This window comes from Quercus lobata, chromosome 3 (assembly GCF_001633185.2).
Source record: "Quercus lobata isolate SW786 chromosome 3, ValleyOak3.0 Primary Assembly, whole genome shotgun sequence".
Lineage (NCBI taxonomy): Eukaryota > Viridiplantae > Streptophyta > Magnoliopsida > Fagales > Fagaceae > Quercus > Quercus lobata.
The window spans coordinates 42801900-42873340 of record NC_044906.1 but is presented as its reverse complement, the minus strand read 5'-3'; the positions used below and the strand labels follow the sequence as shown (position 1 = coordinate 42873340).

General features: G+C 36.6%; 5 protein-coding genes and 1 long non-coding RNA gene across 9 annotated transcripts; 3 read left to right on the top strand and 3 right to left on the bottom strand.

The window, feature by feature from the left end:
- Window positions 1-6562: 6562 nt before the first annotated feature.
- LOC115981833 (tRNA nucleotidyltransferase cca2-like) lies at window positions 6563-16606 on the bottom strand. The gene is made up of 15 exons (XM_031104216.1): window positions 16241-16606; window positions 16020-16150; window positions 15723-15840; window positions 14379-14434; window positions 14143-14192; window positions 13946-14044; window positions 13091-13200; window positions 12827-12954; window positions 10535-10601; window positions 10295-10378; window positions 9523-9585; window positions 9230-9374; window positions 7901-8068; window positions 7224-7321; window positions 6563-7102 (listed from the first exon to the last, which is right to left on the bottom strand). Exons 1-15 carry the CDS (start codon window positions 16562-16564, stop codon window positions 6998-7000), a joined length of 1746 nt encoding a protein of 581 aa, XP_030960076.1. The 5' UTR covers window positions 16565-16606; the 3' UTR covers window positions 6563-6997.
- Window positions 16607-27116: 10510 nt separating this feature from the next.
- LOC115980928 lies at window positions 27117-30073 on the bottom strand. The gene is made up of 5 exons (XM_031103122.1): window positions 29921-30073; window positions 28524-29391; window positions 28260-28439; window positions 27780-28174; window positions 27117-27679 (listed from the first exon to the last, which is right to left on the bottom strand). Exons 1-5 carry the CDS (start codon window positions 30071-30073, stop codon window positions 27311-27313), a joined length of 1965 nt encoding a protein of 654 aa, XP_030958982.1. The 3' UTR covers window positions 27117-27310.
- Window positions 30074-44810: 14737 nt separating this feature from the next.
- On the top strand, window positions 44811-48195 carry LOC115982347. Its single transcript, XR_004089603.1, has 3 exons — window positions 44811-45727; window positions 47312-47525; window positions 48002-48195. It is a non-coding gene; the product is annotated as an uncharacterized LOC115982347 (long non-coding RNA).
- Window positions 48196-50298: 2103 nt separating this feature from the next.
- On the top strand, window positions 50299-51521 carry LOC115980927 (zinc finger BED domain-containing protein RICESLEEPER 2-like). The gene is made up of 2 exons (XM_031103120.1): window positions 50299-50681; window positions 50812-51521. Exons 1-2 carry the CDS (start codon window positions 50299-50301, stop codon window positions 51512-51514), a joined length of 1086 nt encoding a protein of 361 aa, XP_030958980.1. The 3' UTR covers window positions 51515-51521.
- Window positions 51522-56196: 4675 nt separating this feature from the next.
- Window positions 56197-62717, bottom strand: LOC115982635 (4-hydroxybenzoate polyprenyltransferase, mitochondrial-like). 4 transcript variants are annotated; one of them, XR_004089691.1, is made up of 10 exons: window positions 62211-62717; window positions 61967-62102; window positions 60644-60765; window positions 59561-59630; window positions 59284-59433; window positions 58007-58142; window positions 57748-57844; window positions 57524-57595; window positions 57224-57283; window positions 56197-56604 (listed from the first exon to the last, which is right to left on the bottom strand). XR_004089691.1 is itself a non-coding variant. In XM_031105282.1 (9 exons), exons 1-8 carry the CDS (start codon window positions 62648-62650, stop codon window positions 57526-57528), a joined length of 1221 nt encoding a protein of 406 aa, XP_030961142.1. In that variant the 5' UTR covers window positions 62651-62717; the 3' UTR covers window positions 56197-56604; window positions 57524-57525. The 4 variants fall into 4 exon arrangements, 2 of the variants coding, with proteins under 2 accessions (XP_030961142.1, XP_030961141.1); XR_004089692.1 differs by having other exon boundaries at window positions 56197-56585; XM_031105282.1 differs by lacking the exon at window positions 57224-57283.
- A 2830-nt stretch (window positions 62718-65547) lies between these two features.
- LOC115980926 lies at window positions 65548-66448 on the top strand. The gene is made up of 2 exons (XM_031103119.1): window positions 65548-65935; window positions 66000-66448. Exons 1-2 carry the CDS (start codon window positions 65548-65550, stop codon window positions 66446-66448), a joined length of 837 nt encoding a protein of 278 aa, XP_030958979.1.
- Window positions 66449-71441: the final 4993 nt, after the last annotated feature.

Genomic DNA, 71441 nt, shown 5'->3' with positions numbered 1-71441 from the left:
AAAATGGGAGGGAAAAAAAAATTGTGGCAATGAAGTTGCCGAAAATTGGAGAGAGTTGTCAGGTTAAAAAGAAAATTTTGCAACATAGATTCTTATTCTAAAAAGTACACATATTCTTATTATTTCCTGTAAAAGTGTACGGAAATAATAAGAATATGTGTAAAAGTAATAACTATAGATTCTTTGCATGATTTGCCCTATGAAACAAATAATTATAGATTCAAGTACATTGAATCTTATTCTCAACCAAAAAAAAAAAAAAAAAAGTACGTATATTCTTATTCTGTGCTAGTGCTAATATGTGAATATGTTGCAAAACCTATCCATGCATGCCCCGAAGAGAGAAATTTATGAAAGAAAAAGATAATTGATGTGCACATTGTAAAAAAAGAAAAAAAAAAAAAAAAAAAAAAACAGAGATTCTTTGCAATGAATATATATGTTTATAGTTAAGTAATTTGTTTGTATCAGAGTGTTCCATCTTGGTCTATGTTGTGTTGTATTTGTTCAATTGGTGTATCTGGTTATACAGTTTAAAATCTAAGAATTTAACTTATATGGAACTTGCATCCTATTTAAACAGCACTAATGCTACTGAAGTTTCCATGATTCTTATTTTCTACTCTTTTTCCCCTAAAAATTCTATCAACCTTCTTCTCCACTCTTATTCCCCTCATAATTCTATCAACCATTTTTCAATTCATGCGTGCCATACATTACAAACAACTATAAGGAACAACACTTGCAAATATTTATCCATTCTTTATCTCTTACAAGGTGAGTTACATCTCTTAAGTAGTTACTTTTCTTTTTATAATATTCATATTGATATGTTTTAGGCACATGGCTAAGCATGAAAATATTGCTTTTGTTAAATTATTTGTTCATGAAAATCTTGTTGTTGTATTATGTGTTTTGCAACATGAATTGATTTGTATGATGTGTTTTAAATTATTTGTCCATGAATTCTTTTAGGGACATGGCTAAGCATGAAAATCTTGCTTTTGTTAAATTATTTGTTCATGAAAATCTTGTTTTTGTATTATGTGTTTTGCAACATGAATTGATTTGTATGATGTGTTTTAAATTATTTGTCCATGAATTCTTGTCATGATTAGAATGGTACACACATAGAACATGTGTTGGTGTGTGAGTAAAAGTTCTCTTGGTCGCCCACCTATGCACAATTAATGATTGCCACTGATTTTAGGGTTTGGAAGTATCAAGGATAAATGCTACAGCATACAATTTTGTATAGAAATAGAAAGTAAATATTATACCTGCAGCCGTATGGGTCGTCACCATTTAAATTCATTGGATTTATTGGAATTGGGGTCAGATATGGAAGATGCTCCTAGGCCCATAATTGTAATATGAAAACAGGGCTACAACCTTTGTGCTAATCTAATAGCAGTGGTACACAACTCTTTATAAAGGAAAGCAATTGTGGCACTACCCTAGCTATATTCCCCAGCTACACCTAAGTCCGCTAATAGCTAGAGAAAGCAGCAATGCAATCTTCTTTAGCTCTTATTTCCAAATAGTAAAGCCAAAACCTGGAATGTGTATGCCCTAGCATACTGTTGAATTGTTACAACATTGGCACCCTTTAGTAGGTTTGAGAATGTATTCCTTACCCAGGTTATTCTAAGACCACCATCGTCCAATATTGTTGCAAGTAGTCTAACCATAAGTAAATTCTGACAAATTGTTCCCTAGTCCAAATTAGTGGGTCAGCACACTGCATTGCCATCTATAGGCAATCCTGTTAATGATTGCTAATCCTATAGAGTGATCGACACTTCACAAGTAGGTAGGTGAAATTATGGGTTTCAGATCGCCACCACTCCAACAGAGAAGTGATAAGACCCTAGGCAAGATCTATATGCGGTAGGCAGTTGACATGGTATAGTTTACATTGAAGCAAATATAGGGTAATACACTCGCCTAATTCCCGCGGGGGAAGGGGGGGGGTGCTGTGCAAACGGTTGGGGTTGCACTCATAAGGTGGAAACCTAAAATTTTTAAAAAAATGTACAATGTTATATTGGTAATGTTTGAAAACTCGAATTTGTGTGAAAACACAAGAGCTGTTTAGACCCCCAAATTAATAATTACGGTTCGGTTACTTTTACTCTAACTTATCTAAGTGTGGAATAAGAGTAAATGAAACGCAATAAACCGATAAAACTACTCTAGTGCATAAACATGAACAACAAGCAATAAAAGTAAAGCACAAGAGTAAGGAAAGAGAGATGTTACCATAAGATAATACCAAGACATGTTATCGAAGAGGAAACCAAAGAATTCAGCGAAAAACCTCTCCGCCGCCCTCCAAGCTGTGAATCGATCCACTAGAGAATAAAGTTGGAGTACATGAATAACAAAAGACCCTCCAAGCTTAGTCTATCCAATGTACTTGACCTTCCAAGCTTCTGCTACCAACTGACTTAACAAAACCTTGTTTTCTTTAGCTCTCTGGATCCCGCAATACGCTCAATTGCATTCACCAAGCCTTACCGGCTTCTTTTGGCAAATTCATAAAACTTCCCAAACTCCAAAACACTCTCTACACTCTAAAAAGGTGTGAGTTGTGTTTGAGTACAAATCTCCTCTGAAGGTATGACAATGGGAGAGGGAAGGAGAAGAAGCTAGAATGATTTCTCACTAAGGATGAGTAGCTCTTTCTCAAAAGATGGGTGTGCGTGTTGTAGAAAACCTATCTAGGGTTTTTCTCTCTGAATGGCCTCCTTACAATTTCTATGGGCAATGAGGGTATATATAGTATGGGTGAAGGGTAAAAAAGTTACACATAAAAATCCTCCAGACAAAATGTTTCGCAAGTACTTTGCGGGAATGCCTTATCCACGAGACACTCTCGAAACTGACAGCCTAGCACGACTCTTCAACTTCCAGTCATGTGCTTCTCACGTGGCTACTTCGCGGGTTAGCTTCTCGCGAAATCCACTTAATCTTTAATTAAGCTTGAGTCTTCACCAACTTAATATTAAACCCAATACAATAAAATCCCACAAAAATACAAGGAAACAAATTTATGCAATTACAACACTTTTTGTCATGGAATAAGCTAATACTAATGTTATGATAAAAATCATAACTTAACAATGTTGAAATTATTTTCATGTAAATTGAATAATTGTAGATATTATTAGGACATTAATAAATTCTAATCTCACAACGTACATTGCCTTCCATTGCATCATTAGAGATGTGATATTGTTGTTGGCTTAGCATAGAAGGATCGAATGGCCCAAGCTCCATTTCGAATATATCCTACATTAAATGCTACAATGAGTTAAACCATGCAACATCCATTACCTCTATATTAGTAGGAAATTGTTTATAAATCAAACTAAATTAACCATTTTTTTTTTTTTTTGCACTGAGATAACCTCTATGATATTAATGAATTGATAATAAAGTACTATTAAGATCTTGGTCAACCCTAAATTAAATAGAATATAAGAAATTAATCATAATCATACTCATACTCATACTCATCATTGGAATGGAATCAACCCTAATTATCGTATTCTTAAATTCATACACACATAATATAAAGTAGTGTAAGTCTATGCATTTTCACAATATATTTAATATATAAACATTGAGATTAAAATATTAAAATATTTGAAGGTATATTTTATACAAACCATCTATATAAAAAACTAAGAAAATAATTTCCAATTAAATTAGGGGGCCGCAAAGCTTACTACAATCACGATACGAAGTGAAGGAATGTAGGAATTATAGAGTGATACTTGCAAGAAAAGAAAGAAAGAACAAAAAACACAATAAAATAATCATTAATTTCTTCTAAAAAATATATAATCTTAAATAAAAACAAAAGAACAATAATAAAAATTATTAAAATTAATATATAGTGACTAGTAAAGTTTTTTATGCTAAATATTAAATATAACTTACAATGCTTGTAGTTCATAATGAAATTGAAAGAGAAGCAAAATTGTTATAGATAATAATAGTTTTAGCAAAAATAATCATACACACAAGAATTTGTATTAACTATAATATAACCATATATAATATTTACAATATATTAGCGTATAATATTTATAAAGCATATAATTAATTTTTATTTCCCAACCTATAACCACCCTAAAAAGTAAAGATTCAAGAAACTTAATGCATTTTTATACCAACTAAACTTTAATGAAATCAAAAGAAACACAAATGTATGATTTATTGTACTAAATAAAAATAAATATAATACACATACATATCTTTATTATAAACCAACAAACATATTATGCAATATATTTTGTCCAAGTAATAGATGTAATAATTGATAATAAAAAATTAAAAATGATTATAAAAAGATCACAATAATACAATTTATTACAATTTTTGTGGTCATATAATAATAATAATAACAATAAATAATATTAAATAATTTCAAAATTAACAAAACACATATATAAATTTAATTAGAGAGTCAAAATGCTTACCACAATTGTGATACCAACTAAAGGAGTGAGAATTATAGAATGATACTTGCACACACACACACACACACAAAACAGATAATAATAAATAAACAAAAAATAACAATACTAAAAAGTTTATGTGAATCAGTTTGACCCTTAAAAGAGTTCAGGATATTGTATTTATAATGATATCATCAACATACTTAAGATTTGCTATACAAGGCAATATTCTGCAATGAATGAAAAGTATTTGAATTTCAAAATAGACCATTCCTAGCCTAAGTTAAAGGCAACAATCTATGCTGAAGTTATGGACATCAATTAAAATATATTTGAAAATAAAGTATTCCTAGCCTAAAGCATAGTCTTTTTTTTTTTTTTTTTTTTTTTGAGAAGCACCTAAGTCATAGGCTGATTATATGTTATCAACAACAAAATAATCAAATTCATATACGGTGACTATTGCAATTTATTATGGTAAATTTCAAATATAACTTAAAATGCTCGTAGTCCTAACCATAAAGAATTCATTAATCTAAAATTTGAATAACAACAACAACAACAATAATCATAATCATAATCGTCATACAAACAATAATAACTCTAATACAACAGTACATAATATTTTACTTATTAGCTTCTAATATTTACAAAACATATATTTATACAATAATAATAAATTTATTAATTTCTAGAGCTGTAAGTTAATAAAGCAAAGCAAAAACTCGCATTAACCCAAAACTTACAATCCTTAGTTGTGCACACTGGAGCAAAGCATAAGAGTAATAAAGCAATGAACAATCAAAAGTAAGTGAAACAATACAAAAAATGTAAACACTTTTTGTGAGGAGATGCAAAAATTGATGCTACCTTTTATAACGAGTAGGAGAAATAAAAAGATAAAAAAGAATCTATACATGACATAAATTCTATGTGTGTGATATCAATAGGTTTTATTGGGAATGAATAAAGAATATATTCTATGTACTTAAAAGTCTTTGGAGAATAAGAATCAGAGAGTGTTGAGTGACTCCTCCAATTTTTGACAACTTCATTGCCACAATTCTTTTTTTTTCCCCCTCCATTTTCAGCATGCCAAAATTCCTAATAATTTTTGTCTCCTCCCCTACATTTTTGGCAACTTGATTGCCATAATATATTTTTTTCTCCAATTTTCAGCAACTTTGTTGCCAAAATTCCTATTAATTGTTTTTTTCTTAATTCTCCTCTTCAATTTCAACAACTTGGTTGCCACAGTTGATTTTTTCCTTTCGAGCACTTCTCTTCTTTGGCCACTTCACTTGGGTAGCAAATTTTGGGTAGAAAGAATTTTGGTAACCTCATTACCGAAATTCTAATTTTTTCTCACTCCAACCATCACATCATTTCTCTCTCCTCTCTCATACTTTTTATTACAATTTCGGTAACGGTGTTGCCAAAATTTGCTTTTTTCCTCATTTTTTCAAATAACTTCCAACAATTCTCATATTACAAATAAACTCATTTTTTTGCAATATTCAACCAAAAGACTCAAATATTCACAAATATTTTTCATTCATAAGAGAATTCATATTTTATGTGCTATATTTTACGTTTTTTATGTTTGGATTTGATGTAATGGATATGACTTTAAATGAATGTGAAATTTCATGTAAGTGAATTATTTTTTTATTCATAAGAGAATTCATAAAACATTGGTCACACATAGAGAAACACGCAATTACCTTAAAATTTTGTGTTATTTTTTGTGTATGACAGCGTATGAAAAAAATATTATCTTGAAAAAAACATTAATAGCCATCCAATAATATTTTTAAATTGTCGGCAAAAGATGCATTCAACATGATTACTTTCCAGTAAAAGTTTCAACATAATATCGACCCAATTTATGCATTCTGCTGGTAGTGTTACCAAATGCAGCTTTAGTGAAGAGTCTAGGTGCGCGTGTTTTTAACTACATTGCAGCACACCAGGACGTATGCTAACTCGCTGCCTAAGAAGAAATTCACATAATATTAGGATTTTTTTTTCATCTACATAAACAATAAGCATGGAGGCTTCTTTTCTTGGGGTGGAAGAGATCCTCAGTTGGATAGGCTTAAATCATAGATTCTTTAGAGCACTTGCATGTTTGTATTAAATATCAGCACATCCGCATGACAGAGTGCATATACTGTGAATGGTGAATACATCATATTTTTCCGAGCCATAACCTCACCACTGATAATAATAACCGATGAAAATAAGTGCATCTTCCTACCAAAAAATAAAATTCCAAAAAGGGGTAAAAGAAGAAAAGGGTACATATTTTGTGCATTTTGCTAACTCAAACATGGCAGTAGTGCTGGTGCACCCCTAACTCAATAACCGGAGTAGCTTTAATTCACAAAAAATCCATCAGGGAAGCACACCGTGTCTCAGCAATTTCTGGCAACTAGCAGCCGAGCTTCTTTCAGTGCAAGCCATTAGTGCTCTCACTGATCAGGCCTGATGAGATTCACATTGAGAACATCTCAAAGAACCAGTACTTACTGTGTCTTTACACGCTTAGAATGGGCTTGCCTCATCCAATCCATGGATTCCTCCATAGTTCCGTCAGGATGGGCAAGCTGCCACGCGAGCAATTTTTGTTGCTGCCATTTAATGAATGAATTTAGTATTTCCAGCAGTATGACAGAAACACAGTATTTGTAAGTTCCGTCATCAACCTCCACCCCACCCGCTCCCAAAAAAGAAAGAAAAAGAACAGCTTACCCATTCCCTAATAAGTGGTCCTCCAGCTTTAAGTTGCAGGATGCTCATGATATCCTTCCCATTGACCAATGGTTTTACAACCCACACTTTCTCAAGACCTGCATTCATTCCAAAATATAAGTAAATAAATAAATAGTGGCAAAAAGGACTTGAAAGGAGTTTTTCCCAAGGCTTGACCAGCTTGAGGATTGGGTGGGGAATCCTTGTTTCCCAAAGGGAAATTTAAATGGTTCAGAGGTATATAATAATTCTTCCCCCTTCTGGATTTTGATGCCATTTAGTACAATTCAATACTGGGCCACTCCTATGCATAAATATGCATGGACTCCACAAAATCCGAGAATTAAACGGCAGTTATCAGCCACTGGAAAATTGAATAATCCACAAGTGACAGAACACTACTAACCATACAGATATTCAGTTATGAAAAATTGAAGGCAGCATTGGAATATTTAAGAGCACAGGAGTTACTTCTATGGCTCTGAAAGCAAAGGTTTTCAGAGTAAGCAAACAATCAGTCATGGCATGTTACTTAGGCAAAGGTATTAGACCACAGCAGTAACTTGCCACCGATGAATATGGAATTCCAGAGCATCTTCAGAAAGAAATCCATTGAAAGGCCCCAATAAGTTTTAAATGAGAACTTGACAGAATGGTGAAAGAGACATTGCCCATACCTAGTTTAGTAATGGCACTTTCAACTGCCTTAAATAGATCTCTTTGCTTGTCCAATTGAAAGTACTGCTTTGGAAAATTTTCAGTGCAATTAACATCAGGGGGATATAACAACGTAGACAACAACAAGGCCACTCGCCAAAAATCTTTGATTTCTCGTAGAAGTAACCCTGTATGGAATGAAACTTTAGCCATAAGAAAGCTATGCAACTTAAAAATTACAATAACAAAGTTAGATTGCATGATTAGGTAACCAAAAAAATATTAGAAAGCATTGAAGGACTGCTTTCAAAATAAATAATATAAAGGTCCACTTCTGGATCTAAAATTGATTCAGCGTCTTAACAGAAGCAAACTTGTTTGAGAGTATTGAGATGTCACAAACCTCATTTGTCAAGATTGTTAGCCAGAGATCATCCATACTACCATAATTGGAGTAGGGCTCTTTGGTGCCCACTTTTTTTATGTTAAAAAATACCCTCACTTATATGACCAAAAAAAAAACACCAAATAATGGGATCTTTTTATTTTTTTTATTTTTTTTTATAAGTAAATAATGGGATCAAATTAGGAAACAATAAATTATAAAAATACCTAAATTTTAGGTCACATTTAAAGCACAATAGAAGTGTAGCTGTTTTAAACTTCTTTACTAAGAGGCAGGCTTTGGTGCGATGGCAAGTGCCTTCCATCAAAAGCAACAGGCAGTGCATACGAGTACAGGAATCAACCTCTTCAAAAAAATTAGGGGTAAGGAAGCCTACTATAATCTCTCCTAAACCCCACAAAAGTGGGATCTTTGTGCGCTAAGTACGACTTTTTTTTTTATTACAATTATTTCCTCCCTTAATTATCTTATGGGCCTCTCTCAAATTGTTCTCCTATCCTATTACCACTATCATCATTTTCAAACTATCCATTTCCAAAATCCAAACTAATCAAAACATAAAAAGAAGAGAAGAGAAGCAAGACTGCAAAGGAAAGACAAGTAAATCAAAGTTCAATTATTCAAGAGGTGATATTTTAAATTATATTCCCTTGGCCACACAAAATGTATTCAGCTGGGTTTCCTTCTCTTTTATTTATTTATTTATTTTTCCCTAGAGTTTGAACACATACATAGTGCATATGAAAAGGCTATAAGATAAAGAAGAATGCAAGTTGTCTTTAGTTACTTAAACTATTTAAAGAGTGATGATGGATACACTGAACAAAAGGGAACTTCAAAAGGATCTAATTAAAAACAGCTGTTGCCCATAATAATTAAAAATTGAATCTTCATTCTGCAGATAATGAAAAAGAATATGCAATGCAGTAAATAAAAACCATACCTGTCAGTACCCGAAGTTTTGAATTAAGAGGGACATCATCCAATCCTTTTCCCCAGTCAACTTCAATGAGTTCGATGTCCCCATCAGACTCAAGGAAAGGAATCAAAGATAAGAATTTTTCCAATGCACTATGTAGATTTACAACCTATAATGAAGAAAATAATTGAGACCAAACTAATATATATCTGCAGATTAGAGAAACATTGAATTTGAAACAATTTACATTAGAACTTGGTATTTTTAACTAACATATTGAATGCTATAAACTTAAAAGAGAGTAGATTTAAGCTCACTGTCTCAGCATCACTGGCTTTTCTCTTAAGAGACTCCCGGAAAATGTAGTTGACAACAGGTATCTGTAGATTACATTCAGAAATAAGCATAGATATCAAGTAAAACAATTAGTAACAACCATTTGAAAGCATAATCAACGACTAATCTTAAATTCAAAAACATTATACTTTGGCCCTTGAAATGAAATGTTTATTAAAAAATAAAAGTTTCAAAGAAACAAATTCTTACTCCTTTCTTTAGTAACATTCTCCCTAAACACGAGAAAACCAATCAAGAGACACAGCAATAGATGGAACCCACCAAATCATTTACACGAAGTTTCAAGCAGAGTGAAAACCGCTGCATTGGCAGCACAATAAATGACCACTCTATGGATTAAAATTTCGGCTCCCTGTAAGGGAGACAATGAGAATCATTTCACCTTGGCTACTTCACCCAATAGAAGGAAAAATCTCTGTTTAGGCAGCAACAATTTTTCTTACACTTCTTTAAAATATATTCAATATTGTTCTCCCTAATAGCGTAGTCCTGGGACAAAGAAAAGGTTTTTTTTTTTTGGAAGGGAAGACCGGGGGGATAAGATAACACCAAAAGAAAGAAGGGTCAGACGAATCTGTGTTGTCAAAACAACATAGTTGCTAATACTAGCTAAACAGTGCACTTTGCTACAAGGGAACTAATGCATGAGGGCCAACGCTAGTACAACGTCCCATTCAACTAGTGAAAAGGAAGCAACAAACACAATGGATAACAAGAGGATAAGGATGGTACCTTTTTGGCCTTGTTATCTTTATATATGGTCTCCCTAAGTGGGAGAAACAAGGCAGCGTACAAAGACAGCCTTCGTTGTTCATCCTAATATTCACATGTTACACATTCCAAGCATAACATAAGAATATACGCATATAAGAGTAGAGGATGAACTTGAACAAATATACATCACCACTAACAAAATGAGAGCAACGTGAGCAAATTGGGTAGATATATAATGCTCAGAAACTAGCCACTTACATTGAAAGTAGAGTCCCCAATCAATTGAATGAGATTCCATGTGGCATCTAAGTAAGTGATGCAAAGCCTGAGAATGACAAAGACAAACACACAAAAGTGAAAAAAAAAAAAAAAAAACACAAAAAGCAAAAGGTTGATTACTTGATTTATGTGCAAGGATTCTGTGTCTGAATATATGTGATTCTTAAAATAAAATTTTGGTGAAACCTTGGTAGACATAATTGATGAATTTTGGATGTCATAAAAATAGACATAACTATTTGAAGTTAAAAGGCACACTATAAGGTACTGGGGACTCCAACAGCCTAGGTGCAGGTCCAAGCTGGAGCAGGGCTGTTGCATGTTTATTACAAGTAATTCTAAAATATGCTTGAGAGAAAATCGTCAAACAATTTCTTCAAATTTGTCAAACAACCAAGATATAGAATACCTTGGGGAGAATAATGGTTGGGACATTGTCCAGAGCAAAAGAAGGATGATACTTGATATATTAATAATATATAGTGTAGCTATTATTGCTGCAAGATCAAGAGAAAGAGACGAGGTTGAACCAAAGAAGAACAAGGACCAAAATATTTTATGCACAAGGTATCAAGATTTCTTGATTAATCTATAATTCACTAATTTCCTTCTCAAGCCAGTCAATTGTTAAGAAGTGAAACGTGAAATAATAATATTATTACCTATCAAAAAAAGAAAAGAAATAATTATATTATTGGAATGGTCTTCCTAACTTTGCACCTTGAGCACTGGAATCAGCATGATCCTCGACATCTAAGGTGCAGCTAAGAATATTTCAGTTTGCTTGTACACTAAAATTTCCCCCAACTGTTCCTCACTGCACCTGGCACTTCTCTAGCAACTAGGTGCGCTTTTATAAAACTGACAGTAATCATTTTATCCAGAAGATTAAATTGCATGGAAAAACTACAGAGTGTGTACCCCATAACATTATAAAACTTGGAGAACTTTTACTTGGAAAATATATCATGATATTTTTTTTAGTAATCATTGAAAGGTTCTTTCTAACCTTGAACATAGGATTTGACAAGGGTTGCTACTTCCAAAGCTTTCCTACAAATCAAACCTCTTGTTCCAAAGCGTTGGAATAAGGAAACATTTCGGAACATATTGGAACTCACCATGCTACAACCTACATCAGGTAGGTAAGGAGGAAGGATGATTCATGATAGCTTCAGAAGACCAATTTGATACAGGATCTTTAACAAATTCAGCACTTTATTGGGTTTCTTGACAAGTTCTTGAAGGATTCTTGGATGGAATTGGATGTTTAAAGGACTTAGGGATGGCTAGGTCGTAAAAAGAAAGGAGCCAATGAGCTATAGCTCAGCTAGTTGAGGTCATGGGTTCAAAATCCACTGGGCACATGTGTAACATAACAATTAAAAAAATAAAACTTTTATTAAAAGAAGAAAGAAGGTGAAACCCTAACACAAAAGGCACCTCCTCTTCTCATAAGAACAAGATAGAGAATAAGGCCGTGGATTCAAGACCAACCAAGTGTGTGTGAAACTTACCAATCAAGAAAGAACGGTGAAGCCCTATTACAAGGGAGTATACAAGTGCACCACCAAAAAAACTACCATCTCAAGTTACAAAGATTTAAATATATACTAAAAGAATTACAAGCAAGATCCCCAATACCCATTAACCATTCAAACAAGGATCTTAAGAATGTAAGTCTCTAATGAGTACTCAATGCCTTCAAACATCCTAGAAATTCAGTCCCTTCCAATGCACATCAACATAATGGACTAGTATTCCACACAAGAACTTTGATGTTTCTTAGTGTTACCTCTCCAACATGCTAAAAGATCCTTCACTGAATTCAGCATTACCCAAGAAAGTTCAAAATAATGCAAAACCTAGCAACCCCCTTTCATTGGTAAGTTACACAAGATCCAATGGGATCTTAAACCCTCTACCTCACCATCCATCCCATTATTATGTAAAGAGTAAATGCCATTTGAGCTCTAGCTCATTGCCAGTGACCAAATGTTGCTAGCTATAGCAACCATCATTTATACATTAGTAACATCACATCCTTGTACCTAAAAAGTTCACAGCTGTTCTTGACGGATTTTCAAAAATATTTTTTCATCATTATTATTGTCCCAAGCATATAGAACTAAGTGAAAATTTATAGCAAAAATTAGCTTTCTATTATAGTAACAAGTCTGATATTTTTTACTTCATCCCAGATGTAATTTTTGCTAAGTAAGATACAAAAAAATACACCTGAAAATATGGTGCTATAAAATTAACAAATACCTATCACAGTTTTCTGTCTTGGCAGGCTCAAAATTGGGAGGAAGACTGAAGACAATTGAAAATAACGTCAAATCACAAATATATGTCATTGCTTTAACTGGTTGATTCCCAGAGATCATGAGATCAATCTGCATGAAGGGGCAACAGTTGAAAGTGATAAATAATATCATTCAAGTCATTCATCATTAAAAAAAAAGCTATAGTTGTATTCACAGAGATCAATTAATGTTCAAAGCAACTTAAGCATCAAGATAACACACATACTTCAACCCCGATGCGCTCTCTGCTAATTTTAGCTGCTAGAGCATCTTTCACTTCATCACAGGAAGCAGCTTTCTTTAGCTCCTCATCTAATAGGAACCCAAATCTTGCACCTAAATGACCAAAAAAGAGATAACAGTGTTGCAGAAAGCAAGTGTGGGATAGAAGTTTAAACAAACCAAAAAACATCGGAAGTCAGGGCAGCAAACCTACTCCTAGGTAATTGACATGGTGCATCATCAAGTTTAGACTGTTCACTAAGACTGGGCAACCAAAGAGCTAGAGTAAATGCAAGTGAGGCATTTTCTTGTTTTTCTTCGCAAGCACTTAAGTCAACTTTCTATTGAGCCATTACCCCCCACATGCATGCCAACTATAAAATTTATTAAAAAGCTTATACTCTTCAAATCATTGTTAGAGCACATATTTATATGCATAGCTGGTACAGAAATGAGAAGGAAACAAAAAAGGCCTACGAGGCTCTCAACCAAAACATGATTGGTTCAAGATGAATGTGCTACAAGGTAGAAGGAAAACAAAAGGACATATAGATCATTCCTGTGAGGAGAGATATATTAAAAAAAATTGGAGGCCAAGCCTAGAAGGAAAGATATATTCCCATAATTAATCAGAAAAACTGTTCCAGTAGAGAGAGTGAATGGCTTAGGAATTGGGTTGTGCAGAAATGTTGATATTAATCTTTGTTAGTTTGAGATAAGAACATGGTTTGTTTTTTTGTATAGCTAAATGAACTTCACAGAAAAATTTTAAAATGAAAAATAAAATAAAAGGCAAATAAGAAAATTTTTCCCCCAATAAATGGAAAAAGACAATAACAGAAGACAAAATGACACATACCAAAACGGATAGCTCGAAGTACTCGCAATGGATCATCCAAAAAAGTAGCCTTCGCAGGTAAAGGGGTCACTATCTTTCCAGATTTTAGATCTGCAATGCCTGCAATGACAAACAAAGCCCAGAAATCCAAAGTTACAGTTAACAAATTGGGCAGAGTTCAAGAAAAGAAAGGTAAAGCAAATGAAAACTATACTAACCTCTTTGAGTAAAATCTTCAACTGAATCAGTGTTAATATTGTAGAACAAGCTGTGGAATGAAGCAATATTGCTCTTTAAGAGGAAAAAAAAATCAAAACCAATGATACTAAATCATCTATTCATCTTACAAATTGTGCGCAGAGAGAGACAGAAAAACAGGTCATCCCAAAGCAACATAATTAGCCCATCATGACAACATGCCTTTTAATGCAAAACAGACAGCCAGGAAAAATACCTGTTAATGGTTAAATCCCTTCTGTATGCATCCTCTTCTGCTGTGCCAAATTTTTGCTGTAAGCCATAACTAACTTTCATTAAAGAAAGAAAAGATTGGATGCCCCAGAGCAACAGAAAGTGTTTGCTTTGAGTTTACTTACATGTCGATGGGAAATACAAATCATAAGAGAGATCTCCTTATGTTCTTTTATATATAATCAACAATTCTTTCAATCAGTTCAGCAGAAAAGGCTCCATAAATAGGCATGTGCACATGAACATGCACGTGCAAACACGAAAACAGAAGAAAGATATTACTCATGAAAAACTAGCAGAGCATATGTATTTTACACAAGAACCCATTCCACACATCATGTCATAAAGAAATCAGCAGAGCTCATTAGCCCATTTCCCCCGAATAATAAACTCCAACAAGCAAGAATTAGAACTGCTCTTTCAATTGAGTTTTTTCATTACCAGTGTATTTATTTCCTAGTGGTAAGATGTATATATACCATTGCCAAGTGAGAAAAAAAAGGAAAAAAAAAAAAAAAAGAGCACTAGAAGGCTAAAAGTTCCCAACAGGGATAAAGAAGAGAGGGGGACGGGGGGCACTAAAAGACTTTATGAACATTAGAGGTCTTTTTCTCTCTCAGAAAGACATCACTTGCTGGAGTGTCATTTGACATATTAAAAGATGCCTACAAGAATGCTGCCCCAATAAAGCACACTGAAAAATATCTTTAAGCAAAACACATAGTGCAATGTTGCATTGAAAATACTTTGGTTTGAAGCAACACCTTACACAAGCAGTATTTTACGTACAAATCATTAAGCCCTCTCCCTTTCCATAATGAAAAATCAGCCACAAGTCATCCCTCAAGCAAAGCGTAAAATAATTTATCTATATGGTGTAGCTTCTGTTGTGAAATTTGACTGAATCTAAAATATGTACGGACACAGATTGAGATCAAAGTAGCCCAAGAAATAAGAACTAAAACTAGAAAGTATCAAAAAAGCGAATAATAACATTCGGTTAGACTTTGAGCTTTCGTGAATGTATTGCCATGTCAAACTTTAGAAGCTAACATTCTGTTTTTATTCTTGTACCCAATCAACCTTCTCATTAATCCATTAAAACCTTTTATTCTTTATCAAAAAACTTCTTTAGCACTATCTAGGAAGTACCCAACACATAGAAAAGCATTATGATAAGTCATGGAAACATTTTCAGATTAAGTTCATTAGTAATTATTCAATGTCCAATAATCCACAAACTTAAAAACCTTTAGGCACAAAATGTGAATGCACATGATACCAAACCATAGCATACTAATTGGTGAGATAATAATATAATATATACCTTTGTAGGAATGCGGCTATTATCACTGTACTCTTCAGACCGCAGGTTTACAAAATCAATCCACATATCAAAGAGTCGCATCCTTGCTGTTTCTAAATGCTTGGACTGTTCAGGATTGCTGGAAAATCAAAGTTATTGGCATAAAGGCCACAATCATTTGATAGCACAAGATTAAAAAAAAAAAAAAAATACAAAAGGACATGATATAAAATTGTGTGCAATAGCGAAGTACATATCAGAACCATGTATCAGGTAGTGGGGATCTACATTAGCAAAGAAAAAAAAAAAAAAACGTACCATGGAATAACAGCAACACCTTGGACTTGTTCTCCGGTAGACAACAAGTAGTCCCTCACTTTGTCAACAAATTCACTTCCCAACATATTGTCCAGTGCTATATCAATGTCGTAGCAATCTTTACCCAATAGCTGCTCAATTTTCAAAAAAAATAAAATAAAATAAAAATTATTCACTTCTTTTTAAAAATTCAAAACAAAGAAGAATTTAGTAGTTAGTACCTTGTCGCGGACCCAGCCGCCGGCGACCCGGAGCTGATTGGTGAGGCCGAAGTGGCGATTAGTGGCGAGAAGTCTGTCGAAGATTTTTCGCTCGATCTCGGTCAGTTCAATTCTCTCCTTCACTTGATGAACCACTGGTGCAGTAGTAGTAGTAGTAGTAGTGCTCGCCATAGCTATGCAACGCAAAAGCCCTTGCGTTTTTTTTGATGATACAATGGGTAGGGTTTTAGCGGAACACTTTGAAGAGTTGAAGAAGAACAAGGATTTGGTGATGCTACGGAAAGGGTGAAGAAACGGGTGCTCGCCTCGTAAAACAATTCTCATCTTTTTTTTTTCTTTTCTTTTTTTTCAATTTCATTTTAAAAAAACACACACCGCTATGGTCCTAAAGTATATAATTTATTTAGAAATTTTTTTAAAAGATAAATATATCTAGACCCATTGTCTTATTTTGTCTTAATAAAGTTTATCAGCATTCAAATTCTACAAATCCTCTTGTTTATAACTTGATTCTCTCTCTTTTGTCTTTTACATAAAGGTTAGTTACAAAATTAATTATAATCTTAGATTATAACCTTATTTAATATCTTTTTACAAAATTAATTATAATTTTAGACTATAACCTTACACAATATTTTTTATTAGAGATAAATTTTAACAAATCTATCATTGTATTACATTTTCTTCTTATATCTTCTATATTTATAAAATTTTTTTTAAAAAAAACTAAAGATTAATAGCCATATCATCAATAAATTATTTAAATTGCAAGTTTTTGTAGTTTAAAATTATGCATAAAATATAAACTTATAGATCATATAATAAATAATTTATAATTAACACAAAATTTAACATGTGTATTATTAACTATTAAGAGTATAAAGAACATGCAATTTAATAGTTATATTTTCAAAATATATAATAATGTTTATTTTATTGAGTAAGATTAGGTTGCAACTAATTTTACAACTAAATTTTGTCCTTATCTTTTGGTAGGTCTCTTGTTTTTTTTTTTTCTCAAAATATATAAATATATATATATATATATATATCTGTCTCTTGTTTTGAATTTGATATGCTTTTGACTTTATCTAATACATGAATAGTTTATTATATACAATGATTAAACCAAGTGGTTGATGTAATTTTGCTTTAAAATTTTTAATATTTGTGATTAGTTTTGAAATTTGAATGTACAAATGCATAAATGTCAAAATGGGATAAATTACCTCTTATTATTCTCTCATTTTCTCCAATTTGGATATTTTCTTACTAACAACTTTCTTTTCACTCCAATTAACGTTATTTTGTCTTAAAATGAATTAATTCCTTTTAGTCTTCTATAGTATTAACAGGCACAAGCCTCATCACAATGCTAGAGGCTTTTCAATATATTTTTTTAAATGCTAACATTTCACATTTATCCCAATTCAGAGGTTTATACATTCTTTTTTTTTTTTTTTTTTTTTTTTTGGAGAGAAAACGATAGTAGACTTTATTCAATAAAATCACTTTGTACAATGGGGAAGAAAAAAGAGGGGCATTCTTCTAACCAAATAATGGCCTTCTCATTCTCTTTTGCAGCACTAGCTAATGCTAATGCAGCATGATTACATTGCAAAGGTATACTATGAAAAGAAATAAAAGAAAAACTATCTCTAATTAAACCAATGTCTTCAATAATCCAGGCAACTTCTAAACAACTGAGGCTTAAAATCTTCATGGTGGGGGCAATGGTGAAGGATTACCTTCACCTGAAGTATGCAATATACTAAGTCTTTCCTTTCTTAACAATTGTTTCTTGTGAGTGTGTGAATCCAGAGAATCATTCTGTGAAGATATACGCTTTGATAAACTTGGAAGTTTAGGAGTAACTATACTTGCAGTTTTGTTATTTGAACTCCTAAGAATGCATTTCCAATGCCTCAGAGAAGATTTTTTAGGATCCACCAAATTATCCTCATACACAATTGGAACATTAATCCAACTAGCATCATTTTTTTTGGAGTTGTGCTCTATCTCAATAGCATCAGTGTGAACCACAATTTTAGGACTTGTGTCATTAATCTCCGAAGTACATGGATGCTGAGAATTATAGCCATCCAATCCCAGAATAATTGCAAGATCATTATCCACAACTTCTGTAATCATGATAGCAATTGAAGAATTACCATTAGATGTCCCAGGTTCAATAACCGATGCAACAGTTACAGAATTGCCCTATAAAATTCCAGATTTTGAAATTGATTGTGGTGGATCTTTATCCCTGTGAATATGCTCGTCCATATTCCTCCTGGGTGGGCTAGGTGTTCTTCGTCCCCTTGCTTCCTTCTACCGACGAAAACCTGCTCTTAGCCAATCACCATATGGTCTTTCATTGCCCTCACCAAATTGTGGCATAGAACAAACCTTTGCTTCATGCCCCAAAAAACCACAATTGAAACAGAGACCAAGAAGACATTCATATTGAAAAGCTACCCATACTTTATCCCCTTTGGACTAATAACAGGAGCCCCTTGTCAAATAGGTTTGTCTAATGGCATCTCAACTCATATTCGAAGAAAACGGGCTTGTTTAGATGAATAGCTTTACAATCTATGTCAACAACATGGCCAATACCATTACCAATATCCCTACCCGCCTCTACATTAATTAAATCAAAAGGTAATCCCCATACCTGAACCCATATAGGGATTTGCAGAAATTGGATTGAAAATGCCGTCATCCCTTTCTCCCAACCAGGGGCGGAGCCATGTTAAAGGGTGGGGGGGCCATGGCCCCCCCAAAATTTTGAAATTTAGTCTACAAAAATAAGAGTTGGCCCCCCTAAGTATTTGAATTAGTCCAATGATGCTTTAAAAAAAAAAAAAAAATTGGTCTTTATAGAGACATAACTTTAATTTTCGCAATTCTATGTAAAATGTGTTTTTATATCTGTTAAATATTTGAAAAAGTTTGGCACCAAACATGTTTGAATTTATCTTTTTTCAATCCGTTATGTGGCGATTAACAAGTCATTGACTCATTAAAAAATTCTTGTCACTAAAACTACACATGAAATGTCTCTTTAGTTACCATATAATGGGTCAAAGCAAAATAGCTTCAAATATGTTTGGAGCCTAATTTGTTCCTCCAAGTTTTGGATCATTCTTGTTTTTTAAAATTACATTAGTTCAATTGAATAATTTTACTTACATTAGTATAAAATTTGATAATTTTTAGAGAAATGAAACTTTTTAAGAATTTCACTATGAAAATTGTGAAAATTTTTTTTATTAATTTTATGAAAGATAGTCATCAAACTTAATTTTGATTTAAAATATTAAGTTCTTTTTTTGTTGGGTGTGTGTATATAAATAACTTATCAAATAAAAAAGTGTGTGTATATAATAAAAAAAGCATGTGTATTTATGTGTGTGTATGGGGTTGTCTTGATGAATATATTAGTGTTGCAACTTGGCCCCCTAAACAAAAATTCCTGGCTACGCCCCTACTCCCAGCGTCTAAGAAGCAGTATGTGATTGTCAAAACTCCACGGCCCATTGTTGACAACCCATAATAATTGGCTCTCCATGGCAAACTTGAACTGAATAAGCCCATCTCCAACACCAGTAATCTTCAGATCCTGACCAAACTTCCAAACAGACCTTAAAAGATTCTTTGTCGGACGATGATTGATGGGTTTTGCTGTAAGGAATCGGCCAATAAGACTGAGGTTGCATTCCTCAAGAATCTTCTCACGGTGATCTGAACGAACTGAACTGTAATAACCTCACCCTCCTCAGAGGTTAAATTGATGCACTGTAATCTCTCAATGAAGTCCGAGTCCATGATGGATAAGAAAAGAAAAAGAAAACTAAGGAAAAAAATACAGTAAAAACACTAAGGACAAAGAAACTCTGATAACAAATAGGAAGGGAAGAGAAAAACAGTAAAGAGTAAAGACAAAAGAAACTCTGAGAACAAATAGAAAGGGAAAAGAAAATAACAAAGTTAAAGATAAAGTTATGGCCAGACACTATACTAAAGTTGTACTAAGTAAATCTACGGACACAAAAGTAGAGGAAAGTCTCACCCTAGATGAGAAAAAGCACTCCTAGCAAGAGGAGAAGAAAAAGAAAAAGTTTAGTGCCATAACTTGTGGCATAACTTGTACCACAACTCGCCCATGTGGTGAGTTGTGGGTGGTGGAGAGGTCCACCAACACCTCTCCACCAACCACAACTCACCACATAGGCGAGTTGTGCCATAAGTTGTGGTACTGATGGGAATGATGAGATCACTTTACCCTGACGAGATCAACACTAGTGACGAGGTAAACCTTGACGACAAACGAGTCATCACCGACGAGGAAAAGAAAATCATTCAATGGCGCCAGCAGATAACCTGGGCAGTTACGAAACCAGCAAAGCAGACCATTGGAGTCTGATAAAAGCCCCATAATTGGGCTGAAGGCGTTACAAGAGAAAGGCATTAACACCCCAACGGCTAATAGTCAGGCTCACATATATAAAGTCCTCACATTGGCAGCATAAGGTACACATATACTAAGACTCTCTAAAAATACCTATTACTTTCTAGTTCTGTGAATTGCTGTATTGTTATAACTTTGGCATCGGAGGCGTTGTGGTAGGCACCACATCGGTGACCCCTTTCTTGAAGATAATCAGGTGCTGACGGAGAGTTCCATCTGCCTACTGTGACTGACGAGTTTGCACCTCATCAGTTTGGCGCCGTCTGTGAGGACGATATTTTCAGATTCATAATTGAGAACGTAGTTCTTGTCAACCCTCTGCATTTAGATGGAATCCAACCCAGACTCAGCAGCCTTGGCCCAGCAAGTCCAGGCCCTTGCAGCCACCATTGAAGAACTCACCAAACAGAACCAGGAAATGAAGCTACGGCTCTAGCAGGTCCAATAGGCTCAACAGGAAGAGAACCGGTCCAAAGATAACTTGGAGGAAGAAGGAGATAGTCAACGGAGAGGAACCCCTCATAGACCAACTACTCCGGACGAGCAAAACTCAGACCTCCTTCGAGAAATGAGGAAGGAAATGGACAAGCTGAGGAGCGCCATTAAAGAAAAGACGGACCGAAGCGTGGACAAAATGGTAAGGGCTACGGATTCACCCTTCACCACTGCGGTACTAGAATGCCCTGTGCCGTCAAAATTTCGCTTGCCTCATCTTGAGCCGTTCGACGGACTAAAAGACCCCCAGGATCACCTTAATACTTTCAAGACGACTCTGGGACTTCAACAACCACCCGACGAGATACTGTGCCGTTCCTTCCCAACGACTCTCAAAGGAGCTGCAAGAGAATGGTTTACTAAGTTGCCAAACTCGTCCATAGACAACTTCGATCAGCTGAGTAGTGCCTTCTTGCACCACTTCATAGGAGGGCAATGCCCAAGGAGGCCAGTAGACTACTTACTCACCATAAAATAGGGGGAGAAGGAAACCCTGAGATCATATGTCAAACGATTCACCCGGGAAACTCTGGAGGTGGACGAAGCTGATGACAAGGTGCAGCTGACGACCTTCAAAGCAGGGCTGAGGTCCAGAGACCTCGTGGCCTCTCTCGCGAAAAACCCCCCAAAGACGATGGCGAAGATGCTCCTAAAGGCACAAAAATACATGAATGCGGAAGATGCTCTAGCTGCCATGAAAGATACCGAGAAGCCAGGAGACAAGGCCAAGAGGGAAAACGACCGTAGGGAGCAAAAGAGAGATCGACCAGACCGTCAAAATAATGACGGGAACAGGAGGAAGGATGATAAAAGTCCTCGGACGGTAAGATTTACTCCCCTGGTTATGCCTGTTGACAAAATTTTCACGCAGATCAAGGACGAGCATTATCTCAAATGGCCCAGGCCATTACACTCATCCCCCAATGTCCGGGACAAAAACAAGTATTGCCGATTCCACAGAGACTACGGCCACCATACAGAGGATTGCAGAGATCTAAAGGAGCAAATAGAGGAGTTAATATAGAAAGGGAAGTTACAGAAGTATGTAAAGAAAGGAGAATATGGTAAGTTCAGGGACGACAATAAAATCTAGCATGAAGCCTTCTCCTGGGATGACGACCATACGTCCTAGCCTCCACATAAGGTGATCGGGGAGATAAACACAATCACAGGAGGACCATTCTTAGGAGGATCGTTCAGATCACTCAAAAAGGCATACCAGAGACAGGTGAACAGCATCCATGCCGTACCTCTGTCAAAGCACCGACGAACATACCAGGACATGTCTTTCGGCGAAGGAGACGCCATGGGAGTGAAGCAGCCCCACAATGATCCCCTGGTCATAATGCTGAATATAGAAGGGTTTAACACCAAAAGAATCCTCGTTGATAACGGAAGCTCCGCGGACATCATTTACTTCCCAGCCTTCCAACAGCTGAGATTAGATCCAAAAAGACTTCGTCCTTTTGACTCTCCACTCGTCAGTTTCAGTGGAGACATGGTCTACCCCAGAGGCATAGTAACGTTGACGGTGACCGCAGGGACCTATCCAGTGCAATTGACAAAACAAGTAGACTTCCTGGTGGTAGATTGCCCCTCATCCTACAATGTCATCATTGGGAGGCCCACCCTCAACAAGTGGAGGGCGGCGACGTCAACCTACTGTTTGAAGGTGAAATTCTCGACCAATAATGGCATTGGCGAAATGAAGGGTGATCAAGTCCTAGCAAGAGAATGCTATCAAGCTGTCCTAGCTGGAAAAGAAAACCACACGTGGATGATTGAAGAAAAAGAGGAAGACGAGACAGAGGCCCTGGAAACAGTGGAATTGGTAGAAGGAAATGTGAACAAGACGACCAAGATAGGGACGACACTGAGCTCCGAGATGAGGACAAGACTCATAAGGTTCCTAAAAGAGAATCTAGATGTCTTTGCATGGAGTCACGAAGACATGCCAGGCATATCTCCAGAAGTCATCCAGCACAGGCTGAATGTGGACCCAGAACGGAAGCCCGTCCAACAACGACGGAGAACCTTCGCTCCAGAACGAGATCAAGCAGTTGTAGAGGAAGTTAACAAACTCTTGACAGTTGGATCCATCCGGGAAGTGTATTATCCTGAATGGCTCGCCAATGTCATCCTAGTCAAGAAAGCGAACGGGAAATGGAGGATGTGCGTAAACTTCACCGACCTGAACAAGGCATGCCCAAAAGACAACTTCCCTCTACCAAGAATAGACCAGCTCGTGGACTCCACTGCCGGGCATAAGTTACTGACATTCATGGACGCCTTCTCAGGGTATAACCAGATAAAAATGGCTGAAGAAGACCAGGAGAAGTCCGCCTTCATCACAAGTCAAGGACTCTACTGTTACAAGGTAATGCCTTTTGGATTGAAAAATGCTGGAGCTACGTATCAGAGGCTCGTGAACAAAATGTTTAGCCAGCAGATTGGCAAAAACATGGAAGTGTACGTGGACGATATGCTCGTCAAGAGCAAGGAAGAGCTTGCACATCTAGACGACTTGAAGGAAATTTTTGCAACCCTCAAAAAACACCAGATGAGGTTGAATCCAAGTGCGTTTTTGGGGTAGCCTCGGGGAAGTTCCTGGGATTCATGGTGTCCCAGAGAGGAATAGAAGTAAACCCAGAGAAAGTGCAAGCTATCATCGACATGGCCTCACCCAAAACCGTCAAGGATGTTCAAAAACTCACAGGAAGGATAGCGGCTTTAAACAGGTTCGTCTCTAAGGCTACAGAAAAATGTCTCCCCTTTTTCAAAACCTTGAAGCAGGCTTTTGCCTGGACCGACGAGTGTGAAGTAGTGTTCTAAGAGCTAAAGCACTACCTGAGCAGCCCATCTCTCCTAAGCCCGTCCAAAGAAGGAAAAAACTTATACTTATACCTGGTAGTGTCAGCCTCGGCAGTAAGTGCAGCTTTGATTAGAGAAGAAGGCAAGAAGCAACTCCCAGTTTACTACGTCAGCCAAGCTTTCCAAGGAGCTGAGTCCAGATACCTAAGGATCGAAAAGATTGCGTTTGCACTCATAGTGGCCTTGCGCAAGCTCAGGCAATATTTCCAGTCAAATCCTATTCTCGTAATGACGGACCAACCAATCAAGAAGTCAATGAACAAGCCAGAAGCAGTAGGGAGAATGGTTCAGTGGGCAATTGAACTTAGTCAATTTGACATCGAGTACCATCCAAGAACAGCGATCAAGGCACAGGCTCTGGCGGACTTCATCGCAGAATTCACACTCCCTAACGAAGATAGGATTACTGACGAAGTAGATAAATTAATAATACAGACTGATGGTTCGTCAGCCCAAAAGAAGGGGGGAGTAGAGGTCATCATAACCACCCCTGACGGAGAAGTGCTGAAATATGGGGTCCAACTAAAGTTCCCAGCCACCAACAACGAAGCTGAATACGAAGGAATACTGACGAGACTGAGGCTTGGGAAAGCTCTTGGTGCCAAAAATTTGTTGATCCAGAGTGATTCAAAGCTAGTGATCGGACAGATCAAGGGAGAATACGAGGCAAAGGAAGAAAGGATGCAGAAGTACCTCAAGCTGACAAGACAACTAACTCAGGAATTCGAAACGGTGGAGTTCATACAAATCCCAAGAAGTCAGAATATGAGGGCTGACGAAGTGTCAAAGCTAGCGTCATCAGAAGAAGGGGGGACTAGCACGAACCTGGCGATGGAGGTCCAGAAACACCCTAGTATCGTGGAAGTTGCAACATTCATCATCCAGAGCACTGATACCTAGATGATGCCCATAATGTCCTTCCTCTAAGATGGGCACCTACCTCAAAACACAGAAGAAGCCAGAAAGATCAAGAAGAGAGCAGCCAGGTTCACGATCCTGAATGACGTCTTGTACAAGAGAGGCTTCTCTATGCCTTACTTGAAGTGCGTCAATGAGGAAGAGGCCAAATACATCCTGGAGGAAGTACACGGAGGAATTTGTGGCGACCATGCCGGCTCTAGATCCTTGGTAAACAAGGTGGTAAGAGCAGAGTATTTTTGGCCAACCATGCAGGTGGACGCTGCTGAGATTGTCAGGAGGTGCAACAAATGCCAGCGATACGGGAATGTGCAACGGCTTCCAGCAGAGAAAATGACGACTATAGCTTCCCCATGGCCATTCGCACATGGGGAATCGATATCGTCGGTCCTCTGCCCCAAGGTAAAGGTCAGGTAAAATTCCTTCTTGTTGCTATTGACTATTTCACAAAATGGGTTGAAGTAGAGGCCCTAGCAACGATCACTGAGGCTCGGATCCGGAGCTTTGTGTGGAAGAATATAATCTGCAAGTTCGGGATTCCCTCGACGATCATATCAGACAATGGAAGGCAGTTCGACAGTCAAAGCTTTAGGGAATTCTGCTCAAACCTTGGGATCAAGAATCAGTTCTCATCCCCAGGGCATCCTCAGGCAAACGGGCAGACGGAAGTGACGAACCGGACGCTGCTCAAGATTATCAAGACCAGACTGGACGATGCGAAAAGTGCCTGGCCGAAAGAACTACCAAATGTCCTGTGGGCTTACAGAACTACTGCCAGAACCCCAACAGGAGAAACCCCCTTCAGGCTTACCTATGGCACAGAAGCAGTAATCCCAGTCGAAGTAGGGGTCACGAGCATCAGGCGTGGAACTTTCAATGAAGAGATCAATGACGACGAACTGCGACTCAACCTGGATTGTCTGGACAAAGTAAGAGACAACGCATCTAGCAAGATGATGAAGTATCAGAAAAAGATGGCCGAATACTACGACAAAAGGGTCAAACTAAGATGACTGGACATAGGTGACCTCGTCCTACGCAAGACCACCATGGCAACTAAAGACCCTACCCAGGGAAAGCTGGGTCCTACGTGAGAAGGTCTCTACCGAGTCATTCACTACTCAAGACAAGGAAGTTATCACCTGGAGACCATGGACGGACAAAGGCTCCCTCGACCATGGAACATTGAGCATTTAAAAAAGTACCACCAGTAGATGTAATAGACACATACAGTTACTCTTGAATTCAATAAAAATTTTATCCTTTGATGCCTTTATGCAGATGGGTCCAGTCAATCGTAAGTCAAACTAACGTAACAAGAGTCCGCCTTGACGAACGCAAGTTACCGACGATAACGCCAATGAGTATGATATAAACTAAAGTAACAAGATTCCGCCTTGACGGATGTAAGTTACTGCCGACCCTCATAACGGGTACAAAGTAAAAATGGCTAAGTGATAAGATTCCACCGAGACGGATGTAAATCACTGACGAAGCCCTTAGTGACGAGATTCCTTAATCGGATGTAAGTCACCAAAATAAAAATGGCTAAGTGATAAGATTCCGCTGAGACGGATGTAAATCACTGACGAAGCCCTAAGTGACGAGATTCCTTAATCGGATGTAAGTCACCAAAATAAAAATAGCTAAGTGATAAGATTCTACTGAGACGGATGTAAATCACTGACAGAGGCACACAAAACGTGCTGAAAATGTAGACGTAATCCTAAAGTCTAGCAGGGTTCCACTCAACGAACTAAGGATACTGACGAACCCTCAAGGAAAAGAACAAGGAGAAAAAGAAGAAGGATAAAGAATGATGAGCAAATCTCAGGTAGAAAAATTTGCTCCAATTACCAGCTAAGTATAAGGTACGCTAAGAATTTTTGTGCTAAATCACAAATATGTGCATAGTCATAGACAGTAGCATAACCACAAAAGCAAGTAAGCATTAAATCATAGAAAAGCCTAAAAACATAGGGCAATTATCCTTATTTTTCCTACAGACCCATAAAACAAAGGGCCAAAAGATATTGTTCTGAAAATAGAAAAAAAAAATATGTACATCTCCAAAAAAAAAAAAAAAAAAGGCCCAAAACACAACGGGCAGATATAAATGATAAAATCTTCCAAGTATTAGGTTCGGGGGTCTGGAGCGTCAGTAACAGGATCGTCAGCAGCAGGAACGTTCTCAGCAATAGGAGTGTCGTCAGTAGCAGGGGCATCACTGTCAGGAACAGAAGACTGGGCAGCCTCGTCAGCAACCATCACTTGATCTACCACTTCTAAATCCAGATTTGGCAGATCAACCCCTATAGGGTACTTGACGAGGTACCGGCGGAGGAGTTCAAATCCCTTGAAATACCAACTGAAGAGTACTGTAGAATACTCCTCAGTCTGCTGAAAGGCCTCGACGGACCGGCAGCGATTGTCTTCAACTTCTCTTTGGCCGCCTGAAGCTGGTCGTCCTTCTCCAGATTCAACTGACGCTCAACCTTTAAGTCAGAATTTAGGGCCTTGACTTTCTCCTTCAAGGTGGCAGACTCGTCCATCGACTGTATGAGGTCCTTTTTTAGAGTTGAGTTCTCCTTTTCCAGAGCCTCCATCCTAGAAGTCAAAGAAGCCACCTTAGCCTTTTGAGTAAGACACTCAAAAGCCAGGTGAAGGCTCTCCCCCAACACCTGACGAGGCAAGATAAGAGCGTCAGTATAAAAAAAATAAAAATAAAAAATAAAAAAAAATGGAAGAAAAAACCAAGGAAAAATGTATGAACAACCTTACCTGCACAATCTTGTGGACGTGCTGACTCGCGACCACGTTGACAGGCACCCCAGAAAAGCCCTTAAGGTCCTCATCTTTCACAACATTATGTGCCCGCTCCACAGCCACACCTTCGTCATCAAAGACAGACGAGCCGGCTCTTTCCTTCTCTTTGTCTTTGGCTGACAACCTTAGCCTCTTGGATGACGGGGTAGGGATCTCCTCGACGGAGGTAGCAAGCGAAGCCACCCGGGTACCCTCTACTCCCGAGACGATTGGGGTAGCATCCACGAAAGGGACGACTGAAGGACCCTTCCCCGTCACACCAACCACTTTCTTGCCGATACTAGCCAAGGGTTCGTCTTTCTTAGCCCTCATCTTGGCGTACATATCCTTATTGAACTTGGTCATCATCTCTAAAAAAAAAAAAAAAAAAAAAGGAGAGACTAAGAAATCCAAAGTACGCAAATGAAGGGCAGTATTGACAAAGTAGACACTTACTCTTCTTCTCCTCAATGCTAATGCTGCGCAAAACGTAGGGAGATGGATCCGGACCCAAGCAGTAGAAAGCAAGTGTCCGTGGGTCAAGGAGATCGTCCCAATTCTCAATCAACTTAGAGTATTCAATTGCCTTTTGAAGACGTTCCTGGTATTTACTCTTCAACTTGGGACGCTTTTTAACTGCAAAAGGAAGTAAACAAATGGTTAATGACGACCAAACATGCAAGACAAAAAATAAACAGACGAGAAGAAACATAGACGCACCTAAATTTGGGGTTCCCCACTGACGAAGTAACCTTGGGATATCACCCCAAGCCTCGCTGGAAGGGGTCTCAAAGTCATCCCCGGACACGAAAATGAAACAGGACCTCCAGTACCTGAATGACGAGGCTAGACCCTTAATGATTCTAGTCCTCCTCGTCCAAGGGACTAGTTCGTAGTACCCATACTCTTTTGATTCTTTCAAACGGTAGATATGGACGAGCTTACTCACTTTGATCATATCCTCGTTGGCAGCCAGCCAAATCTCCATACAATTAATGACTATCCTCCAGGAGTTAGGCATGAGTTGCCTGGGGGCAATGCCAAAATGATCCAATAGCTCCATCACCACAGGATGGACAGGTAGCCTAAGTCCAGAGGTGAAAGCAGCCTCGTAGAAGCACACTTCACCTAGGAAGAAATGGCAGGCCCGATCCTCAGGACCAGGCCGACGAACATGGACCCGCGCAGGGAACTGGAACTTGTCCTTAAACCTAGCCACTGTATCAGCGTCCAGCCCACACTCTTCGTTGAGAGCGTAAAAAGCCCTAACCTGACGAGGGGTAGAAACGGCTGTATCACCCTCGACCGGGCCGTCGCTAGACAACAACCCAGTGTCTAACTCACTGGATCTCACCTCAGACATCCTCTTCGTCTCTCTCTCAAACCAAGCCAATGACCGACACAAAATCGGAGATAGCTCTCCTAAAACCACACTCAACTCACTACCTTCAAAGAGATAATCCCCAATCAAAGGAAAAAAGTCCCCGAAGACACCCAAAGCCGCCCCTAAGCGAGCAAAAAAGAAAGAAACTGAGAGGCAAGCTACCCAAACCTCAGAGGAATTAACCATGAAAAGGGATACCCAATCCTAAATGCCCAACATACCAAACACAAAAATAAAAGACAAAAGGAGAAAAAATCAGAGATTTATAAAGGGACCTTGAAGAAGAAATCTGAGAAATCGAAGAAGTAGCGTACCTTGGAGAATAGAACACTCGAGGCCGGAGAAATTCGTCGCCGGAGTAAGGTCAAAGTCGCCGGAGCAGAATTGGGATGGTGGCAGAAACAAGCAAAGAAAAAAGGACAAACACTCGGAGCAGAAAAAGAAAGAAAAACCAGAGTGAAGAAAAATGAAAGGTCTTTGAAACCAAAAACCCAAGGAAACTGAAAAGTAGCGGGAAACCCAATGGGTCATGCCATCAATACTCCCAATCAACCTATGCCACGTGGCCACATTCCATACTGCGCTGCCATCACACATTAAATTCGGAACGAAACCCCAAGCGTCACAAACAATTCAAGAAAAAAAACTCTTCACCTTCTATGGCCTTCATGACACGTCACTGACGACCACAGAACCTGGGGGGCAACTGATGGGAATGACGAGATCACCTTACCCTGACGAGATCAACACTAGTGACGAGGTAAACCTTGACGACAAACGAGTCATCACCGACGAGGAAAAGAAAATCATTCAATGGCGCCAGCAGATAACCTGGGCAGTTACGAAACCAGCAAAGCAGACCGTTGGAGCCTGATAAAAGCCCCATAATTGGGCTGAAGGCGTTACAAGAGAAAGGCATTAACAACCCAACGGCTAATAGTCAGGCTCACATATATAAAGTCCTCACATTGGCAGCATAAGGTACACATATACTAAGACTCTCTAAAAATACCTATTACTTTCTAGTTCTGTGAATTGCTGTATTGTTCTAACTTTGGTATTGAAGGCGCTGTGGCAGACACCACATCGGTGACCCCTTTCTTGAAGATAATCAGGTGCTGACGGGGAGTTCCATCTGCCTACTGTGACTGACGAGTTTGCACCTCATCAAGAATTGCTCCCAAAAAAATGAATACAGTCACACTCACCCATAAGATAACTATTCAAATACTATATCAGTGTTCACTTTTTGGTGAAAAGTCTCATCACATTGCTATCTGTTTTAGTGATTGTAAAACGCATAAACCTCATTAGAGAAATGTTTATAATGTGAATTGGGATAAATTGAAAATGTTAGCATTAAAAAAAAAAAAAAAAATAGAAAGCCTCTGAGCATGCAAGAAGTAATTGTATATAAAAAGTGACATATATCAAAAGTTGTTTAGTACTGGGTTATTCTATCAAAAAATCTGTTGATTCTAGTTAGTCTAAAATTAACATAATTTAGCAATACTTGTAACTCTAAAAACCAAATTAAGAAATATATATTGGAATGCTGACATGTAAAAAAGTGGGCTTTCAAAAACTTATATGGCAACATTAATAAAAGTCAATCAAAATTCTAAAGACACGTTTGATAAACTGTAATAAATACTATAATGTAATAGCTATACAATTATTTGGTTAAATTTTTATTATAGAGAATAATCATTCCTTAAAATAAGGAATAGTAATTTCTTATTAAAAGCTTTGAATCTCAATTCCTTCTTTTATTACTAAAACGTAATATGCACTATTAAAAAACTCCCAAGAAAGTGCAATCTAAATGGAGGCTAAAAGATATTTTACATAATAGATTATCCACTTTAAAATTGAGAGTTCTTGATAGGGTTAGGGTTAGGGTTTGCCTCTCTGTCTTACTGTAGCATATTGTTTCCCTCCGTAGGGAGGACGCTGAGTCCCTATAGTAACTGGGTTACTAGTAGGGTTAGGGTGTGGTCTTTGAACGTTGGTGTGGGTTGTTTTGGGTAGGGCTGTCCAGGCAAACCGAGAACCCGCCGGAACCGACCAACCCGACCGGAACCGACCCGTCACGACCAAACTGACACCTCCGACGGGTCGGTGACGGGTCCCAAACTTCAGAACCCGACTTCGGCGGGTCGAGTGGCGGCTTTCGTCCTCAAAAACCCGAGCTACCCGACCCGCCCGACAGAACCTCAAAGAAGGCCGAAATCCGGCGATGATCTGCGCTTCTCAGCTCCGATCCGGCCACATTTGGCCTTCCTTTACTCAGATCTACTCAAATCCTCACTTAGATATGCTTAAATCCGGAGAAGCTAGCCCAGATCTACTCAAACTCGGCCAAACTCCGGTAAGCCCGACTGTAACTTGGCCAAATCTCAGCCATATTTCCATAGATCCGGCGAGTTATCGGCCAAATCTCGTTAGATTCGGCCAGATCTGACGAGATCCGGCCAGATTTCGGCCAAAATCCGGCGATATCGGAAAACCCGAAACCGACCGATTCTCACCCGAAAACCGATACGACCCGACCCGGTTGATCTGAAACGTTATTCGGGTCGGTTGCGGGTAGAAATATTCCCCACCCGATAAGGTCGGGTCGAGTCCGGGTTGGGCACAAACCCGACCCGGCCCGACCCGTGGACAGCCCTAGTTTTGGGGATGGAGGACCTTGCTAATAATTGGAAAAAATTGTCTCTATCGGAGAAGGAAGGCAATGAGATTGATTTATTGGGAAACAGGAAAACTACAAGTTTTGTTTTAGCGGTGAAGTTCTTTACTTGTCGCTCCTTGAACCTTGAAGCTGTGGCCAAGATGTTCAAGCCGTTGTGGCATACAAGAGATAATTTTGAAGTCAGTGATGTAGGGAATAATAAGCTTCTGTTTGCCTTTCAGTCTGAGGAAGATGTGGAGAAGGTGTTGATGGGGGAACCGTGGTCTTTTGATAGACATCTAGTGGTTTTTCAAAGATACACAACCTCTACGCCCATTGAGGAACTCAGTTTCGACAAAGTTTCTTTTTGGATCCAGATACACAACCTGCCTTACCCTTTACTATCCGCTGAGGTTGCTCGTAGTATTGGAGAGACGTTAGGTAAGGCTTCTATGCCAAAGGATATCTCGGAATTAAAAGGGAGGTAATTTTCTGCGTATAAGGGTAGCCATTGATGTTAACGAACCGCTTTGTCGAGGTAGATGTGTCAGATTTGATAAGGATAATAAAGGTTGGGTATCTTTCGCTTATGAGCATCTGCCCAATCTTTGTTATTGGTGTGGCCACTTGACTTATGATGATAAGGATTGTGCGATATGGCTTCGGAGCAGAGGTTCACTATCAAGTTGAGATCAACAGTATGGGGCTTGGTTGAGAGTAGGACAGTTTAATCCGTCAAAGAAAATGGTTGTTGAAGTGCAAGGTTATAGTCAGTCCAAGTCACAGTTAAAACAAAGGGAGTTGGTACTGGTGGTGGAGGACAGTGTGAAACCGACGAGAGTGGCGAAAGCCGAGATTTCTGCACATGCTGATTTTGTGGCGGTTATTTAGGGGTTGGATGAGGAGAACTGTGAGGTTAAGGGTAATTAAAATCTGAGTGAAACGGTTTTAAGGAAGGATATTGCTATGGATGGTGGTGAACAACTGGTGAAAGTTGAGAAAAACTTGGCTGTTACAAAGGTGGCACATGGAGTGAATAGAGATGAACCTATGGAGAGTCAACAGTACCATGTAATGGTGGGTCCAGTGGATGTGGTATTCAATTTGGGTTGGGTAGATAAAACAGGGGGTAAAAAGTCCATTAAGGGAGATGTGAAAGGAGTTAAAAGTGGAGCACAGTGTGCTAAATCCAAGACAACCAACAACTTGGATGTAGCTGGGTCTCAAAGCCATGGGTCTTGGGTCAGAATGAATAGGCCCAATATTGTTTCAAACAGTGGAGATGCTATTGTAAAAGAAGGGCCCAAAAGGAAAGCTCGGGTGGTAGTACAGGGTGGTAGTGAGGGAGAATTTGAGAATAAGGTTAAAATTGATGAGGAAGCTAGAAAATTGAGCTTGTTGATGGCTTCAGAATTTAGAGCGGCGGAGGTTGTTGAGCAACCCCGCCGGATCCAATGAGTCTTTTAAGTTGGAACTGTCGGGGGCTTGGGAACTGCCGAATAGTTAACGCCTTAAAAGAGGTGGTTAAAAGAGAAGATCCCAAAATTGTTTTCCTTATGGAGACAAAGTCTAATGAAGATTGGATGGTTATGGTTAGAGATAAATGTGGATTTAAACATGGAATTTTTGTTTCTAGTAATGGTTCTAGTGGTGGTTTGACTATGTTCAGGAAAGAAGAGGTGCAATTGCATGTTCAATCTTTTTCGTTATCACATATTGATGCTTTGGTGGATGATGGGAATAAGGTTCGGGAGTGGCACTTAACGGGTTTTTATGGGAATCCTAAGACTTCTATGAGGCCAGAATCATAGGCAAAACTGAGGTAGTTGAGGCACACTTCTACTTTGCCATGGTTGGTAATAGGTGATTTTAATGAGATTATGGGGATGTCAGAGAAGGAAGGAGGGAGTATAAGACCAAGGCAGCAAATGGAAACCTTTGTTGAAACTATAAATTGGTGTGGTTTAAGGGATATTGGTTTTATTGGGTCTAAGTTTACTTGGTTGTATGAGAGTAGGGATGGTCTTCAAATTTGGGAAAGGTTAGATAGAGCTCTAGCTACTATTGAGTGGGTTAATTTGTTCCTCATGGCTTGTCTTTATCATCTTACCTCAGCATCTTCAGATCATTCACCGTTGGCTTTACATTTTGTTCAAAGAATTAGGGAAAGAAGAAGAAAGTGTTTGTTCAAATTTGAGTTGATGTGGTTGAAGGATCCAAAGTGTGAAAAGGTGGTTTTTGAAGCTTGGGAGGAAGGATTGGCGGTGTCAATTGGTTTTCCTTTGACTTTGTGCTTAGAAAGGTGCAAATTGCGCCTAGAAGCATGGAATAAAGGTGAGTTTGGCCATGTAGGGAGGAAGATAGCAGAGTTACAGAAGCACTGAGAATGGTTGGAGTTACAACCGGCTTCTCCGAGCATTATAGGGGAGATGAGGAAGACAAGGATTGAATTAAATTGTTGGCATGAAAAAGAAGACGCTATGTGGTACCAACGGTCCAGAATTAATTGGTATCAATTTGGTGATGGGAATACTAGCTATTTTCATGCAAAAGCATCTGCTAGGCAAAAGAAGAATTATATGGAGGGTTTAATGGATGATAATGGGCAGTGGCATACTAAGGAAGATAAGATGGGAGAGTTAGTTATTAATTATTATACTAATTTGTTTTCATCTGATAACCCATTGGAATTTGCTGAATTATTACAGGTCGTGCAGCCAAGGGTGACCACAGAGATGAATCACAGGTTGACAATGGATTTTACTGGTGAGGAAGTTTGGATGGCTTTGAAACAGATGTATCCTCTCAAGGCTCCAGGCCCTGATGGGATGCCCGATGCCTACTTTATCCTATTAGCACTTTTGGTAGAAAATAGGTACTGTTGTTACTCACACTATTCTTGATTTTCTTAATAATGGTGTGTCTCCTCCTAATTTTAATGATACCCACATTGTTCTTATTCCTAAGGTTAAAGAGCCTAAGAGGGTGACAGATTATAAACATATTAGTTTATGCAATGTGGTGTACAAAATTGCATCAAAAGCTATAGCAAATAGGCTTAAAAGATTTTTACCTTCTATTATTAGTGACACTAAACGTGCTTTTGTTCATGGAAGATTGATCACTGATAATATTTTGGTAGCTTTTGAGGCGATGCACTATATTAAACAGAAAAAAGGGGGTAAATTGGGAGATTTGGCTCTCAAATTGGATATGGGCAAGGCCTATGATAGGGTGGAGTGGGCATGTTTGGAGAAAATCATGGAGAAATTGGGTTTTACAGAGAAGTGGAGGAACCTGGTTATAAGGTCTGTTTCTTCAATGACATATTCCATAAGGATAAATGGGAAACCGAGAGGGCATATTGTTCCTACTAGAGGAATTAGACCAGGGGATCCTTTATCACCATACTTATTTCTGTTATGTGCTGAAGGTCTTTCTTCTTTGATTAGGAGGGTAGTGGAGAATGGTGATATGGAGGGTTTGGCTATTTCTCGTGGTGGCCTTAGGCTCTCACATTTATTCTTTGCCGATGATAGTCTTATTTTCTGCAAAGCTTCTATGGATGAGTGCAATTCATTACAAAGAATTCTTCAAGTTTATGAACAAGCTTCTGAACAACAGTTGAATCATGCCAAAACCTCTCTCTTTTTCAGCAGCAACACACTAGGTGATGTTCAACAAGAGATTAAAAATATGTTTAGGGCATAGGTGATACGATAGCACGAAAAGTATCTAGGGTTACCTTCATTGGTGGGGAGGAGTGAAAGGAATTCCTTTAATGATATAAAGGAGAAGTTGAGCAAAAAATTAGCCGGGTGGAAAGAAAAGCTACTTTCAAAGGCGGGCAAAGAAGTGCTCATTAAGGCTGTTGCTCAGGCTATCCCTACTTACACCATGAGTTGCTTTAAAATCCTTGACTCTTTATGTGATGAGATGACTAGTATGATTCGGAATTTTTGGTGGGGTCAAAAGCGAGATGAGAGGAAAATGGCTTGGCTTAGTTGGGAAAAACTTTGTGAGCCTAAAGAAATGGGTGGTATGGGTTTTCGAGGGTTGAACAATTCAATCTTGCTTTGCTTGCTAAACAGGGATGGTTGTTGCAAACAAAGAGGGATTCCTTAGTGTATCGAGGTTCATGCCTCTGTTGGTCATAATCCTTCGTATGCTTGGGGGATTATTATGGCGGCTCAAGCCATTGTGCAAGAAGGTCTAAGGTGGTCTGTGGGGAATGGTGAATCTATACAAGTTTGGGGGGATAGGTGGCTTCCTTCCACGTCAACACACAAAGTGGTCTCACCAAAGCTTTTCCTACATGAAGATATAAAGGTCAGTGAGTTTATTGATCCAGATGTGGCTGGTTGGAAGGGTGGAGCCTTGGATGCAATGTTCCTACCTCATGAAGCGGAGCTAATTAAAAGCATTCCCATAAGCTTACAGCTACCGGAGGACAAGCTGATTTGGGCTCTAACTTCTAATGGTTTTTTTAGTATGTGTAGTGCTTACAAGTTAGCAATGGATCAAGCAAGGGCTGAACAGAGTGGATCAAATTCAGATAATGGTAGAATCCGTAAGTTTTGGAGGCAACTGTGGCACTTGGAAATACCTTACAAAGTCCGTCATTTTGCATGGAGAGCAGTCAAAGGAATTTTGCAAATAAAAGTGAACCTGGAGAAGTGTGGAGTGATACATGATAATTGGTGTGATGAGTGCAATAAAGAAGCTGAATCGGAGGGACACTTGTTGTGGTCGTGTCGTCGAGCTCAGGAAGTGTGGCAGAATTCGAAGCTCCATTTTAACTTTGAGCAGCATAGGATTCGGTCTTTTCAGGATATGATGTGGCTGTTACTAATGTCTGAGAACCTAGATGAGGATTCGGCCAAAGCGGTGGTGATGATTGCTTCGGCGATTTGGCACAATTGGAATGAAATTAGACACGGAGGTAGGAGGAAAAATGGGAAGGAGATAGTCCACTCAGCGATGCAGTACCTTCAGGAATTTAATGAAGCAAACGTGGGTCTTCCATGCCTTGATCGTAATCATGTAGTGGCCTGGGTTCCTCCGTCTGCTACACAATATAAGGTCAACGTGGATGGTGTGGTTTTTGCGGCACAGAAATCAGCTGGAGTTGGGGTTTTAATCCGTGACTTGTATGGTCAGGTGGTAGCTGCAATAAGCAAGAAGATCAATGCCTCGTTGGGTCCACTAGAAGCTGAGGTGAAGGCATGGGAGGAAGGTGTGAAGTTCGCTAGGGAGGTTGGTGTCTATGACTTTACGTTGGAAGGTGATTCACTAGTGCTGTTTATTGCTTTAAGTGGACTATCTAATCCACCTACTGCTGTGGAAGCTATAGTCAGAGGGGTTTTAATGGCTTGTGGGTCTTACTACAAGGTTGATTTCTCTCACATTAAAAGATAGGGTAATAGTCCAGCCCATTTATTAGCAAAACATGCTTTAGGCATTGTTGATTATGAAACTTGGATAGAAGCTAGTCCTTGCTTTCTTGAGCAAGCTTTAATCCATGATGTATCTTTTATGGTTTGAAGTTTAATAAAAGTACAGTATTCACATCAAAAAAAAAAATCCCAAGAAATTCCCTGTTACCTGCTTCTCCAAAATTTTCATCTCCCATCAAAAATTTTCTATCTCCCTCTTGCTTATTCGAAATTATTTATGTCCCTCTCTTCTAAAAAATTTTAATCTCTTGCAGCTAGAGATTTCTTATTTCTACAACTACTGGTACTGCCTTTCTCTTCTCAAGAATTTTTTTTTTTTTTACTCCCACTAGTAGAGCTCTGCGATTCCACAGGTTTTCTCTCTCTCCAAAAGCTTGATGGCTAATACTTTGGATTGACCCGTTTGCACTAGTAAATACTAGCTATTACAATTATATTTTCAATGGGTATCATCACATGGCAATGAATCAATTGGGCTAAAATCACATTAAATGAAATTTTTCCTCAGCTCGTTAAATATAAATAAGGGCAATCTTATAGACAAAACATTCAATTTTTCCATTTGTGTTTTTGATGATTATGACAGTCAAGTCGAATGATAAGAAGAAAATATAGTGTATCACAAGATTGCTACACAAAAACTTTCAGATTTGAAAGCTTGTTTTATGCGCTGCTTTTCTTTTCTTTTTTTTTTTTTTTTTTTTTTTTTTTTTTTTTCTTCCTTCTTTTTCTTAGTGTGTTTCTTTATGTGCTACTTTACATAGGGTAATATGGGATATTCTGTTGGAGTATGTTACATTATTGGGATGGTTTTACTTAGGGGTGTTCACCAAACCGCATAAACCGCAAAAACTGTACCAAAACCGCTCGCAAGACGGCATAATCACACCACACCGCAAATAACAATGCACCTTACCGCATGGTGCTATGCAGTTTGCAGTTTTATAATAAGAAAACTGCACCGCACCACACCCTTTTTTTTTTTTGTACAAGATAGAATTTCTATTCTAACATAATCTAAGTGTATATGTGTGTGAAGTTCTCTCCTGGAGACTTGAACCCTGGCCCTTACTCTCTGAACCCCGGCCCTTACTCCCTAAACCCCACAAGCATTTCTACTTGTGAAGTGACCATCGTACTAAGGGTGCGTGATGGTTACCGCGCCCTCTCTATTTATTAATATATTTATTTTTTAATATTAAATATATTATTAATAGTTTAATAACCTTAGTTTCCAAAAAATATATATAGTTTAATAGCCCTAGCAAGTGTTGATTAGGAAAGCCAGCCCAAAATTTTTTTAAAAAAAAAAAAAAAAACTAACTCAATAACTTAAAACTTGGCCCAAAACAAAGGGAAAAATAGTTTTGGGCTGGGTAAGAAAAGCCCAAAATTCAAAAAATATATCAACTTAAATCCATTCAAACCGCATTTTAAATACCGCACCGTTCATATGACCGTAAAAATGAGATGTGATGCAGCTATGGTTTTAGCTAAACTCTATACTGCACCGCACCACATCGCATCACACATGTGACCACAAAAATGAGGTGAGGCACTGTTATAGTTTTAGCTAAACCGCACCGCACGGCACCACAAACTTTTACTGTTTGCTCCACTTATGTTATTGTGTGTTATATTTAGTGTTTGAGATTGGGAAAAAGTACAATCATCTCAATTCTGGTTATTCATATTTAATCTTTCTTTAAATTATCATTTTGTTCAATTATAAAAATTGTGTGTCTAAGTATTTGCATATTGTTTACGTTTTATTTATCAACTTCCCATTTTATTTGTTAATATTTTAGCTGCATTATGATTTGTCTTTTTAGATATGGATTCAAATACACTTGATTCTCAAGGTCCTTCTAAATGAAAGTGGATTCTTGTTGAAGATTTGACACTAGTGGAGGCTTTTGTAGAATATCTCCATGAAAGGGAAGGTAACCTTGAGAATAAGTTTAAGCCTGAATATTTGAAGGTCTTGGAATGAAAGATTTCTACCAAATTACCTAATACTAGGATGAAAGCAAAAGCAAATATTGAATCAAGATTGAGGACTTTGAAAAGATTGAGTATTTTACCATTGTTTAAGTAAGATTGTCATTTGTAGGTCAAATTTTACAAATGTGACACTTGATTGAAGACCCACAAGATTTTTTGAACGAAAAATTGATTACTGATGTAGCTACTTCTAATTTGAATGCAATGAAATGAAAATTAAAAAGAAAAAAGAAAAAAAAAAAAGAGAGGGAGAGAGAGATTAGGTTTGTTGGAGGTCCTCCGTTCAAGATTCGGTTTGTTAAACCAATCCTTATCAAAAGTGTATTTGTAATTTTATAATAAGGGTATTTTAGGCAATTTGATTTAAAATGTTTTTATTCCATTGTCTTCAGGGTTCTATTTTTGTGTTATCATCACACAAATGAATAGTAATAAGTATTACATTACAACATCTTGTATTTCTTATAATATCTATTCCTATTTTTATATAATTACCATTACAGTTAACCAAACTTGCCCTAAGGCTTTTATTATACATATATATCCTAATTATTAACTTGCGCAATGCACATGAAATTTTAACAATTTTATTTCCTCTTTTGTGGTTGTTTTTAATAGGAATTTATAATGAATTTATGATGGAATTATATATTCTACCTTCCATATATTCTACCATTTAAAGAAAATATGGTGTGTCAAAATTCTAATGGAGGATTTAAATAAATAAAAAATTTGGGAATATATTCAATTAGAAATGTATATTCTTCTAAAAAAAATTAGAAATATATATTAAAATAATAACATGTAAAATTGTGAGATCTCAAAAGCTTTTATAACACAATATTATGAGGTCAAATTGCTTTAATTTTATATACTATACTAGGTCTACAACAACTCACTCTAAGAAGAATGTGGGTTCCATTCTTTCAAGAAAAGAAAAAAGAATGTTGGTCTCATGGGAAAATCACTTTTATGTAAAACTGAGGTGTAATATAGGGATTCAGATCCTTTAAAGTTCCTAGGGTACTTTACCAAGTAGACTTCTTTAAATTCTCACCACCAACTTACTCTTTTAAAACTACAAATAATAAAACTACAAATAAACATGGACAATCCATCAATCTGCTAACGTACATTCTTTAGTTTTGTTTGTCATGCATCCATTTTGCACCTAGAAAATCAGGGTCAATGGGAAATTTCTTTTAGTCTTCTAAGGAGGCCCTTTTGCCCTTGGCTAATCTCACCATGAACAATTATCAAACACCTTGCAGGCAAACAGTACCCATTTGGCTAATCTCATCGTATGTTTTGACAACCGTATACATTATCCTCATCTAAACGAAAAAAGAAAAAAGAAAAAGCTTTTCTTGAACAATTATCAAACAGCAATGCTATAGTGAAATTGCAAAATAACAAAAATCTAATACCAAGCATATGTTGGGAATACCAGAAAAAAGAAGGAAAGAAAGAAAGAAAGAAACTAATCATATATAATAGGCAAATTTAGAGAGAACAAAGAATATAGAGAGTAGGATAGCAAATATACCTAGCCTTCATTGGGCTTTCAATGGTCATCCATGGACGATTGGAAGGATTGAGCCAGATGGATCTATCATTTGTTGTTGAAAGGCTTGAAAGTTTCAAGGATTGCACCTTAAAGCGTGTGAAAAGTTCTTCGAACAATTTTAAGACATATATAATATTATGTTAAAACCAATTCACGCCTTTTTGTAGCATTTAAAATAATTAAACATGTTAACAACATGAATGTGTCACTCCCATGAGTTTATTTTTTAAAAAAATTTCCACTAGGTGTGTCGAAGATTTTCCACTTGATATTTGTCAATTTGATCCTCTCGACAATGCAAAAACCCTTGAGCTTTGGGTTAGGTAGGGTTTTGGTGGGAGTGCAAGAAAAGTTTGGGGAGTTGGAAATAGATTTGATGATTCATAAAGTGAAGAAAGTTTGGAAAGGAACTAGAAGAAATTGTTGCTCAGCTTGTAAAACAATTCTATTCCTTTTCAAGTTCAATTAAAAAACATTGCAATGGTCATGTATGGATTTTTTTTTGGGATAAATAAGAATATATATTAAAAAGAGAGAAACGCGGGGGGAGGGAGGGCCTAAATCCATCTCTTGGGCTTAGGGAGAAAATCCAAGCAGGGAGAAAAGATATGTTTAGAGGCCCGTTCTACTTACAATGAGATGCCCAACAAGAAAGGTTGAGGGCAAGGTAGTTAATGTCTTAGGGAACAAAACAAAAATCCCAGCACACAATAGAGCATAAAGGAGTAGAGGAACTCTAGGGTATTGGAGTAGGACTGGTTAGGAGCTTTAATGATGAGGTTGTAGTCGCCTTCAAAAATGAAAAAGGAGAGCTCTCATTATGGATTGCCAGTTTGAGAGCCAAAAGCATAGCATGGACTTTTCCAGTCAATGGATCCATAGGTGGCAATAAGGATGACTCACTGGGCAAAGAGAACATTTCCAAAATCATTCCAACATATAGTATTAGCTATAGAAAAATTTGTGCCTAATAGCAATGTCAAAGTTTATTTTCATCCATCCAATTTGGGGGGGTTGCCATGAGGTCGTCAGAGGGGATGTCTGAGCTATCCAAGCTTCAAGGTGCTCAAGGTAGGTTTTGTTGATGGACTTAGCTACTTTCCTAGGCTTTGAATGGGTACTTGCTGTTGGGGATTTCATCAAATGAACGAGTAATAATGAAAGAACAAAATGAACACATGAAGTAAATAGAAATTAGTGATTAACTTGGAGGCACAATTGAATGTTATCCTTAGATAATATTTATCCCCATATGCAAGTTGCTAAAGGGTTTCTACAAACTTGTCCATAGGATACAACCAAGTTTATTGGATTTTACAGATAGCAATTTTGGGGAATATCCACAAGATTTCTTATGTTTCTTAGAAACTAACTTTTGGGAGAGAAAAATTAGTTATCAAAATATAAGTCACTATTTATACCCAAGTAATTATAACCCTTTAATAGGTACCTTTTCATTCAATATACACCTTTTGGTCAAAAGACACTTTTGATATATATCCAATATGAAAGGTTGTGTCCTTTCAATATATACCTTTTCATTAAAATCTACTTTTGATATATTTCCAATATGAAAGGTTATATCCTTTCAATAGACACCTTTTCATATATATATATATGGAACTTGAATTTTCACAAAAAAAATTTCAGTACTCGAATTTTCCACTTTATTCATTTTACAAATGAATACTCTCCAACCTTATATCATTATTACAACCTATCCTTGTATATATCTATATATATATAACAATCCCCCACTAGGTTGTAATAATATATGTCTCACTTGATTGATATTCTATCATGCATAATGGAAGGTGTCTTTCAACTTAAACCTCCCTTTAGTGTAATTGTTCAAGAAATCAACAGAGTTAATAGTGGCTTGGTGCTTAAACCAAAACTCTTATGTGTTGAAATCAGAAACAACACACACATGAGAATATCCACAACACATTTAAAAACCCATGTTGTTAGCACTATTATGGCCTTGTGCTCTTCCCGGTTTAGTGAACATGTAAAAGAGAAAACCCTTTTACTCTTGCTAGAAGCGGCACCACTCCTATGTTCACAAAGGTGAAGTTTCTTCTTATATCCCTTTTACACAGACATTTATGATTTATGAACTTCATTAAGAGTTTAAAACTCATCCTCTATTTTCATCATAACAGTCTGCACTAATCCATCCTGAATGAGACACAAATTTAGTGCTCTTACTAACCATGTATCAATAGCTCGTTGTTATTCTTTAAACCTCTTGGATTAAATCAATCCAAGGTTGGGTTCCCACTATTGATGATTCTCTTAAAAGAAGGGTTTTAATCTCATTCCAATAGATGTTCTCATTACCAAGTCTTAAGACACACTTCGGTAAATGACCTATTTTGAATTTACGTAGGCAATGGATTAGCCCAACCACACTTGACTTGCCTTACGTATTCTTGTCTTAGACTTTTAAGTCTAAATTCACTTTGTATACAATTTATGTATACCATACACATTGTGGTTTCACAACTATAGTACAATGAATGGCTTACTATGATCATGGTCACAACACTTTATCAAAACCTTAGCCATTTTCCTTCCTTGCCCGTTACCATTATAATCATTGCTTTTAATTTAATTCTATAATAGAGTAAGAAATACATCTTATTTCTTTAATGCTTACCCATAGCACTCCCACATGTAGTGATTATCTAACTAGACATAAATATTATCACTTACATCAATAATAGAATTAACTTTGAATATTTTATATAATAGATATTCATCACTATTAATTACTTTCTAGTGATCAACCTTAAGTTTTAGAAAATTTGAAAGTTTACATACTGTGAAGGCAATGTCTAGTTTTGCTCCATACATGATACGCAACATGTACTTAATTCACTGGCAAACTCGAGCTATGAATTCGCCCTTCCAATAATCTCTTTATTTATTATTGGAATCAGAGTGTTTTTGCTTCTTTAACGATATTAAAATCTAATAAGCAAGTTCTCAACACTAGTCTCAACACAATGGGATAACACAATTCCCAATAGAATGAGACAACACTAAACTCAAAATGAGATTAATATAGTGTACATCTTCACTATATTTCTTTACTTGATTCTCATTCATAAAAGACTTTCATTTAATTATTTAAGGAAGTACAAACCCATAGGTCTTTCAAGCAAACTTCCTTACCAAGATCACTATTTAAGAAAGTCATTTCACATCTATATGATGAATACTCAAATTATATGTGGAGACACAATCCAATATTTCATTATTGATCATTGAATATTCAATTAATGAACTCACTTGTACTCACTTTATTTCACAAAGAGATACTTTCAAAATAGGATCACCACATATGCTTGATTAAACTTAAGACATCTACCACACATGGCAAAATTTAATCACAACGAATTTAACATCCCTAGATGTTAATTTGCAATACCTTTAACAAGCACATTTTTTATGCACATTAGCATCCTATGAGTCCATGACTCTTTTGAGGGTTATAACCACACACTTCTTAGATATCATAATTCCACAATTTGAGTTTCTAAACCCCTACATTTGGGTTTTCAACCATTCCAAAATTCACATATATATACACATTGTAATTACATACATCAAAATGTAATAATCAAACATAGTGAATTTCTTTAAAATTATATGAATGATTTAAAAAAAATACCAAACTAATAATACAAATATTTATTAGTGCATAGATATCAAAATCTATCTTTTTCCTTAAGCCTTTTACAATTAACCTTAGGCCAAAAGATTTTATATCTTGTTCTAATAACCCCACTCTCAATCAATTGGTTTTGAAACTAGAGGTAGATCCAATAAGACTCAATTGTTATTAAATATTATTGAGTTTATCTTAAGATTAATAACTTTTATATCAGAAAGCTACATTATTTAGAAGTACAAAGCCTTCTCAAAAGTTTAAGATCACTTCCCTCAAAGAATATTATAGGCATTTGTTCAGGACTACACTTTAATTACCTTCAACAAAATAAACAAGAGCTCCTTATGAAATAAAATTTGGATTGTGTGGTTCGCAGCCCCTGCCCCACGTGGGGTTCGCAACCCCTGCCCCACGTGGTTCAACCTCCTTAGCTTCAACACTTCAACTTCAACGCTCAACCAGTTATTGCCCAAACTAAACTGTTGGCTAACTTGTGTCCCCTCTCTCTATTGGCCCCCACCTTCCCTCCAATCCCAGAGGAGATCCTTTCGAATCTTCTCTTCATCCAAATTCTCTGTACTGTTCCTTATTCTCTTTATTATATTATATTTCCCAACAGTGCAATCCAAACTAACCAGAAAAAGAAAAAAGAAAAAAAAAAAACAATTACACAAATTTTTTTTAAAGGAATGAGAGCTTTGAATTCACATTTGGTGCTGATTGATCTGCACACATCATGGCACTCAGAGGACCAAATCCCAACTTCGACTCTCACGTAACTCAAGAACTCCTCAAACTTCATCTCCGCTCTCTCTTCGTCATTTCGTCGAACACGTCGCGCGCGTCCCGGAACCGCTTCGTCGTCGAGATCGGCGGCCCCGGATATCCGTAGACTGTCCGATCGTTTCTTTCCCGGAAATGGGTCACCGTCGATTTCGCCAAATTCGGCCTCGACGTCGCGATCGTCGGAGCTCGAGCTGTTTCTCGACTTGCAGCCTCTGAGGATGAGGAGGGAGCTGTTTCAGCACGAGGAGATTGGGGAGCTTATTGAGGTTGTTATGGATTTGGGAAGGCAGCCTCTTGCGAGGTTTCCTTCGGGTGATTGGGTCATCTCGGAGCAACCTGTCAAGCATGAAGATTTAAAGCACGCGATATCTAAGGTGATCAATGTCATATGGTCATTTCCATTGTTGAATTGTTAATTTCACTGCTATTGGAGATTTGAGTTCACTGGAATTCTTGCATGGCAATGAAACTGCTTCATTTGTAACGTGTTTCATTAAGTGCTTCTGCATTTTAGACTTTTAGAGAGATGTGACTTGGCTACTAATATTACAGTAAGTAAAAAGTTTACTTACAAAATTAGTTTTAACTTTAGACTACAATTTTATTTAATATCTTTTTAGTGGAGGTAAATTTTGATAAATCTACAATTAGATTACATTTTTTTCTTATATTCTCCTTGTAAAATTTCAAGAATATTAAAAATCAATAGCTATATCATCAATAATTTTTTTAAATTGTAAATTTTTATAATTTAAAATTATGTATAAAATATAAGCTTATAAATCATATTGTAAATAATATTCGATTGACACAAAATTTGACATATATATTAAGAGTGTAAATAACATGCAATTTAACGGTTATATTTTTAAAATATGTAGTAATATTTATTTTATTGAGTGAGTTTGTAGCATTAAATTACAGTTAATTTTGTAGCCAAACTTTGTCCATAATGCTGCAGACACAAACTATTTTATAATATTTTTACAAACTGTTGCTGATGTGACTTTAGTAATTTTCAAATAATTATTGGTAAATATAAATGTGATGTTAGTAATGATCCATATTTGAACTAATAAGAATTTGTCATATCAATAGTTTGTAAAAATATTATAAAATAGTTTGTGATTGTAGTATTACTCCTAATATTTTACTTGGAGCACTTTTTATGTTATATTTATTATTTTTTTGGGGAGAAACTTATGTTATATATGGATTTAGATCTTTTAGATTTTCTAAGGTATTTTACCAAATAGATTTCCTTAAATCTTAATAATATTTTAATGATTTAATGGTCTAGATTTTGCTATGTCAGTATTTTACTAACAACAATCTTAATTGTTTTGCTTGCAACATTATTTTATTATTTTAAGAATATTATTAGTAGAATGCTGACATGACAGAATCTAGACCCTTAAATCATAAAAAAGTAGTTAGGATTTAAGGAAATCTATTGGTAGAGCGCTTTAGGAAATCTAGAAGATCTGAATCCTTACAACTTTTATTACATTACATTAATGTGATGTGTTAACTTTTAAAAACAAATCTAGAAAAGTGGTAATTAAAAGATTTTTTATTTATTTTATGGGTCCTATTAACCGGTGTTATAAAGACATTTTTTAATGGACCAAGAAAGTTTTTATACCACTTTCATGAAAAATATAAAAAAAAAATTTCTTAAACCAATACCCTTAGGGCATCTGTCAACTTTTTTCTTATTTTATTGATGTGGCATTAATTATGTCCTTTGACATGTTGGATTATAGGTTTTTTATATAATAAATTGATAGTAACTTTGGCATTTTCCTTGTGTGATTGGCTGTGCTGATTATTGATGAATAACATCTTATAATAAAATATTATTTGGATTACATGAGTATGGTGTATTAGTTAGTTAGGATATTTGTAGAGAGGTGGATGTCTAGAGAGTTAAATGTAAAGTTACTTGATTCTATTAGGTTGGTGATTTTTCGGATGACAACCGTTCGGGTATTAATAATTCTTTACATCGTATAAGTGCCATTCGGAATCGGAAAATGCAAATCATTGGCCTCACTCGCCGGGTTGGTCGAGCTGTATCTGGAAGTGCCGGATAATACGTGACTCGGTTGAGGGCGGAGGTTCCATCTTAGTCATAGGGCCTCCTGGGGTCGGCAAGACAACCTTGATCAGGTACTTACATTTCTGATGTGTAAAATGAAGCTATTGAGTTGATGATCATTTTGGTAACCATTTAAAGAATTGATTTTTAATGTCAAACTTTTTGTGTGCAATTTCGGTTGATCCATTTTTCATCCTCACCAACAATGCACTGTATATCCTGTCCATGTTTATACTTGTTGTCAACTACAGTGCTTTTTTTTGTTTTTTTTTTTGTTTACATTTTGTTCTTTTTAATACTTTTGAAGAATAATTTCCCGCCATTGGCTTGCCATCATTGTGTTTCTTCATATCCTACTATAATTAGTTGGTGCATACTTTTTCATGATAATGATCTCTACTATATAGAGTTCAAGTTCTTCCATTGTAAGAAGAACACAAAAAGGATGAATTCAAACTTTAATGAGCATTTGAAATTGACGCTCTATTCTATCACCTTTCTTTTATTGTGGCTACAAGCATCAAGAATACACACTTTGCTTGTGCAGAGAAACTGCTAGAATGTTGGCAGATGAACACAGGAAGCGTTTTGTTAGTGTGGACACATCTAATGAGATTGGAGGTGAAGGAGATGTTCCTCATGCAGGAATAGGTCGTGCAAGAAGGATGCAAGTTCCTAATGTTCAAATGCAGCATAATGTAGGGGTGGCAAAATAAGCCCAAACCCATTTGCCCCCCCAAAGCCGCCCACTCTAATTAAACCCAAACCCACCTAATTATTAGTTGGGTTAAATGGGCATCAACCCAATTAGACTCAATAATTATTGGGTTTTAACTAAAAGCCCATTGAACCCCATTTAACCCAAAAACAATATACCCAAAATCAACCTAGCCCTTCCCACCCAAAAAAAAAAAAAAAAAAACCAGCCTTAGATGTTTCAGGGTTTCAAACTTTCAATCACGTTGGTCAGTTTCCAGAACTTTCCCTGTTCATCTCCAGAACTTTCCCTCATTTCCTCGGCCTCCAATCATGTTTTAGTTGGAAACCCAACAGCTTTAGCATTGAAAGTTTCTCAAAACCCAAACCCCTAAAATTGAAATTTACTACTTCAACATGGAAAGTTCAGTCCCGCTAATTCAAACCTCAATTTCTTCGCCCCCTAGCTTTTCGTAAACCCTAACTCTCTCTCTCTCAAATTCTCGTCCTCGATGATTGATTCGCCACTCTGAACTGCAATTTCCGGTACCAACCTTGTTTTCTAATTATTAGGTTTTTCAAGTTTTGAAATTTTCCCTTGTTTTCTTCGCTCCCAAACAGAGTCACAACACTTTTATTGTCTCTTTAGCATGTTACTTTGGCTAAGCACGTTGTTTATATTGCAAGCAAATTTGTATTAAATCTCTGAAAGACTTTGCATTGTTTTATTATCAGATGCCAGCTTTGCTCTCTCTCTCTCTCTGCAATCAACTCAGCAATCGATCTTGATTTTCTCAAGGTCTGGTGAGTTTTTTTTTTGGAAAGTTTCAATTTTGATGTCATTTTTGGATTACCCAGAAGAATTTTATGCTCAGAATTATGTTGTTCTTTGTAATTGTGGAAATGGGTCACCTTAGAATTTTATGGGTTTGGCTTCTTTGATCAAATTTGATTACTTCTGCTCAATTTTTATATCATTTCTGGATTAGCCAGAAGAACTATGCCCAAAATTGTGTTGTTCTTTGTAATTGTAGAACTGGGTCACCTCAGAACTTAATGGGTTTTGCTTCTTTGATCAATTAATTACTTTTGCTCATTTGATTGCTAGTTCTTATATGGTTGGATCATGGAATTCTAAAACTTTTTTTTTTTTTTTTTTTATTGTTATTGTTATTATTAAAACTTTTACAATTCTTATATGCCTCTGAAATTGCATTTTACCTTTTTTTGATTTTACCTTGGATGATTTGTCTAGGTGCTGGATAATTTGGCTTTGTTCAATGTTGATGACTTGGGGGAGTTGCTATATTTGTACTTAAATTTTTTGTGGTATTAGATTTCTCCTCCTTTTATGTTACAATGCTCAAAAAACAACTGAGGTTACCTTGTCTCATGGTGCTCTTACTTTATCAAGTTGTCATACATTTTTTAATAATTGGCATAAATTTCGGACACTTTGTTATAAATCTTATATTTAGTAATTCTATGAATGAAGATGCACAAACAGGATCTCTACGACATCCTAGAAGAGTGTTTATTTGAGTGGTCAGGTTTTAGAATGGTTCAAAATGCTGAGGAGTTTTTTATTTTTTTATTTTTTTTTTATGGTTTTGTTTTCCTTTACATTTTAGATATGGATTCAATGAATGAAGAAAATGATGAGTATGGTGATACTGTTTCAAGTGCTCCAAAAAGAATGAGATGTAGGACTTCTTTTGTATGGTTGGATTTTGAAATATTACCTAAAGGTTCTGATGGGAGAGAGCAAAGTGTAAAAAATGTCAAAATTCTTATGTTGCCGGTTCTAGTGGCACTACTTCTTTGTTGCATCATAGAGAAAAATGACATGAGGTTGACAATCAAAATGTGTCTCGTCAGCCTTTAGATCAAGCTATGTATAGGGAAATGGTTGCATTGGCAATCATTAGGCACAACTATCCATTCTCATTTGCAGAACATGAGAAAAATAGGTTGCTTCATTGTTATTTGAATCCTGATGTTAAGACTATATGTAGGAATACTGCAAAATCGGATGTGATAAAAATATATAGAAGAGGAAAGGAAAATCTGAAGCATGATTTAAAGTCAATTAGTGGGAGGTTTTTCTTAACATCAGATTTATGGTCTTCACCTAACACTGATAAGTAGATGGTTCTTATAGCACATTATGTTGATGAACACTGGGTGTTGCAGAAGAAAGTTTTGAGTTTTTGTCATGTGCCACCTCCACGTGGTGGTGTTATATTGGCAGAGAGGTTGTTAGGTTTGCTAAAAGAGTGGGGCATTAAGAAAAGGGTATTCACCATTACTTTAGATAAGGTTTCATATAATGATACTTTGGTGAGTCATTTAAAGAGACACCCTTCTTTTAGACCTTATTTACCTTATGGTGGTGAGTTCTTTCACGTGCGTTGTGGTGTACACATATTAAACCTTATCGTACAAGATGGATTAAAAGCTATAAATGAGGTTATGTATAATTTACGTGAAAGTGTTAAATATGTGAGAGGTTCGGATCATAGGAAGTTGAGGTTTGCTCAATGTTTTTTAGAGCTTCCTTTTTTGACAAGTAAGAAAGTACGCCAAGATGTCCCAACAAAATGGAACTCAACATACTTGATGATCTCTTGAGTATCGAGATGCATTTTCTCACTTGAGTAGGATTGATATATACTTTCTTAATTGCCCTTCAGAGGAGGAATGGGAAAGGGTGGAGAAGATAGCAAGGGTTTTGGAACCATTTTATGATATCACCAAGCTTTTCTCTGGGACAAACTACCCCACAGCCAACTTGTATTTCCATTGTGTTTGGAAGATTCAGTTGCGTATTATGGAACAGTTGGAAGATGATGATGCGATAATTAGAGCAATGGCAAAAGAAATGAAAGAAAAGTTTGATAAATACTGGGAGTATTACAGTTCTGTGTTATCATTTGCTGTCATTTTGGATCCTAGATACAAGTTGCAATGTGTAGAATTTTGTTATAGCAAGTTGTATAAGCAGGAAGCAATATCTATGGCAGCGAATCTTCGTGATACATTGTATGGCATCTTTGAGGAATATAAGAATTCTACTAGTGATATCTGCAATATGGTTGAAGTAGCATCCAGTAGTGGTGGAGTGCATGGTCATTATGTTAGGAATGATAATTTCTCTGGTTTTGAGACATATAAGAGTCAACTTATTGGTTCAGATTCAAGCAAGTCACAATTGGATTTATACTTGGAAGAGGCTCGATTTGACCATAAGTTGCACGAGGATTTGAATGTTATGGGGTATTGGAAGTCTCATAGTAATCGTTTCCTAGAACTTTCCTTGATGGCATGTGATATTTTGAGCATTCCCATTACTACTGTTGTCTAGGAGTCTGCATTAAAAGTCTTAAAATATCACGTGTCATCAAGGAAAGTTCTGGGAAACGATTACTATGAGACTTCCAATACCCCATAACATTCAAATTCTCGTGCAACTTATGGTCAAATCAAGCCTCTTCCAAGTATAAATTCAATTGTGACTTGCTTGAATCTGAACCAATAAGTTGACTCTTATATGTCTCAAAACCAGAGAAATCATCATGCCTAACATAATGACCATGCACTCCACTACTACTGGATGCTACTTCAACCATATTGCAGATATCACTAGTAGAATTCTTATATTCCTCAAAGATGCCATACAATGTATCACGAAGATTCGCTGCCATAGATATTGCTTCCTGCTTATACAATTTGCTAAAACAAAATTCTACACATTGCAACTTGTATCTAGGATCCAAAATGATAGCAAATGATAGCATAGGACTGTAATACTCCTAGTATTTATCAAACTTTTCTTTCATTTCTTTTGCCATTGCTCTAATTATCGCATCATCATCTTCCAACTGTTCCATAATACGCAACTGAATCTTCCAAACACAATGGAAATACAAGTTGGCTGTGCGGTAGTTTGTCCCAGAGAAAAGCTTGGTGATATCATAAAATGGTTCCAAAACCCTTGCTATCTTCTCCACCCTTTCCCATTCCTCCTCTGAAGGGCAATTGAGAAAGTATTTATCAATCCTACTCAAGTGAGAAAATGCATCTCGATACTTAAGAGATCATCAAGTATGTTGAGTTCCATCTTGTTGGGATATCTTGGCATACTTTCTTACTTGTCAAAAAAGGAAGCTCTGAAAGACATTGAGCAAACCTCAACTTCCTATGATCCGAACCTCTCACATATTTAACACTTTCACGTAAATTATACACAACCTCATTTATGACTTTTAATCCATCTTGTACGATAAGATTTAATATGTGTGCACCACAACGCACATGAAAGAACTCACCACCATAAGGTAAATAAGGTCTAAAAGAATGGTGTCTCTTTAAATGACTCACCAAAGTATCATTATATGAAACATTATCTAAAATAATGGTGAATACCCTCTTCTCAATGCCCCCACTCTTTCAACAAACCTAACAACCTCTTTGCCAATATAACACCACCACGTGGAGGTGGTACATGACAAAAACTCAAAACTTTCTTCTGCAACACCCAATGATCATCAATATAATGTGCTGTAAGAACCATCTACTCATCAGTGTTAGGTGAAGACCATAAATTTGATGTTAAGCAAAACCTCCTAGTAATTGACTTTAAATCATGCTTCAGATTTTCCTTTTCTCTCCTATATATTTTTATCACATTAGATTTTGCAGCGTTCCTACATATAGTCTTAACATCAGGAATCAAATAACAATGAAGCGACCTATTGTTCTCATGTTTTGCAAATGAGAATGGATAGTTGTGCCTAATGATTGCCAATGCAACCATTTCCCTATATGTAGCTTGATCTAAAGGCTGACGAGACACACTTTGATTGTCAACCTCATGGCATTTTTCTCTATGACGCAACAAAGAAGTAGTGCCACTAGAACCGGCAACAAAAGAATTTTGACATTTTTTACACTTTTCTCTCTCTTTCCCATCAGAACCTTTGGGTAATATTTCAAAATCCAACCATACAGTAGATGTCCTACATCTCATTCTTTTTGGAGCACTTGAAAAGTATCACCATACTCATCATTTTCTTCATTCATTGAATCCATATCTAAAATGTAAAGGAAAACAAAACCAAAAAAAAAAAAAAACTCAACATTTTGAACCATTCTAAAACCTGACCACTCAAATAAACACTCTTCTAGGATGTCATAGAGATCTTGTTTGTGCATCTTCATTCATAGAATTACTAAATATAGGATTTATAACAGTGTCCGAAATTTATGCCAATTATTAAAAATGTATGACAACTTGATAAAGTAAGAGCACCATGAGACAAGGTAACCTCAGTTGTTTTTGAGCATTGTAACATAAAAGGAGGAGAAATCTAATACCACAAAAAATTTAAGTACAAATATAGAAACTCCCCCAAGTCATCAACATTGAACAAAGCCAAATTATCCAGCACCCAGACAAATCATCCAAGGTAAAATGGAATTTCAGAGGCATATCAGAATTGTAAAAGTTTTAATAATAACAATAACAATAAACAAAAAGAAAAAAAAAATTGTTTTAGAATTCCATGATCCAACCATGTAAGAACTAGCAATCAAATGAGCAAAAGTAATTAATTGATCAAAGAAGCAAAATCCATTAAGTTCTGAGGTGACCCAGTTCTACAATTACAAAGAACAACACAATTTTGAGCATAGTTCTTCTGGCTAATCCAGAAATGATATAAAAATTGAGCAGAAGTAATCAAATTTGATCAAAGTAGCCAAACCCATAAAATTCTGAGGTGACCCATTTCCACAATTACAAAGAACAACATAATTCTGAGCATAAAATTCTTCTGGGTAATCCAGAAATGACATCAAAATTAAAACTTTCAAAAAAAAAAATACTCACCAGACCTTGAGAAAATCAAGATCAATTGCCGAGTTGATTGCAAAGAGAGAGAGAGCAAAGCTGGCGTTTGATAATAAAACAATGCAAAGTCTTTCAGAGATTTAATACAAATTTGCTTGCAATATAAACAACGTGCTTAGCCAAAGTAACATGCTAAAGAGACAGTAAAAGTGTTGTGACTCTGTTTGGGAGCGAAGAAAACAGGGGAAAATTTCAAAACTTGAAAAACCTAATAATTAGAAAACAAGGTTGGTACCGGAAATTACAGTTTAGAGTGGCGAATCGATCATCGAGGACGAGAATTTGAGAGAGAGAGAGTTAGGGTCTACAAAAAGCTAGGGGGTGAAGAAATTGAGGTTTAGGCTGTGTTTGGTTCGCGTAAAAGCATTTCCGGAAAATATTCCATTTTTCGGAAATGCTATTTTCCGGAAAGGAAAACGTTTTCATGTGTTTGGCTGTTACAAAATTCGTTTTACGGAAAATTAATTCCGGTGTTTGTTTCATTCAAAATTTTTTACAGAAAATGCATCAAATCCGGCAAAAGAAACAAAACCCAGCAAAAGAAACAAAACCCAGCAAAAGAAAATTCATCAATTCCACACTCATCCACAAAAGAAACAAAACCCAGCAAAAAAATTCATCAAATCCAGTCAAATTGAGATCGCGCGGCGGAGGAGAAGATGAGATCGCGCGGTGAAGGCGACATGGAGCGGAGGCGAGATCGGTGCGATGATCGTCGATCGCGATCGTTGATCGCGCCGCTCGTCGGACGATCGCACCGCGTGATCTCATCGATCGCGATTGAGCGGCGTGATCACACCGCGCGATCTCATCAATCGTGATCGTCGATCGCGCCGCTCGTCGGCGCGGTGCGATCGTCCGACGAGCAGCGTAATTGACGATCGGTGCTCTCCAATCTGGGCTTTCTCTTCTCTCTTTCTCTCTCTCCGATCTGGGCTCTCTAGCTCTCGCTCTCTCTGTGTTGTGTTTTGCCTTTTCTCTCTTGCTCTCTGTGTGTTTTGCGTGACCCCAGAAATGATTTGAAGTGAAAATAGGAGTGTAAAATCATTTCTGGGTCAAAGGGGAAAATTTCAGTCAGCAAGAAGCTATTTTCCAGAAAATAACATTTACCGTCGCTGCCAAACACGTGGGCTTGGGGGAAAATGATTTCCTGAAATCATTTTCCCCCAAAACAAACGCACCCTTAAATTAGCGGGACTGAACTTTCCATGTTGAAGTAGTAAATTTCAATTTTGGGGGTTTGAGTTTTGAGAAAATTTCAACGCTGAAGCTGTTGGGTTTTCGACTAAAACGTGATTGGAGGCCGAGAAAATGAGGGAAAGTTCTGGAGATGAACAGGGAAAGTTCTGGAAACTGACCAATGTGATTGAAAGTTTGAAACCCTGAAACGTCTAAGGCTGGGTTTTTTTTTTTTTTGGTGGGAAGGTCTGGGTTGATTTTGGATATATTGTTTTTGGGTTAAATGGGATTCAATGGACTTTTAGTTAAAACCCAATAATTGTTGGGTCTAATTGGGTTGATACCCATTCAACCCAACTAATAATTGAGTGGGTTTGAGTTTAATTAGAATAGACAGGTTTGGATAGGCAAATGGGTTTGAACTTATTTTGCCACTCCTAGCAGAGACTAGAATCTAGAATATGCAAAGCTAGAAAAATGTTATTTGATTATATAATCTCCAAAAGGAACCTTTAGATGTCATCAATCTAATCACCATCAATCTAATCACCATCCAATGAACCGTATTTATACCCATAACCAATAAATAGATGGACACATTTATTGTGGAAATCTAAACTCGAATACTGGTTAATTGCATTTCCACATTAATTTCTTGCACCAGAGAAATAGAGTCGGCTCTAGTATTGCAAGTCCACAATCTTCAATCTGGTGATCAAATTTCCGCAATTTATTGGAATGTGACCTTTGAAAAGAGATGACTACCAAATGTGCCTCACATAATTGTGTGCCCTTGACAACTTCTATTGCATTCGTGATAGTCTTTTTATTTCTTTTATAATCATAGTGATACATTCTAAACGTACGCACTTTTTTAAATTCCGGCTTGTTGTATTGGGATAACCCTCTTAAAGGCAAGTCACATTACTTTTAACCATATATTAGAAAAAATAATGTTAAAGTATACCATTTTCATCCCATCTACATTTCTTCATAAAAATGAATCTTACATTAGTATCCATACAGCTCTCTAAAAAAAAAAAAAATCAAAAAACAAATACAGTATCCATAAAAATGAATCTTACAGCAGTACACATACAGCTCTCTAAAAAATATGAATCTTACAACAGTATCCATAGATTCCATGCAACTCTCTAAAATATAATTTTACAATGACCACAAAATTTCCAAAGCTGGACTTTTTAGTCCACTTTAGAATCTCCCCCAATTTCTAATTAAAAGCAATTGGGCTTTACATACATACCACTCCTCTTCTCTTTCTCAATTTTCTGCCAAACTTTCCCAAAGATCCATCCCCCAACCATTTATCATCAACACCAAATGTCTGAAAAAGCAGCCCACAGCTGATTCAAATAAAAATAATAATCAATAATAAATCTGAAATATAATGGACTCAGAGCCAATCACTTGGACTAACAGAAGGCTTGTTGCAGCTCTGTCTTCCATCTTTGATATAGCTAAATGGTCCAAAGATTCGACAATGTTTAAAATTTTCAAATTTCTTGTAAACTGACTACTTTGAAATCTCATCCCAAAAACAAAACAAACAAAAAAACCATGGTTTTAAATACAAGAATGGTCAAAGAACCTGAAAAGGGATCGGTTCCTGGTTTTTACTAGACCGGTTTAGGGCTTAGTTCCCAGTTGAACCATCTGGTCTGGTTTAAACCTCAAGTAATTTTGTACTAAAAAGTCCACCTAAACCATGCATTTCAATGGAAGATAATTCTGAACACCATCCAAACAAGAATCAAGATTGGTTTTTTCTAACATGCAACCCAACCCAGTGATCCCATTGGGTGGGTGGTTTCACCATACCCATCGGTCAGTAGCGGGTCAATATGTGACCAACCTGAACTGACCCACGAACACCTATTCAAGTCTATCAATTCAGTGTATATTCATGTATGTGTGTGTGCACACGTGTGTCTTGGAGAGAGAGAGAGAGAGAGAGCAGCTTACTATTGTTTTAAATGAACTTAAACTGCTCAACCATTTATTCAATTTGGAAGCCTTCATTCCCTGCAAATCCAATATACAGTGTCCCTGTGAATCATTTGAAATTTAACATATTCAAACATCCGTGCTTTTTTATGCAGGATGAGGCTAAAAAAAAAAAAAAACCAGAGATGCATACACAAGTAATGCCCAAATGGGATATTTATCAATGGGATCATCATGTAATCAAGGTGACATGAGCAGGGAATACTTAGATTTGAAGTTTATATCAGGTATCATCTTTTATAGAAAAGGAAACCATACCACTATGATGAAATTCTTCCAAATAAGATCCCACTGAAAATAATAGCACCAAACCACTTGTTGGAAACAAATCTGAAAACAAGCAAAGACAATTCAATACAAAAGATGAGCTGGTAGTGGTCAAAGATCAACAAAGAAGAAAGAGAACTTCTTAAAACAAACTAAATTGAGACTCATTATTAATTATTTTTATAAGTAAATTGTCTTAAAATAAAATTACGCACTTCCTATTGCAATCAGCACGTGATGATAGGTCAACCGTCCATATCTGCCAAGCTAATTGTCCAGATGCAGCTGTCAGAAATGCATAATATGGCCACCCTGCTCCACAATTTTTTCCCCAAAATAAAAAAGACTTTAAGCCCAGTACATTTAAGAGGAAATTGCAAATACAGAAAAATAGAAATACCAATCCCAAAATTAAATCTATTATAAGCCCAATTGTTAACACAGAGTTGCAGGTACAGAAAATAGAGCACATACCAATACCAGCATTATATCCACAGAGGGCAAGACTACTGATGGATGCTATTCCAAACCCATTAATCCACTCCTTAGTCGAATCCCCAAATCTCAAAGCTGTAGATTTAACACCCACTTTCAAATCATCTTCTTTATCCTGAATGCATGTTAACAGCATTATTTATTAGCAAGTAAGGAGAAGTGCTATTACTCAACCCAGCAGATCTTGGAAACCACAAACCCTTAAATTATAATTATTTCTGATCAAGAAAGACACAACAGATTAAGTTTCTTCTTACCAATAAATTACACCATAAGATAAAAAACAATGAATAAAAAATTTAGATTTAATAATTAATTTGGTCCTCCAACTATTGGGTAAAGAGAAATTTGGTCCCTCAACTATTAATTCTTTGAATTTAGTCCCTCAACTTTCAAAACCAAGTCAATTTCATCCTTGGATCTCCTGTCTGTTTAAATTTTAATGAAATAATAGTTGAAATTGATTGGAGTTCAAAATTTTTACACTTTCTATAATAACCTTTTAACTTGTGCTCTATTTTTCACATTAACTATATTCATTAAAATTTTAAAGGATAGTAAAATCAAGGATGAAATTGACTTAGTTTTGAAAGTTTGAGGATTAAATTGGCAAAATTAATAGCTGAGAGACTAATTTGAAACAATCAATGGTTGAGGGATCAAATTGAACCTTACCCTATAGTTGGGAGGACCAAATTCGTTATTTAACCAAAAATTTAAAATTCAAACAAGTTTTTTCAAAACTAAAAAAAGGAATCTAGTTTTTTCAATGCCTTTCTCTTTTTAATGTTTAAAGGTTATAAAACTAAAAGTATTAATAGCTGAGTATGTATAGTAGATACAACCAGAGCAACAAAAAAGGTGCATATGCATTAACCAAAAACTAACAATGGAACCCCCTTAAAACAATACATAAAAACTTTCTACTTCATAATAATGAAAGATATGGAAGTGCTGAATGCTAGATGAAATCAAAATAATAATGGCTCTTATGCAAATATGCAAACTAAAATAGTCCACTTTCTTCAGCCTAGATGAGATTAAGGGAACACCAAGATACCAATTTATCTGTCAAAGAAAAGAGCAAAACATAAGGTAAAATAAACTACAACTGACAAAAACCATGAGAAAAGACTTTGTCCTAAGAAATCTTGTTCTAAATGGCTCCTACAAGTCAATACAGTTACATGGAGCAATTGGAGAGAATGTGGCAAAAGGAAATGAGATTACAACCTCGAAAAGATATATAATAGTACCTGATGTGCATATATCGTATCATACACAAGAGTCCAAAATACTCCAGAAATGTACAATGGGAGCACTATAGCTGGATCCAGACTTCCTTTAACCGCAGCCCAGCCTAACAGAGCACCCCAGTTAAAGGTCAAACCTAGATAGGCTTGAGGCTGCAGTGACAAAGTTGTACTTAATCAGAATATTAATTAAACTTCATGAAATTGATCATCAAATGAAAGAAAGAAACAAAGTTATACTTGCATGTGTTAGCAGAAACAGACATGTAAACATCATTACCCAAAATGTAAACCTCTTCATAAGAGGATAGGAGAATACTAGCAACAAGGATGAAGCCCCCAAAATGCAGCTGGTAGAAATTGATGAGCCACATTAATTTGATTAGATTTACAAAGAAAATTTGCAAAAGAAAAATGAGAACAAGAAGAAAATTCACAAATTACACAACAAAACTGTTGTCCCTTTGCAGCATTGTTTAACTAGGTTACACAAAGAGAGTAAAATAGTAGAATCAAGACCTTGAAAACAAACTTGAAATCATTCAGTTTATAAAGCTGATAAACTCATTGCTAGCTTCCACCCAGATCAATGGTCAGAGTAAATTATCATTGCAATGATTTTGATTTATTTCACAAAGTGCTTAAGCTTTGAAATTGCATCAATGCTCTCTTCCTTCACAAAATGCAACAAGAACACCCTTTTTCTGGAATTTGATAGTTCACCATTGAATACACTGTGGAGTGTGCATTCAACTATGTTCTGTTTTAGAATTCTTAGATTTATTGATTCTGAGATTGTAAATTTTTGGGAGTGGTTTGGTACACACAATATATTTGAACAATCTCCTCTTTTGAATAAATTTATAACTTACCAAAACAAAGTATAATTCTAGTAGTGCAAACCTATCTCCCATATGGTGCTGAACGCTAATGGCTCACATGGTCAGAAAACTACATAAGATTGTTGAAATAGAAATTTAATGTCATAGATCAAATTGTATTTACGTGAATTATCAAAACAAAAAAGAAAGTATTTACATGCAAGCCAGCTAAAAGTTCTCATGGCGGGTTGTACATGCTTAGTAAACCAAGTTAAATCTTGTTCTAACTTTTGAATTTGACTTGCCTAACCATGCTATCAATTGTCGCTCCACAAAAATAAGTCTAAAAGGTTAAAATATAAATTCATTTTTAGGAACATTTGTTGAAATGAAGCAGCAGATCCCACTGATTGTTTTTGTGGGATCCTGCTCAAATGATGACTTGATAGCTCTCAATTCAGAAAACAAAATAGTCACAAATGTTGCAAAAGTTGGTGATTCATCAGAGTAACTCAAGTAAGGCTAGTTAAAACAACACTAACCTATAATCATTCAATTGAAGGAGAATCCCAAGACCCAAAAGCAACTGAAACCCAAGAAAACAAAGCCCTTGAAATGGTGACAAAAGACCACTTGCAACAGGTCGCAACTTTGTACGTTCCACCTGCATTACAGAGAGTTCTTTTATAAAAATGCTCTAGTTGAAGGAAGAATGATCTATCAAGATTCAGATCAAAATATCCTTAGGTTTCATTTTGTTATCAATCATATAAAGATAAAGAACAGCTGTATGGATGGGAGAGTCTATGCTGCAATTTAACTTTAAAACTAAATGAAATTAACAAGGACTAGAGAACTACAAAATAAAGGGAAAATTTAACAAATGCTCTAGGTGCATTGATTTAGGAAATAAATTTAGAAACTTTTAATGGGAAAAGAAAAAAGTAATTATTTTTTTTTAATTTTTAATAACTTTTTATGTTTCCCATAAAAGTTTCATAGTTTTCCTAAAATGGTCTATTAACAAATTTCCTTAAGACACCTGTTAACTAGACCCTAAAATAAAATGTCAAAACCTAATATTTTTCTAAAATCCAATCATGTGGTTTGAATTTTCAAGGCACTGAATCACGTGCACAAAAAAATAAATAAGTAATGAAAGAGCACAAGTTCTATAAGTACTCCAATGTTAAATAGATCTCGAGTACTTCGACTAAGTAAGTATTAAAAAATTTTAAGGTAGGTCATTGATGTTAAAACCATTGATAACATTGTCAAAGGCATCCTAAAGATCTAGTCATCCTAGAGAAAATATTTGTTGATTCACGAAATTGAGTGCTATGGTATAACGTATACATCAAGTAGCATCAATGGTACATGAAAATAGGCCAACTACTGACTATAGAATGCATACAAATTAAAATTATAAATCAATATTAGGAAAACGAAGATCGAGTTCAAAAGATCATTTAACCCTCTGTTAAACTCACTCTCATGCCAAGAACCCATTGATACCATCTGGAAGCCATCCAATGGTGAAAGAATTCACTCTATCTCATGCCAAGAAACACTCTTCCAGTTGTGTTGTTTTGGATGACTGGAATTTTTATTCCCCAAAAGGCTAAATTTAATTCTAATTAGTGCTTTCACATAATAAAAGTGTGCATATGTATTTCAGTCATTTCGCTAGCTATCTAGCCCTGATGATTTTTTTGATCTCTATTGCTCTCTCTTTGGTCTATATGTTATGTGGGTTTTCTCTACATTACTTGTACACGTGCTTACAAAATGACAATACTTAAAGCTCAAGCTCAGAACCAACCACCACAAACATAAAATGAAAAAATTGCATCATATGATACTACCTTTGTATCAATGTCGCGATCGATGAGGTCATTTACGGTACATCCAGCACCCCTGAGAAGCAAAGATCCACAACCAAACAGCAACATCATCTTAAAATCAGGCAAATGTCCCGGAATTGCCGCCAAGCTAATCGACCTGAACCGAACCAATTACACATGAAACGAATGCATATCTATCCAATTCATTGAATTGAAAGCAATCAAGCATTTTCTTTTTCTTTTTTTTTTTTTTTTTGTTACTTACCACATACAAGGCCAAGCAAGGAGCCAAGTCCCAATGGGCTTATCGAGGCGAGCGAGACGAGCATAAGGTTGAACATGTTTCGGCAAATACAAGTCAATCCAAGAAGTAGACACCACCGCCCCTGCCGCCGCCGCCTTGGATCGATCACCATCATCATCATCATCATTGTTCTTTTCCTCAACGCTGCTTGTTGAAATGTGGGCAAAGGATCGAAAATAGCAACCGAATTTGAAAATTTCAGAGGTGGGAGTGAAGGTGTTGGAATAATTAGGGTTAGGGATTGGGATTTGGTAAAAGGTAGTAGTAGTAGTAGGAGGAGGAGGAGGAGGAGAAGATAGGGGATTGAAGATGGAGCGAGCGAGATAGAAGGAAGAAGAAGAAAGAGAGGATTTCTGAAGCCTACACACACGCAATGCTCCGCCCGCCAAATACCGCGCCATTTTTGTTCCTCTGCATCACTCCCAGACTTATATCAGTGGATTTCAACAGGTGGAGCTTGTTTGGCAAACATAGAGGGTGTTTGATAAGTTATTTTAAACCTTTGTAACGGTAATTATACACGAATACGAATACGAGCTCAGTAAAAAAACACTAGACTCTAAACATGCACTCACGTGTGCTTAGAAGTTTAGAATATTTATTATAACTAGTCGTTAAATCGTGCGATGCACAGAAAAACTATTAATAACTTCCCTAATATGAAAAAATAAAAATCAATATCATGGTATAAATTATATACCAAACCAATAAAATCCATCACTTCCAAGGTAATAAAATCTATATACAATTAGATATCATGAGGGGGTCCACATTTTTCTTTGTTGAGTCCAAAGCTTTTGAATTTTCTATTGAAGAAGGTGGTACTTTTTATTCATTACGTATTATTGAAAAAGGTCGAGATTCTTCACGCTTTGTCACTTTGGGGAAGGAGAGTGCCAAGAGGCTATTGTTTAACGTGGAAGAGTTGGCGTCTAAGCAATCACCTGTGCAGTTCTCTAGAACATTTAGGGAAGGAAATAAGATTGTTATTATTCAGTTGGGGTCCAATGCTGGTGGAAATTTTTTGCTTGTTTCTAAACTCATTCATGGATGACAAAGAGGGTCCATAGTGATACTCGGAAGGAAAATTAGGGAGAGGGTGGGGTGGTTTTGGTCTTCACCTAAGGAAGACATTAGAAGATTCTCTTCTCTGGCAGGGACATTCCGGGATTAGAAACAGTGAACCCAAGCATCCTACTGTGGTGGTTTAGGAGGGGCAGCAGAAAAACTTTGGAACCATTGGAATCAGAAACGGTGAACACAAGCTTCTTGCTGTGGTGGTGCCAGAGGGGCGGTAGAGGAACTATGGGTTTGTGAATAAAGGGAAGGAGAAATTTACGAAATTTCAAAATTTGAAAATCCCAAATTCCAGTGGTAATCTTTGTGATCTCAGCAATGATCTTCTTGGAAAAGAAATTGCTGGGTTTGGGGCAGAATTCACGTCTGTTATAAATGGCATCGTTACCAATGGTATTAAAGTTAAGCTGACTTTGGATATTTGCCTCCGTGTGGAACGTGGGTCTGAGGGGAAGTGGGGTGTTATTTTTTCAGAGGTCAAGGAAGTGGGCTTAAAGCCCAGTGGCCAGCAAGCTCCTACTAAAGTGGCAGCCCCTACTAGAGAGAACAGGCCCATATTTAAACCTGCTTGGAAGCCCCGTGGCAGCTTCTTGGGCCATATTGGGTCTATTCAAAAGCCCAAAGCCCAGCAGCCAGCCTTTTATTTACAAGAAAATCACGTGAGTAGTCCTTCAAATGTGCTTCCATCTGTGCCGTGTGACTCATCTCACTCCCAAGTTGACCCCAAGTCTCTTATCCCTGCTGAAGTGGCGTCGATGAACATGGTGGTGACTTCTTCAGATGCCAATGTTGTCGCATGCTCCAATATTGGCAAATCTGAGTCTGTAATCCAAAACCCAAAGGTTAGTTTTGTTTTTCTGAAACCACAAGTGCTTAATCTTGCTCCCACCCCTCTTTCGGAACCAGTTCTGATCAACGAGGTGTGTAATTTTGAGAAATCTGAGAACCCACATGCTGATTTAGTCTCCACTCCACAAATATCCTCTTGCTCTGTTATGGTGGTTTTGGAGTCTAATTCCACTGTCGATAGTGGGCTGGTACAACAACAGTTCAAGCATCTTTTACTTGATAATGCTGTGGACTCAAATTTTTCAAGGGGCTTCTCAGACAAGTGGGGATTAGAACTTGGCGATGGGAAGAAGGTGGTCGTGCCGATGGGGATCGAGAGATAGCCTTCAGGCTTTTTTAAGAGCTCTGTTTTGGACTAGCTTGTGGCCATGGATTATTCAGGAAATTCTTCGAGGCCTTTAGCTGTAGAATCCGAAAGGGATGGGGTGATGGTGGAGGATGTAGACTCGAAGAGTTGGTCAGATGGTGGTGAGATGGCTGAATTTGATCGACAAGGTTCGGATATTTCAAAACCTTTATATGTGACTTTGTTAGCTATGTCGAAGTCTAATGAGACCTAAGAAGTCGATAACATATCTGGCTGTTTGGAAGATGGTCAGTCTAGTATTCATTCTAGTTTGTCACCATGGTTTCAGAGCAAGTTTCAGGAGTTTGGCTCTTTTTAGGAGACTCCAGTAGAAGGTTTGGAAGAACTTGCATCTAATTTTCTCTTAGTTGTTGAGGAGAAAATTAGACAAAGGGCTGTAGCGAATGCATTGAGTAAAAAAACAAAGGGTGGAGGTAAGGGTTTAAAGGAGTTGAGGAGCTTGGTGAGTTTTATTAATTATGATTCTGCATCTGGTAAAGCTAGAGGTTCTAATAAGGAAATGGCTCTGATTGTGTCCCAATGAATTTGAAGATAATCTCTTGGAATGTGAGGGGGCTGAATGATAAGGATAAAAGACTCCAAATTAGGAACCTTATTAGAATTTGGAGGGCAGATGTCATTTGCTTGCAAGAGACTAAGATGAAGCTTATCAGTAGGGGTTTTATTAAAAGTATATGGGGTTGTCATCATGTTGATTGGGTTTACTTAAGCTCAGTAGGTGCATCAGGTGGGATTTTGGTCATGTTCGATAGGAGGGTGGTGGAGAAGTTGGAAGAAGCTGTGGGTGACTTTTCGGTGTCTTGTAGATTTAGGAATGTGGGAGATAATTTTGAATGGGCTTTCTCTAGTGTGTATGGTCCTAATGCTGATAGGGAGAAGAGGCTGATGTGGGAGGAGTTAGTAGGTCTTTTTAGTTGGTGGAATTTGCCTTGGTGTGTGGGTGGCAACTTTAATGCAATTCGTTTTCCTTTTGAACGTTTGGGGGCAGAGAACTTCACTTAAGATATGTATAATTTTTCTGATTTCATCTCTTGTAATGGGTTATTGGATATCCCTTTGGAGGGTGGTAATTTCTCTTGGTCAAACTCTCTGTCTGGTTCTAGGATAGACCGCTTCCTCTTTTCTTTAGAATGGGAGGAGCATTATCTAAATATCCATCAAAAAAGGTTGGGTAGAGTTCTATCAGACCACTTTCCCATTTCTTTGGAGGGTGGGGATATTCGTAAGGGTCATAGGCCTTTTCGTTTTGAAAACAAGTGGCTTCAAGGGGATGACTTTGTGGAGAATGTAAAAAATTGGTGGGACTCGTATCATTTTCTTGGAACTCCTAGTTACAAGTTTGCCATGAAATTGAAAGCTTTAAAGGGGGACTTAAAAAGTGGAATGAAACTGAGTTTGGCAATGTCTCCGTTAAGAGAATTAATCCATGGAATGATCTGATGCCTTGGATGCTAAAGAGGAGAGGGTATCTCTTTCTGATGATGAGAAGCGCGATAAAGAGAGAATTCGCTTGGAGATTAAGAGGATGGCATTGTTGGAGGAGATTAGTTGGAGACAAAAATCGAGGGTGCTATGGTTAAAGGAGGGGGAAAGCAATATGAAATTCTTTCACCAGATAGCTAATTCTAATAGGGGTAACAGTATTGGCAGTTTAATCTTTTGTGGAGTGTTGACATCAGATCAGGAAGTTATTGAAGAGGGTATTGTTCGGTTCTATAAAAGTTTTTACTCGGAAAATAAGCACATTCGTCCTCATTCGGATGTGTTGAATTTTTCGAAGATTTCTGAGGATAAGGCTAGCTGGTTGGAAAGACCTTTTGAGGAAGCTGAGATTTTTAGAGTGGTCATGGATTTTGATGGTGATAAAGCTCTTGGACCTGATGGATTCCCTACGGCGTTTTTTTAGGCTTGTTGGGCCATTATCAAAACTGATCTTTTGGAGGTTTTTCAGTATATATATATATTTTTTTTTATAATGCTTAGTTTGAGAAAGGCTTGAATGCTACTTTCATCTCTTTAATTCCTAAAAAAGTTGATGCAGTGGAGGTAAGGGATTTTCAGCCTATTAGTTTAATTGGAGGGGTGTACAAAATTATTGCTAAAGTTTTAGCTAACGGGTTGAAAATGGTGCTTGGGGATATTGTTCATGAATCTCAAAATGCTTTTGTCAAAGGAAGACAAATTTTAGATTCTGTTCTTATTGCCAATGAATGCTTCGATAGTAGGCTAAAGTCAGGAGTTCCTTAGGTGTTGTGTAAGCTGGATGTAGAGAAGGCTTATGATCATGTAAATTGGGACTTTCTCATTTATATGTTGGATCGTTGTGGCTTTCATGATAAATGGAGAAGATGGATTTTCTTCTCCATCTCTACTGTTAAATTCTCCATTCTCATTAATGGATCTCCATGTGGTTTTTTTGATAGCTCTAGAGGTATAAGACAAGGTGATCCATTGTCCCCGTTATTGTTTGTCATTGTTACGAATGCTTTTAGTAAAATGTTGGATAAGGCAGTGAGGGATGGGCTTATGTCTGGTTTTAGGGTGGGTCCTGCAGGGAACTCTTGTAGGTGTCCCATCTTCTATTCGCCTATGATACCCTGGTCTTTTGTGATGCTGATCTTGGTCAGATTCTATTTCTCCGGCTAGTCCTATTTTGGTTTGAAGTAATTTCTGGGCTGAATATTAATATGGGCAAATCTGAATTGGTCCCCGTGGGTGTGGTTCCTAATATAGTAGATATGGTGGATGTGCTAGGGTGCAAGCAAGGCTCCTTTCCAATGCAGTACTTAGGTCTTCCTTTGGGTGCTAATGTCAAAGATAGATCTGTTTGGAATCCAATTTTGGAGAAGGTGGAGAGGAGGTTAGCAAGTTGGAAACGTCTATATCTCTCCAAAGGAGGTAAAGTTACTCTTATTAAGAGTACGTTATCCAATCTTCCAACTTATTTTCTCTCTTTGTTTCTTATCCCAGTGGAGGTTGCAAACTGTATTGAGCAACTTCAACGGAATTCTCTCTGGAATGGCATGAGGGATGTTAAGAAAACTCACCTAGTGAAATGGGCCACGGTTTGCACTCCTCTTCATTCTGGAGGTTTAGCTATTAGAAGTCTGAGAACTTTTAATAAAGCCTTGTTTGGAAAGTGGTTATGGAGATTTGGGAATGAGCGACAGGCCTTGTGGAGGAGAGTGATAGGCGCAAAATATGATTGTGAAGGGGGAGGTTGGGGCAAAATATGGTTATTGGCCTTCATGGTGTAAGCTTGTGGAAGTCTATTAGTCATGGTTGGCCATCTTTTGTTCATCACATCCAATTTAAGGTTGGGGCCGGTTTTACTATTAGATTTTGGCAGGATATTTGGTGTGGGGACACTTCTTTGTGTGTGCTCTACCCAAGACTTTTTTTCGTTAAGTCGAAATAAGGAGGCCTCTGTGGCTAAGTTGATGAAGTCCCCAAATGGTGTTCTTTTTTGGGATCTAACTTTTAGAAGATACAGCGAAGATTGGGATTTGGAATCCTTCTACACTTTAATGTCTAGGATTTATGGAGCTTCTTTGAAAGGAGTTGGGGACGATAAGATGTGTTGGAAACCTGCTAGGGGTAAAGGTTTTACCGTTTGTTCCTATTACCAAGTGCTGACTAATAGTGTCAATCAGTCTTTCCCTTGGAAGACTGTTTGGAAGTCTAAGGTCCCCTCTAGAGTTGCTTTTTTTGTGTGGACTGCAGCTTTAGGGAATATTTTGACTATTGATATTCTTAGGAAACAGCAGATTTTGATTTTGGATTGGTGTTGTATGTCTAAAAGAAATGGGGAATCTGTTGACCACCTTCTTATTCATTGCTCTATTGCTTTTGATTTATGGTCTATGGTGTTTACTCTGTTTGGCATTCATTGGGTTATGCTGAAAATAGTGGTGGATCTGTTGGCTTGTTGGCAAGGAAAGTTGGGGAGGCATCAGAATTCGGCTATTTGGATGGTTGTGCCCCATTGTTTGATGTGGTGCATTTGGAGGGAGAGGAATAACCAGCATTTTGAGGACATAGAGAGATCAGTTGTAGATCTTAAACTCTTCTTCCTTAAGACTCTTCTTGATTGGGTTACAGTGTTTGGTTTTCGTTCTTTTTCTTTAGTCCATGGCTTCATGGACTTTTGTACTTTATGCACTTGATTTGTACTTGTCCTTGATGTATACTTCATGTATACATAGGTGACACCCCTCTTCTTTTAATATATTCTTATTACTTATCAAAAAAAATTAAATTAAATTTCAAAAAAAAAAATAATTACACAAATATAGTTAATTTCCATATTCATTCAATCAAATATCTTTCATAAATTACATTAATCATTCTTGATGTCCAAGATGTATCTAAATTCTAACATTGCTAGTAAAGAAAAATGCTAGACCTCAATGGGATTGAAAAGGCAACATAATGTCAATTTACACAATTTCTGAAATCATTATTTCCACTATTGAGAGAGAGAGAGAGAGAGAGAGAGAGAGAGAGAGAGAGAGGGGTGGCTGTTGTGTTACATCTCTTAAGAAGAGTCTACCCTGTATATTTTTTTTATTATATGTAATTGACAAATAACAAAATAGATGTACCACATTTAGAGTATGCACATTTCTGAGATTAAAAGTAAAGGAATATAAGAAAATGAATCCACCTAAAGTTTTTTGCTCTCCCTCTTGATGTTGACTTTTCCAACATCTTCCAAAATCAAATTTATGTACTCCTTAAAGTCCTGTAAGGCATAAAAATTAATATTTGACCAAATTTACATGTATTTTAAAAACGAGTACATGGAAACAAGCCAAAATTTTAAAGCAGGTACATGGAAAAAAAAAACACAATTAGTGAAAATAGACAATGCTTTAAACCACAAACTATATTTTTTAAACCGGTTTGAATTTCAAATGAGTAATTACAAAAGCATCAATATGTAGAATTTCAATTTTTCTTTGTTTCTATATGTCTTTAGTACCAACCTGCATCAGTATGTAACTTTTCAATTTTCCTTTGTTTCTATATGTCTTTAGTACCAACCTTCATGACTCTTTTACAATTTTTTGCTATATATATAACCAAACTTAGTCATTGATAACATATCATTGATATATGGTTTACTTGTTGCATTATTTAACCAAAAAAAAAAAAAAAAAATCACTAAAAACAGTGATTATAATAAAACCAATGGAACTACTAAATACTTTTCTTAATAGGAATTGTTAGTCATGTCATCTAGGTAAAACCTCCATTTAAATTATCATCTCCAATCACCCTTTGAAATCTCAGGGTTGCCTTTGCTTCTTGCCTAGTAGGATTGCACAAATTTATTATCCCACCTACATCCATATTAAGACACACAGTAAACAAAAGCAAACATACAAAACATGTAATCTTCCATGTAGTTGTTTAATTTCTCTAAATAAATGCCAAGTTAATGTTAATGTCTCAAATTCAATTAGTAAACTCTATGATACACACCTATTCCAAACTTAAACACGCAACCAATTCTACCAATACATGTAACCCTGCATAACTCATGTTTGTGTCCATAACTCACAACTTTCTTGGCCCTAAAACCCATCCCAACAATTTGCATTAAACAATCACCACCCAGAAAAATTATCTATTATTAGCAAAATTTTCCCATAATTTATATTTAAAAGATGCTTCCACCATTACCATGTATTTCCAAATAAGTTCTCATGCAACTTGTAGGCTTACTAATCAGCAATTAGCTAACTGCATATATCATTGAATACTTTCAACCTAGCAACAATGATAACACAAATCGTAAGAAATCCTACCATTACCATGTATTTCCAAATAAGTTCTCACGCAACTTGTAGGCTTACTAATCAACAATTAGCTATCTGTATATATCATTGAATACTTTCAACCTAGCAACAATGATAACACAAATCATAAGAAATCCTACCTAATTATGCTGCTATTTAAGGGAGTACATATAGACATAGATCTTGTGTGACTTCCATGGAGAACTTCTCTGCTAGAGTGCTTGCATTCTTCAAAATGGGCTTCCAAATTCTTAGATGTGTCTGTAACATGAACATTACTTTAAATAGGTGAGTAAACAAAGCATCATAAAAAATAAACTATATGCAAAGTACATACGATATAGAAAACTAACCATGGCATCGAGATTGGCCTCAATCCTGAATTCAAATCTGCCACAAACATCACTACCAGTTATTTTTCACAACAAAAGTTTCAAATTGAAAGCTTTAAAGGTCCAATGGAGGAACAAATTTTTTCAATTTTTTTATTTATTATAAAAAAGAAGAAAGCAGTACCAATTTAATAGGATATATCACTACTTGTAATTTGGAAAGCAAAAAATAACAAATTATAGTTCGCTAACTCATTTATCCTAAAATTTTCAAACACATGCTAACAAATAGATATTGATATAAAATATTCACCTTGTAACATAACTTTTTTTTTTTTTTTATACAACTCTAGCCTAATCTAAGTGTATATGTGTGTAAAGCTCCCTCTTGGAGACTTGAACCTCGACCCTTACCCCCCACACTCCACAAGCATTTATACTTGTGGAGTGACCATCGTACCAAGGGTGTGCGGTGGTCCTTGTAACATAACTTAATAAGTCTCAAACACATAGTTTTAATAGCTTTAAATGAATTTGTCATAGTTGTATTTAAGCTATGGCTCAAGCAATAAGAGACAACAAATATTATTCCATAAAAAACTATTCTTTTTTTGTCAAATAATGTTTAGGAGGGTTGTTGCCTTGAATTCAACTAAATTCTCTCAATTCCATCAGTCATAGCACAGACCATGTTGGCATGAAAAGAAACAAAAAATAATCCGAACAACAATAGAGGACTTTCACAGAACAGACATAAATTTTT

Excerpts from the sequence above, each read along its gene's own strand:
- LOC115981833 (XM_031104216.1), bottom strand. The coding sequence starts at position 16,564 with ATGAGAATTGTTTTACGAGGCGAGCACCCGTTTCTTCACCCTTTCCGT. Across the intron at positions 16,151-16,240 it reads GCGGCTGGGTCCGCGACAAG|CTATTGGGTAAAGATTGCTA; the intron begins GTACTAACTACT and ends AAAATTGAGCAG. Across the intron at positions 14,193-14,378 it reads AGGGATTTAACCATTAACAG|CTTGTTCTACAATATTAACA; the intron begins GTATTTTTCCTG and ends TTCATTCCACAG.
- LOC115980928 (XM_031103122.1), bottom strand. The coding sequence starts at position 30,073 with ATGGGGCTTTTATCAGGCTCCAACGGTCTGCTTTGCTGGTTTCGTAAC. Across the intron at positions 29,392-29,920 it reads CTAGTGTTGATCTCGTCAGG|GATTGGGTATCCCTTTTCAT; the intron begins GTAAGGTGATCT and ends TTGGGCATTTAG. Across the intron at positions 28,175-28,259 it reads TAGCATTGAGGAGAAGAAGA|AGATGATGACCAAGTTCAAT; the intron begins GTAAGTGTCTAC and ends TTTTTTTTTTAG.
- LOC115980927 (XM_031103120.1), top strand. The coding sequence starts at position 50,299 with ATGGTTCTTATAGCACATTATGTTGATGAACACTGGGTGTTGCAGAAG. Across the intron at positions 50,682-50,811 it reads TCGGATCATAGGAAGTTGAG|GATTGATATATACTTTCTTA; the intron begins GTTTGCTCAATG and ends TCACTTGAGTAG.
- LOC115982635 (XM_031105282.1), bottom strand. The coding sequence starts at position 62,650 with ATGGCGCGGTATTTGGCGGGCGGAGCATTGCGTGTGTGTAGGCTTCAG. Across the intron at positions 59,631-60,643 it reads CTTCAATTGAATGATTATAG|CTGCATTTTGGGGGCTTCAT; the intron begins GTTAGTGTTGTT and ends AATTTCTACCAG. Across the intron at positions 59,434-59,560 it reads TGAAGAGGTTTACATTTTGG|CCTCAAGCCTATCTAGGTTT; the intron begins GTAATGATGTTT and ends TTGTCACTGCAG.
- LOC115980926 (XM_031103119.1), top strand. The coding sequence starts at position 65,548 with ATGTATAATTTTTCTGATTTCATCTCTTGTAATGGGTTATTGGATATC. Across the intron at positions 65,936-65,999 it reads AAAAAGTGGAATGAAACTGA|AGGAGAGGGTATCTCTTTCT; the intron begins GTTTGGCAATGT and ends TGGATGCTAAAG.